General features: G+C 37.7%; 3 protein-coding genes across 3 annotated transcripts in view; 1 reads left to right on the forward strand and 2 right to left on the reverse strand.

Annotated features, from left to right (window-relative positions):
* The window catches only part of LOC131777983 (uncharacterized), a 5,591-nt gene extending 887 nt beyond the window's left edge, over positions 1-4,704 (forward strand). The window contains exons 2-7 of the mRNA XM_059094355.2: positions 691-808; positions 1,195-1,280; positions 1,789-1,890; positions 2,489-2,533; positions 3,256-3,360; positions 3,503-4,704. Of these exons, the coding sequence (XP_058950338.2) occupies positions 691-808; positions 1,195-1,280; positions 1,789-1,890; positions 2,489-2,533; positions 3,256-3,360; positions 3,503-3,913 (867 nt within the window). The 3' untranslated portion in view covers positions 3,914-4,704. The remainder of the gene's footprint in view (positions 1-690; positions 809-1,194; positions 1,281-1,788; positions 1,891-2,488; positions 2,534-3,255; positions 3,361-3,502) is intronic.
* A 23,157-nt stretch (positions 4,705-27,861) lies between these two features.
* On the reverse strand, positions 27,862-50,782 carry LOC131774215 (tetratricopeptide repeat protein 28-like). The gene is made up of 6 exons (XM_066158956.1): positions 50,593-50,782; positions 49,118-49,271; positions 47,939-48,100; positions 47,601-47,678; positions 33,303-33,370; positions 27,862-32,185 (listed from the first exon to the last, which is right to left on the reverse strand). Exons 2-6 carry the CDS (start codon positions 49,212-49,214, stop codon positions 28,034-28,036), a joined length of 4,557 nt encoding a protein of 1,518 aa, XP_066015053.1. The 5' UTR covers positions 49,215-49,271; positions 50,593-50,782; the 3' UTR covers positions 27,862-28,033.
* Positions 39,226-46,966, reverse strand: LOC131774356 (uncharacterized). Its single transcript, XM_066158955.1, has one exon. The coding sequence runs from the start codon at positions 46,627-46,629 to the stop codon at positions 39,556-39,558; it is 7,074 nt and encodes a 2,357-aa protein (XP_066015052.1). The 5' UTR covers positions 46,630-46,966; the 3' UTR covers positions 39,226-39,555.
* Positions 50,783-64,290: the final 13,508 nt, after the last annotated feature.

The raw sequence follows: 64,290 nt of genomic DNA on the forward strand, positions 1-64,290 counted from the left end.
TATTCGTTTCGCACCATTAAAATATCTAGATAGAAAGCAGACACGCATCAATAAATAATTCCCTCTCCAGCACGAGTGCCCTACAAGCCGAACTTATCCATTGAAGCACGTGCGCTAAATTAATTCACCCACGTCGCTTGTGATAACCCAAGTGACCCCAAGTTGCTAGCAATATGGACTTTAAAAAAATAATTTTGACAGTTTCGTTCGCTACATCACGTTGCATTGCTAGTGTACGCCACAATGTTATTCGAGATGTTCCCTCTAAGTAGTGTTAGTGTGCCAAGCGTATAGGTTTTATTTAGTCTAGTATATAAGGTCGAAACATACCTGTTTACAAGAGTATGTACATGCCACATGGCGTAAATTGGATTTTTTAGAAAGTTGCAATAGACAATGTAGCAGAATATTTAGTCTGTATTGACTAAGACCGAGCTGTGCTACTTTTCATGTCCAGCGGAAATTCAAAATAAACGCGATGAATTTCGTCTTTTTTTAACCAAACAATATTTGCGCTAGAAATTAAGAGTCAAATTCAAAATTTTCTGAATAGCCAAAATTAACAGTTGCCACACTGCAAGCCAAGCATGATATAGTTCTTATTGAGTGGCAAGATCCGAACAAACGAGTCAAACGAGAGAACACCTTTAAAACATTTTAAATTTATGTCTGTGTTTATATCCATTTCAGATCTTCCAAGCAATCATGCTTTATAACCAAAGTAAAGCTCTCATAAAGTACAACCAGGCTATCATAGACTGGGACAGCTACGAAGGATATCTCCCTGTAGACAAGAAGCACATTGGAGGTATTTCTACTTCTCCTTCCTTATCTTAAAAATATCATTAAATTATGGAATAAAATCATGATACACTTTAACGTTCCAAGACAATATTTTCATTCCATAATGAAAATAAGCTGGTCGCCAAACACGTTTTTGAGCCATCAGTAAGCAATTAAATTCATATTTTAAGGATGGTTTTGACTGGATTCAACGTTTCCACGTCAAGTCTCAAATGAAGAAGTCGTTTAAACCATGGCGTGTTTTCCAGCAGTGTATTTTGAAGGGATAATAAGGATTTGTTATTCAAATCAACCTGCTTTGAATTGTTGTGAGTGAGCTTTATGAATTCTTTTCTGAACTTTGTTTTGATTAAAGTTGCCTTTTTTTTTTCTCTCTGTTTTATCTCAAAGCCATCATCACATTGGCTTATGTAACCTTCGCCCTCAAAGTGATTTCAGTCCTATGCAATGTGTCATTGCTAATATCTGTTGGCACGGTAAGTAAAGAAAAATCGAGATGGCATTAGGTTTTGTACTATAAAGTGCATTTTAGTTACGCGTTCTGGCATAATCTTCGCCTATGGTCTGCAAACTTTATTAGACACGGCTGACTTCATCCGCGAATGTGTTATGGGCGCACAGTTTTAAACACATTTGCAAGGTTTTTTGCGGATTGAACCCAGAGGCTCGATAAATGTGAAGCATAATCTGAAATATCCACCACTATCAGTTGTAATTATGTACTCAATCTAAGGCTATCCTTGAGATTTTCACTGTCATTTGGTGCACCCCCCCCCCCCCCAAGGAAATTTTCACCCGGCACTCTGTCAAATGTCTCTGATGAATTTTGATTTTAAGCCTAAATTTTTGCACACACAACTTGCATATTTACCAGGTCCATATGGATGTTATTTGTGCGGCAAAGATCCCGATATCTCTTTATTGTTGTTGTTGTTTGTTTCGGTTGTTTCGGTTGTTTAGCAAAATTTATCTCCCTTGTTGCAGAAAAACATTGATTTGGCTGTGATCTGGCTGGATTGGAACGTTTTTGATTTTGCATACTCTGTTTCAGTGACAAGTTTCCTGCTGTTGTCCGTCTCCGATGTGGTGAGTGCAAATGGCAAAAAGAAAAAATTCATTATCTCCGCATCAAATGCTTGAAGTGTCTAGCGCGGGGTTCAATGACATTATCACACGACTCAGAGTACAATTTTTGACAATAATAACACAGTAACTGTACCAGTAAAAATTCAGAATTATACAAAAAAGACAAACAACTTTGAAAGCTAAGATTGGCAAAAAACTGTACATAAAAAGCCCGGCATCTTGTATGTTTAGCATTAACGCATTAGATTCCTCTTCCTAATTTTCAAAATCACTCTCACTTTTCCAAGTAAAGTAGATTTCATGGAACTCAAGAACAGATAGCACCTTTTTTTAGATTATTTAAAAAATTTTCAGGCATCGAACTTTTATCTCTCTCTTAAGTTCAGCTGTTGGTAGTCTGTCGGTAGCAAATTCAGTTATAATGTCTTGAACCAAGAGATTATATCTCGTACTGCTCAAATTTCCCTCATAAATTTGAAATGTACTTTTTTGCGGCCTGTTTCAATCACACATGTGAAACTATTCTACACTAAACTGTCCGTCAATTCATATTATAACAAAGTAAACTTACAATGTTTCTTTGTTTATCGCATCACAGTTTATATATGCAGATATTGTGATAATCCTGTGGTGTTTGCTTACGGTAAGTTAATTTTTTATATTTTGCGTTTTTTTCTTTTTTTTTTTTTTGTATTTATGATGGGCGTATGCAGATATTGCAATAACTGTTACTTTTTTTAATTCCTATTTTGCTTGGGAAATTATTTGAATAAATCCCTCTTCCTATGCTAAGGACATGTCTTTTTTTCTGTTTAATTTTAAACCTTGTATTCAAGACCTGTCAAAACTCTTCCACTGCTAGTTTCAATTATGATACTGAACAGCAGAAACTTTCCTACAATAAACGTCATGATCGACATATAAAACGAACAAAATCACATTAATCCTCCAAATAAAAAAAATATTTTATCAAATAACTATAATACATTAGCTGTAACGGGTAAACATAGACTATTGTTATATACCTAGACATTCACTCAACAAAACGAGCACTGTGATTTGTTGATTCTTGGTCACGTGCCCCTAATCAGATTGAAATATATCCCAACCGGGATACAATTGCGCAGTCGTTACCCGCGCGCTGATTACAACAGCATGTTTGTTTGTTTTTGCCATATGATTGTTTAGGGGAAAGTCCAAATATATCACAAAGCACTTAATGAATGGTCCATTGGAAAACTAGTTAGTTTTGTTTTTTGTTTCCGTTGGGACCATATCTTGAGTGTAGAATGATCATAAACGGTTCAACTTTCGTCATTTATTTTCATTTTCTATTTCATTCATTTATTTCATCTCGTATTTCAGATCTATTTCGTGATTGTGGTTCATTCGTACATACAGGCCCTCCGTGAAGATCCATCAGGGGCAAGCGCCGGTTTTCCTAGAGCACACGTTTACCAGACTCAAACGGTAACCAGATTTACGTCAAGATCTTACTGAATGCAGTTTTCCGGTTATGACCATATGGAGTTCAAAGCTTGTCAATCAAATTTATTTATTCGTATCTGTATTAATAATTAATCTTTGTTTAACATTTTGCCTCTATCCACAGGCTGGTTTACGATATGCTAGCCTATGCACACCACCACCCACGACTGCTGTGCCTTCACACATTGGTGTAGGATATCCTCCCGCATGCGCAGTATCGGACGAGAATACCATGACGCCACAGGCTGGTTATCTTTATCCTCCTCCATATCCAGCTGTGACGTCATATACTGATGTAAGATACCCTCCTCATCATCCAATGGCTGGTAAGATTACTCTGTCGTCATACTATGACGCTGGTAATCTTCCTTCACACGTAGCACATGGCAGAACTACCATGACATCACAAGATAGCCCAGGGTATCCTCCTGCTTACACAGATCCAGACACGACCGCTGTGATGTCACAGTTCGGGAATTCTTCTCAACACACAGTGCCCGCCAAGGCTATTGTGACATACCTAGGCTCTGAGTGACGTCATGATGAACTGTTAATGACACAAGAGCTCACCGGTCACTGAGATGCCTGAGAAAAGACTGGGCATTATAAACATTCTATACCAGTTAATCTAATTAAAAGTAAAAGTGGCCCCAGAATAGTTCTAAGTCATTTCTTAAGATATGGTTATAAATCATGTTTCAAGATTTTGTCATGTAGCACATTATAAGATATTAATAACCTTTGCGCCAATTGGCCAGCTCATAGGTAGTTAGTGAGTAATATTCAACAACAAGCAAAACTAAGTGGCTTGGGTATACAAGTTTGGCTAAAAAAGCGATTTTTTCCGAAATAAAGCCTTTTAGCATCCTTAAGTTAATAGAAGGTATTTTGGGACACTTTGAACGTTGATTTAACGTAAAAGGCCTACAATGCCAGTTGACCAAAAAGGCATAAATCTAAGTAAATATACTATTTATTTACCATGGTTCTCCTTCATCTTTTCATTGGAATCTTTTGTTCCTTTCTGGTCGCTTGGAACCCTAGTAAACCCATGAAGTCAAGTCTCCTTGAACATTGGCAGCTAGTGCCATGCCCCTGGCCATTAGTGTGGACAGTTGCCAATTTGTTGTGATGGGTACTTAATGGCATAAGTGGGTACGCATACCTTGGACAGCCTGCGAATAACACTCGGCTGAGCCATTTAAATTGTTCTGCATCTCTTAATTTAATTAAATGATATTTAAACCGGAAGCTCTCTCACCCGTAGGTGATCTACAGAGAGGTCCTAATCCAAAATAACATTAAATTGTTAAAAGTAAATAAAAATTGCAGATATTAAAAAAAGGACAAAAGTAAGCTATAGATTAAAAGATTTAAAAAAATTATTCCTTAACTGACATATAGTGCCAGAGTTCTTCAAGTCACTGTCCAAGGCATTCCAGTCTTAAAAGACATGATAACAGGTTCTTTGTTTACCCCAGTTCCGTTTCACTGATGGAAGTCTAAGATGATCTTTGCAACGAGTGTTGTATCTATGTACATCGCTGTTTCTAGATAATTCCAATTTGTGAGATGTAATTCCATTCACACATTTATAAACATACAAGCAGCGATGGAAGTGCCAGCGTTGTTTTAAATTTAACTAGCCGAGCTGATTGAGAGCATCGGTTGCAGAAGAGTACAATGGTTTATCTAGAACAAGTTTTGCCGCCTTATTTTGCAACACCTGCAGATTGTTCATTAAGACAGCGTTATCCTTATCACCCCATATCATATCAGCATAATCAAGGATGGGGAGGACAAGGCTTTTGTAATAAAGAAGGCGTGCGTTATCCGGCAACAAATGCTTGATTCTACGCAAAAGATCTAATCTCTGGTTGACTTTAGATATCAGATGTTCCACATGCTCGGTTCACGTAAAGTTGGAGGATAATACAACCCCTAAATACTTAAAGCTTCTAACACTATCGAGTTGATTAGCAAGAACAAAAACCGAGAGATTGTTTAACTTGCGAAGCTTGGAATCACTATCAATAAGCATAGCTCTGGTCTTATCAACATTAAGAGTAAGTCTGTTATCATTTCCCCAGCACCTCCTAAACGCTGAGAAATTGGATGATTCAAAATGACGATAGGTGGAAATTTCAATTTAACTTAGCCAAAAATGTGAAGTTAGCAAGAAGCTTTGCTCTGATGAAAGGGTAACGTTTTCTTTGACAGTATAACTGTCAATGTATTCGAAATAGTTTTGGATTATTATTAAAAGAGAAGTATCTGAGAGTCTTGTCCTCAACCTCCAAACAGTCCACCAAAATCACATTATGGTCGTCATTCAGAAGAGCATCTTTCATTGTTATTGCCCAGGTATCTTTACTCTCTAGATTTCGAAAAAAACGTTATAAAAGTTGAGCAAAATTAGCCTGAGACTGCCAGTGAGGGGCAATTATTAGAATTCTATGGAGCCTTAGACGGGTTGGGGGGGGGGGGGGGGGGCAGGTATATTTGATTGTGACTAAAGCAAAATCCTTCATTCTTCCAACCCTTCCCCACTAGACGATTAACCTCGACCGGCCCCTTAAATTTAAAAATTTTGGTCAAAATTAGGAAAATTAGATTCTCAAGAAATATGTGAGGAGAGTGACATTTCTGAGGACGTGAAATAGGGGAATCTATTTGGGTCGAGTTCCGACTTAGCTTCGTTATCCATGATCTTCTGCTCAAACAAAGCAGATGTTCAAATATAATCAGCGCATTTCTCATGCTGCGGTGTTTTTTCGAGTCTACGATTGAATTCATTGATCATTCATTTTTTTTTTAATATTCATGAAGAAATTCAGCAAAGAGGCTGAACAATGAAACAAAAGATAGTGTGGTCCTGTTTATGTCTCCATGCTTTGTCGGTACGCAAAGTTATGATTGCCGTGAGATTTGCGGAATATACTTTAAGAGGAAACTAGAAATCATATCCTCGATGTTCAAAGTGAATTAACTTTGAAATTGGCTAAGAAGTGATACTTTTACAGCGTAAGTGAATACTTCGAATTTTATAATCTCCAATCAGTGGCTCGTTAGTAATAAGGAAAGAAAATTTTGATTTGAAACTGCGCGTAACATTTTATCCACCCTAAGGCTTTAGAAAAAAATTCTCAGAAAAATGTTAGGAGCATACAGCGCGCGTAAATTAGGAGAACTCCTGAGTAGGTAATGTGAAAGATTTACCTAACTTGATTGGGAAGCGTTCGGAAACGCCAAAATGAACTCAGATTCAAAATCAATCTTGTATATTTGCGATAACTGAAATTAAATGTTTATACTTTTACGATAATGTTACTAATAGTCGAACCTGATCCCAAAGCGTGCCTTTTTAGGCAGATAAAAGATTCACACCTTGATTCAACCGTGTAACTTGACTTTTGGGAAATGAGCCTCCTCTCAGAACACAAATGACGATCGCACATGCAAGGGAGGGAGAACTATTTTAAGTAAAGTGATTATCTAATAAACAGTTAGTGCTTACGCTTACAAATAATTGCCCATACTTTGCCGACAATTTGAGAACGAGGGTAATTTAGTATTATCAACTGAGTTAATATCGTACATTGGCCACCGTAAAGAGTTTAAAATCTGACGTTTCGAGCGTTAGCCCTTCGTCAGAGCCCTTCATATCGCTCTTTTTACTACAAAAAGCAGTAAAGCTTCTAATTTCAATCATTTTTATTTACTTAATAGTTTCAAGACTCACACAAGATTTAAGGACTTTTTCCCGTCAATTATCATAACCTTAAAAGTAATTTTGAAACTGGATCAATACAGCTGCTCTTTTTATTTTTTTGTCTTCGTTTCACCCCAGTAACCGTTGTCACAGGTGCACACGGACCGATGGTGCTAACGATATTTGCATCGCGTCCATTTAGATATGAAAAACGAAAAACATTACTTTAAAAATATAGAGATGTAGTCTCTGTTATCTGTCTGGCTTAACTGTAAAAGCCATGGGTAACACAATTTTATAATAAACCCACCTTCGGCCCTGCTTTGCTAGTCTCGCTCCGCTGGTCATTATCATGCGCCAAATATTTTCCCGTGTCAGGCCTTCAGCTTAGCCAATGAGTAAATATTGTTTTATTAGCTTTTCACTATTTCCCCAGCTTTATTGTTCTCGTAAGTCATACCACGTTTCTTGAAGCCCGTATGTTTGGTCCGTTCAAGTTCTGTTCGTCTCGTCTTTAATTGCAACATGTACTTACACTAAATTTAGCCCTCTTACTAGTTTCCTATTAAAAAAAAAAAAATATATATATATATATCATTTTAATTTCTCAGTGGCACCTAAATAGAGAGTTTCTGAAATATATGATATTCTGAATATATCTTGAGTTGAGAAGTATTACCGACACTCCGAAGCACTTTTAAAAAGTTACTCTAAAATCTTGTGTAAGATTTATATGTATACTTCTAATCTTTGTAAAGGGCTCCGAGGATCCATGAGAGACCAATTTTGAACTTTTTGTCGCTCAAAATAGTGAACTCGTTTGAATTAAGGGAAATGATTTCAACCGTTTTATGTACATACTCAGGGTAAATTCAGTCAATGTCACAAAAACGAAGATATTTTTACTTGCAAGAATCTCCTACTTTATGAGACAATGCTTTGTTGTTCGTGATACCTAAAAGATGAGTTTTATCAAAAATATCCTACTTTTTTATCAGGTGGGATCATTGGCTATCATTGTGGCTGTGTATCTGAGTTTGACAGTTAACACTGCGAATGATTCGCGAAGTGGGGCAGAAATAGATTAAGAATTTAATTTATTACCCAATATTATTCCTCATCTCCCCTTCCCTAACAAAATCAATGCCTATATTCTGACAAGTGTCTGGAGAAGAGAACGAGATGCTTGATCTATGTTTCAAATCTATGTTTGCTTGATCTGCGTTTCGAAACGCAGTCAGTAAAGCCGAACATTTTTGCCGAGATGGTGAAATCTAAAGCTATGATAAAATCATTCAATGGAAAATGGTATTTGGTGCACGTAATGAATTCTTAGTTCATTGTAAACAAGTTCGAGTGTTTTTTTTCTTACTTTGCCAGTCACTTGAAGAACAATTTATAAAGATTTTAAACAGAAGGTGTAGTTATCGCTTTTTTTTTCGGTTAGGATCCACCTCAGCGGCGTTCAATTTCCCGTATGACGCACGGCTCATATGAAGAGGCGCACTGTAAATAAGACATGCTAAAAGACACATATGCTTGGGAACCAGTCTCCTGAGACATTCAATTCACAGGACGCAATCTTAGAGGAGTTTTCCATGCAGAGTTTCAGCCTCAATCATCAAATGTGATCCCTCGGTGCTATTATATACTTACTTTCCTTAACGTGATTTTACCACTAAAAGTAAAAATAGGGTCAATATTAGGTGGTATTGTCAAACAGAGGAGCAGAAACAATCGTATCATGCTCAAGTTTTATCGGTCACAAACACCACTCCGAATTTTATATAGCTACTGTAACCACCGGCATATAACTCAATTTGCGAAAAACAAAATTGAAAAGAAATCGCATGTGGAGTCTTGAGAACAGTTTGAGAACAGTTTTTGGTTGCTTCATCCAACGCACACCCACGTAAATTCACTTACACTGAAAACGGAGAATACTCTGAATCCATAAAAATAATTTAGCTGTAATAGTATGGATGTCATACCTACTGACTCAGACTTCTGTTTGATCGGCTTACTTTGGCATTGCTCAACTACTAGGCTGGGAGAAGAAAAATTCCAGTCTGATTGGAAAACAGTAAAAGAACAAATAATCCCTGATTAAGATAACTACTAATGAACAACCGAACCACTAACATAAAAAACGAACTTTCAAATTCAGACTAAAATTTATATCGGTTGAAAATTACAAGCGATCGGTTGTATTCATCAAAAATCCATACAGTAAATTGCGCGACGATGGGAAAATCCGGTTTTTAACAGACAACGCAACGTCGTGTAAGTGAGCATGAGATAACGCACGTTGACATTGTCAGTAATGGCCGCGTCACGTATCACGCGCACGTATTATTTCTTCATACGTGCCTGACTGAAAACCGAAACGTATTGACCTGTTGACACCCATAAAGATTCAGAATGCAAATTCCTCCTATAAACTCTATACAAGGTCAATAAAAAGGAGTTGGGAATATAGAGATAGATCAACAAGGTCGATCCGTTTAAAAATCAAGGTCAATATGGAGGATCTTGAGAGCGAGCGGGTTAAAAACCTCCCGGCATTTTCGATGTGTTTCACTTGAGTTTGAAGAATCGAAGAAGAGACATTTCCACTTATCCACAATGGCAGTTTTAGTGAAAATATGTTGCTGCGGATGCAGTCTACGAATCGGTGCTTTGCTTATTGGAATCTTCGGCCTGGTGAGTTAAGATAATTAGCCATAAATTACCAAACACTATTTTGCCATAATATTACAGACAGCCCAGTCATAATACTCTTCAAAAGTTATCGAGCGGTCATTGATATTTCCTAATATCGCTACACCGCTGGTGAAGATTGAATTATTTCTGTTTTTGGGTCATAACACAACTCAGAGTTAATAAGGAGTTGTAGAGCAGTGTTTATCGATTTAAGTAACAAATTTCAAGACGAACAAAAATCGTGAAACTTCATAGGTAAAAAAATAAGGGAAAATAGGAATAAAAAATTCTGCTCTGGGCCACCAGCAGATTCTGACTTTAAAAAATAGAATTAAAAATGAAAACTAAAACTGACAAAAATCGAAAAACCGAAAGCCACAATGCTGACGCCGCTCAAATAAAAGTAAATGAATAAAAAAGATGCTACAGAAATCTTTGAATAACTTTAACACGTACTTTCCACTTCCACCTATCCTTTGATAAAATTATACACTTTCGTCTGCAAGTTATAGAAAAGGAGTAATGAAGATAACCTTAGACAGGGAAATAGCGTCAAAATTCGCATGGTCTTTTAGCATAAAGATTATTCTATAAAGACTATGGAATACGCTATCAACATTATGGAATAAGCTTTCTGCGGAGATTTTGAGTCAAACTCCTTGGCTGCTTTTTATTCTAAGTTACTCCACTGTTTAGTTAATAATCACAAGGCACTTTTATTTATACTCCTATATTTTATATTATACAGTGATAAAAGTACTATCCGAATTTCTTAATTAATTCTATCCGAGTATTGTATAAATTTTATATCTTTGTATCGTAATAGTTGGTGTGATGTCTGTACAGATCTTACCAACTTAGTGAATGCAAAGGTAGACGTAGAACATAACAATCATTCGTTTCGCACCATTAAAATATCAAGAAACAAAGCAGACTGCCAACTTCACGCGTCAATAAACAATTCCCCTCTCCAGCACGAGTGCCCTAAAAGCCGAACTTATCCATTGAAGCACGTGCGCTAAATTAATTCACCCACGTCGCTCTTGTGATAACCCAAGTGACCCCAAGTTGCTAGCAATATGGACTTTAAAAAAATAATTTTAACAGTTTCGTTCGCTACATCACGTTGCGTTGCTAGCGTACGCCACAATGTTATTCGAGATGTTCCCTCTAAGTAGTGTTAGTGTGCCAAGCGTATAGGTTTTATTTAGTCTAGTATATAAGGTTGAAACATACTTATTGTTTACAAGAGTATGTATATGCCACATGGCGTAAATGATATGATATAGTTCTTATTGAGTGGCAAGATCCGAACAAACGAGTCAAACGAGAGAACACCTTAGTTTGAAACATTTTAAATTTATGTCTGTGCTTATATCCATTTTAGATCTTCCAAGCAATCATACTTTACAACCAAAGTAAAGCTCTCATAAAGTACAACCAGGCTAACATAGACTGGGACAGCTACGAAGGATATCTCCCTGTAGACAAGAAGCACATCCGCGGTATTTCCGTTTCTCCTTCCTTGTCTTAAAAATATCAATAAATTATCTGATAAAATCATAATATAATACACTTTAACGTTTCAAGACAATATTTTCATTCCATAATGAAAATATGCTGGTCGCCGAGCACGTTTTTGAACAATCAGCAAGCAACTAAATTCATATTTTAAGGATGGTTTTCACTGGATTCAACGTTTCCCCGTCAATTCTTGAATGAGGAGAGTGTTTAAATTATGGTGTGTTTTCCAGCGGTGTATTTTGAAGGGACAATAAGGATTTGCTATTCAAATTAACTTGCTTTAAGTTTTGGGAGTCAGCTCTAAGATTCTTTTCTTTACTTTATTTTGATTTAAGTTGTCTGGTTTTTTCTCTCTCTCTCTCTGTTTTCTCTTAAAGTGATCATCGCATTGGCTTATGTAACCCTCGCCTTCAAAGTGATTTCAGTCCTATGCAATGTGTCATTGCTAATATCCATTGGCACGGTAAGTAAAGAAAAATCGAGATGGCATTAGGTTTTGTACTATAAAGTGCATTTTAGTTACGCGTTCTGGCATAATCTTCGCCTATGGTCTGCAAACTTTATTAGACACGGCTGACTTCATCGAATGTGTTATGGGCGCACAGTTTTAAACAAATTTGCAAGGTTTTTTGCGGATTGATCCCAGAGGCTCGATAAATGTGAAGCATAGGCTGAAATATCCACCAATATCAGTTGTAATTATGTACTCAATCTAAGGCTATCCTTGAGATTTTCACTGTCATTTGGTGCACCCCCCCCCAAGGAAATTTTCACCCGGCACTCTGTCAAATGTCTCTGATGAATTTTGATTTTAAGCCTAAATTTTTGCACACACAACTTGCATATTTACCAGGTCCATATGGATGTTATTTGTGCGGCAAAGATCCCGATATCTCTTTATTGTTGTTGTTGTTTGTTTCGGTTTTTTATGTTTTAGTATGACAGCAAAATTTATCTCCCTTGTTGCAGAAAAACATTAATTTGGCTGTGGTCTGGCTGGTGTGGAACGTTTTTGATTTTGCATACTCTGTTTTAGTGACAAGTTTCCTGTTGTCCGTCTCCGATGTGGTGAGTGCAAATGGCAAACAGAAAAAAATTCATTATCAAATGCTTGAAGTGTCTAGCGCGGGGTTCAATGACATTATCACACGACTCAGAGTACAATTTTTGACAATAATGACACAGTAACTGTACCAGTAAAAATTCAGAATTATACAAAAAAGACAAACAACTTTGAAAGCTAAGATTGGCAAAAAACTGTACATAAAAAGCCCGGTATCTTGTACGTTTAGCATTAACGCATTAGATTCCTCTTACTAATTTTCAAAATCACTCTCACTTTTCCGAGTTTTTTGACTGCAAATATCATCTGCATTTGCTATTATTTTCGCTGATTGTCATGGCCTTTCCTGCGTGCACGTGCGAGCTAGTTCATATACAGGACTCTTTCGAGTTTCTCTGGCTGGTGTCGGGCTTATGTGTGTAGGTCTGGTTCAAAAGATATCTGCACGCTGCAACACGGGTTCCTACGTTTTCTCCTTTTTCTTTATTTGTATTTTCATTCTCTTGCTTGCATTATCACACATTTATGTTTTTTTATTCCCTCAGTACGTTCCCTCAGATTTGGAAGTAGGCTATGAAAAGTCAATATTGACCAGAACTAAAATCTTTTTCTATCACTATTTGTTTCAGAGAATCTCCGTCATTTGTGACTTTATTTCTCAAGAAAATGTGTTTTTATTTGCTATTTATTTTCATTAGAACAAGAAACTAGGTCCTGATAAGTTTTTTTGTCTCGTGACTCCCAAAAACTGTGTTTGCGACAACATCAATTGAGAAATCAAAGGCAATTACGCCTGAGAAATTCGCTTGTAGCCTTCTACCCGCAGAAGGCAACTCCATGTAATGAAACTTTCTAAGACCTCTGTAAACTAGAGACATTGGGTGGTGTTGAGGAGTGAGATATTTACACTAAATCTGTGACCCTCAAACGGATCACGTACTCGTACGTGTAACGTCCGGAAAATGTCACGCATGTATAACACCGTAGGCGCACCTAGCGAAATCTATTCACTAACTTCAATAGTAAAGAGACAACTTATTTACTATTTGTATATGAGCAAGCTTATTTACCCTACTTGAAAAAATCCTTGATGAAGTCTGCTATTGTCAGACGAAACGCGTGGGAGATAAATACAAGTTTTTACTTTCTCAGTTCGTGCAGTGATGCTCGCTAGTTTGTTCCGTCAAAAATGCTTTTAATGTGAAGTCACGTCGACCTCGACAGAAATACTGAGCTCACCATGTCATAATCAATGGTTTGATACCGTAAGTACCAATTTAGGTACATCATTGGGCTTTGATCACAATGATGAAAAAAATGTGCGTTTCCTCACGCTCGCCACGTTTATTCTTTGGAAAATTTTTTTGCTGCAGGGCGATGTCGCTTAGCTTGGCGCGTCTTGACTCTGGCCGACGAAAATTATCGAGGTGAACTCCATGAAATTATAGTTAAATGTTTTAAAAACTTTGTCTACCCTTGATTTGCACGCAGAAAAAAAAACTTGATTGTTTCTTGCTTAATGGAGTCACAGACTGTCACGCACTAACGTAGACACCACTATTATAAAATATTCACTAACATACAACTAGCGGCGTGTTGATTTGGTGTTGCACTCAGGCGGAAATTATTTAGCTGCGTTTAAAGACTAACCTTTCGCTGTTTAGAACTGACTGATAGAAATGTAGACTCCCCATTAGCAAAGAAATTTTAGATTAGATTAAAACCATTCCAATTTTCGTGCGTGGGAATCGATGACTCACACCCGAGATTCTCCTGATTGACACGAACACTCATGGTGCCACTTGGAGTTAGGCGCTTTTCAAGTTGAAACCCGTTCACTGCAACGATTTTGCACTATAAATATGTGCATTGAGGATGCGCAAAACCTTTGAATCAAACTCACCTTTTATTCGTTTAAACACTAAATTATTTGCGTTTGAACGTGTACGTAACAAAAAGAGCAAGCAAATAAAAATATAATGAGTCTCAGTAATAAAAATGAAATGAAATTGGTATATTAGGATTTAAACCCGTTTACATGTTAAGGGAGACATCTAAGAAGTAACTAACAATTTCGCTTGAGACACGAAAACACGAATATTATGTCATGTGCTTTTTTAACCAGAGAGATGGGGAACGGGCTATCTACAATTCGTTTAAAGTTTCTGCCAAAAGAAACTCGTCATTTTGAATCTAAAAGTGGTTGTACCAAAGTCACGCAGGAGATCATTTATCATTTCAAAATATTCTGAGTGTTGTGCTCCCATGGACCGATGCACCTTATGAACTTGAACAGTAAGTTCTAAAATGGTGGCAAGCAAGTTCATTAGAGAGATGGCAAATAACACCAGCACGGAAAGCTTTGACAACACAAAGATAAAATCACCAGTTCTTCGGAATATGGAAACACTGCGCCTTTCTCACAAAAATAGACGGTGGAATTGTCTTTGAAACAATTTACACTACGAATCATGTACACACATGGGCCACCAACATTCCATAATAACAGCAAGGCAAAGCCTACAGCCCACAGTTTGATGGATCTTTTGTTTTGCCTGACTTCGTTTGGAAGAGGCAGCTAATAGCTTGAGCGGTGCAGGAGTGATGCATGCTCGTCTATGTCCACACGGGTTGTCATTGTAAAATCTTCCATAAATATTGGTTCAATCACTTCGTTGTTGAAACACAAAACACTGATCTCTCCTTAAAAACTGTTGATCCTTTGATCAATACTAAGGGATAAAAAAGAATCAAAGCAGAACTTTTTAAATGTACGTCGTTAGTTTCGCTTCATAGTAAATGGAAATGTTGTTTTGATAGGCGCGTATTATATTCAGCACACAATTATTAAGAAGCACTTAACAACAACGATTCAATGCTGTGTAGTTTAGGAATTTTTCATAACAGTAAGCCGTGAAGACTACAACACCATCGTACTGAATGAAAAAGTTATGAAGTAAGAGGGCTCTGAACTTTGAGAGAGCAAAGGTGCTGAAAGTTTATTGTGTAAGAGTTCTCTGTGTTAAACTGAGAAAAAAATAAAAAAGATCAGCTAATGCGAATTCCTACCTGGTCCGGTAAATAGGCCAGTCATAGCTGGGCCAGTTATTTTGCTAAAAGAAACTAATCCTAATGTCCCAAACAAACTTATCATTTTAAAGGACGAAGACAGACGAGCAGCGAAACAACACAAGAAGCACAACATGAGTTCTGTGCGGAAGCTAGAAATGGTTTTCAATTTTTTAAATGCCGTTTCAGGGTAAACATAACGGAACTGATCACTCAAATCATATGATTGCTTTCTAAATATTAAGTCATTATTTTAGAGAGCAAAGCCAAGGTTATTTCATCTTTATTAGGAACATTCAGCTGTCATTGCACTTGCAAGTGTGTTTCAGAAAATTCAAAAGGCTTCATTAACATCAAAAATAATTTTTTTTTCTTACCTTGATATTACTCCAATGTTGTGTGTTTGAGCGAAAATCTCCAGGTCTCTACAGTTTTGGTGAAACTTTTGCAAGGGTCTGCTTAGGATCATGCTTATGACCACAAGTACTACGTTACCAATGACCGAAAAATCAGAATGACTAATAATCGTCCGTTGTACCTTTGCGGCTTACACCAGTCATTGCCAAGATTTGTGTCCCAAAATGGGTCCCTGTTTCATGAATATAATTTCAATTGCTGACGCATTGAGAAATGAGAAATTTAAGGGACTAAAATAGCGTCCACGTTAATCATCTGACAGCAGACTTGTAGTTCAGTGAGCTGAGCTTAAAGAAAATCGATTTTGATTTCAATGCGTTCATTCGCCGTTAAGCAAATTCATAAATCTATTCAGCTGATGTCTACAAATCTTCATTTAAGGTTTAACAGTCAAACTGTCGAACTGAACTGTCAAATCGAAATAGAAGTCAAGCTATCACACGAACGAAAACGGATTTGAAGAGAATTTTGGCAGCTCGTTGAGCCCGTTAAGAACGTCATGTGGAAGAAAATGTTTAAACGGTTAGTGTTTTAAGTACGTGGTATCTCTGGTTTGTTGTGTTTCATTTCATCAAAAAAATTAATGCAGAGTCTCGAGTTGACATTAGCTTTTTTATGCAAATATGATACCACTATTAGGATTGGAATCGTTTAAAATGAAGAAAAAAAGAAACAGTTTGCTGATCTTAGCTGAACTTCACGTTAAATGTGACTGAGTAGGTTACTGGCACATGTCGAATCCAGTGGCACGAATTCCTTGGTATATAGGAAGGTCTTAAGCGCGGTTATTCTTCCGCGATTATTCCACCTTTGTGATAGCATAGTTCTACTGAGGATGAGGATGGAGATTTACAACTGTGTAACTGTGTCTTGTTGAAGGAATTGCTTAGTGTATTGATTTCTTTGTATGATTGGCAAAATGGGAGTAAAATTTATTATCTAAAGTAAACGTGAATCGAATTTACATTATTCAGAATTAATAATGATGTTCGTGAATGATTTTGTTTCAGAAATACTTCCCGCCTTTAAGAGTTTGAAATTTAAAGCCTCAATCAACTCGCCATCTCTGTGTCTTCACGTCAAACGAGTCACGACTGCGCTGGAAAATGCTACGTTTTCTTTGAACGACGCAAAGGTTTTCATCGAGTATTTAATGAACCTTGGAGAAAGACACAAAGCATGGAAAATTTCGATGTATGTATTCTGTTATGCCGATCAAGGTTACTTAGGGGTAAATATTGTTGTATAGAGCTGTATAGTAATGTAAACTGCAGTAGCAAGAAGTATAATGCTATCTAGGGATAGATATTGTTGTATAGCGCTGTATCGTGATGTAGAGTGCAGAAGAGTGAAGTATAGTGGTATCTAGGGGTACATATTGTTGTATAGCGTTGTATAGTGATGTAAACTGCAGAAGAGAGAAGTATAGTACTACTTAAGGGTACATGTTGTTTTATAGCGCTGTATTGTGATGTAAATTGTGGAAGAGGGAAGTATAGTGCTATCTAGGGGTACTTGTTGCTTTTGTCGCGCGCAATTGGTGTAAACGCAGCAAGTGACTAAATATCCCCCAGCTGATACTGGGTGATATCCGAGAATATCATGCAAGCGATATTCCCCAATTTGCAAACCTTACGTCTACCTCGATAAGACTTCGTTTCAAATTTAAGAGAGAATTTTTCTGAAGACCGCGTGAAATAAAAAAAATGTGGCACATGCCTACAAAAAGCCCTACCTTCATACTTCGCTCAAAGATACCTTAGGGTAATTCTATAAACGTGGTATAATTTTTTTGTTCAGAACTGTTTTTATTTTCTAGAAAATCACCAAACACTGTCTCGAGCCCCAACCGCCATAACAGTGGCCGAAATGAAGCCGACGAGTAGGGCAACAAAAACGTTATTCTTCAAAAGCGCAAAAGAAAGCAAGTCTTTCCGAATACTATCTATTTGTATACGAGGTATTAAAAAATTATTTTAATCTAATAACGGGATTATTGACATAACTATGAATTATTGGCGAATATTTGAAAATCGCCAAAATTTGATTGATTAAAAATTTCATTTTGGAGCTGTTTTTCAATAAAAATTTTTCCTACTCGGTATAACTCGGAATCACTTGAGATGAGCATTTCTGAAAATTGGAAACGATGTTCTTTTCAAGGATATAAAAATTAATTTGGGGCTCTTAACTACTGCGAAGAAATAGCCCGATCTATTTCGTGCAAATCGCAACGCCGCCGTGTAAATAACCGCAGATAATCCAATTATTCTTTTATTATCGAAGCCACAATTTCTGCAAAATCTTACCGCTTTGAGCTGTGCTTTATCAGAAACTCAATATGTTACCCTTACCTTCTGAAACCAGTGATTAAGGAGTGATGTTTACATTGTTTTTGTTTCAAATCGCCATGTTCACTTGAAAAGTGTTTACAACGTCCGGCTTGACCATTTACAATACTCGAAGCTGTTCATAAATCATCGCAGACCATCGCAACTCTTGACTTATTTCTGCTTCCAATTGTTATGCTAACCAGTTTTTGATCTCTATCGTGTCAAGGTCAACACAAACCTCGCTTTCATACAGAGGCCTGGTTGAATATCACAGAACTGTAAAATGGTCTATTGACAGAGACAAAAACAGTTTTTTAATCCTACCCTCCCTTTCGCTTTTCAAATCACTTGCCCGTCCCCTCGCACCAACAACGCAACAACGCAACAACGTCCCCTAAATCTATCACTCTTCCCTAAGAGCGGTTTTGCGGTGTAGTGAGTGGCCCTGAGCCCCTGACCAAAATAAATATCTCGGTCCCAGGCCACATGGTGAGATAACGAAAGAGGTGTATTAGTTTTTGGCGACAAGAAGTTAAAAAAAAAAACACACTGATAAAAAATAATTTGATTAAATTAGCTCACGCTACAAAATTAAATGGCTGGTTAAATGTGTGCTTCAGTGGTAGTAATAATTTAAATGTGCCAATTTTGTTTTTACTAGTAACTTCTTGTCCTGTTTGTCATAGCGTCCTATTGTAAATTAACAACATTACAAAGACTTACCAGACCCAACAGGGAGGAATATTCCCGTGCGTCGAAGGATTGCCTTCGAAAGCGCTTTGTTTATACCACGGTCACCCTTTCGTGATTTCCCTTCCTTGGCATGCCTCGATAATTCGGATGGAACACGGCACCGTTGCGAGCCTCTTCGCCATCCAATGCCCAAAGAGGAGCGATGGGCTGGGCAGATAGTCATGTCCGAAATATTGGAAGGCATCGATGCCCGTGCTAAAATGAGATCGACTTCCGATTCAACATCATTCACGCCCACAGCCTGTTTGTGTGCTGAGATGTCTTTCTCACATAAGCGCAGAGGGACTATAAGAGAAGCTTTTCCTGCAACTCGACTTCGCTTATCTTGGGAGCAGCATCCCCCAACTAATCTTTGAAAGGAGCAATTGATTTCCATTTGGTACGCTCACCTCTTAAAAAAATCGGCGGCCAATAGAAAACACCATTTTAGTTTGTTTTGGAAAATTTATGGCGCGACGCTCATTATATGGTTAGAAACTGTGCCTAATCTAATTTATATTTTTAGCGCTGAGTATTTTAGAAAGCCACTCCCAATTTAATTTTTCCACTCCCGCACCTGTCTACCCTGCAAGCCGTCACAATTTACAAAATAGGATAACACATTTTTTTACGTCGTTAAAAATTAATGCAGTGAAATTTCCTCTATGCTGTAGTAACATATACCTAATTCATTTAGCAGTCTATGGTGACGCATGAGTGGTATCGCGCTTAAAAAATGCAAACAACGGTAATTTTAAATTCTGGGTTTAAAACTTTTTCCTGGAAATAAAAAATAGGGGATAAGAAGGAAAGAAAATAAGAGCGTATTGGTAACCGAGCCTCCTTTCGAGTGACATGTTATTGCGTGACACCATCGCAAAAAACGAACATCAATGATTCATTTGATCTGTCAGGATGCTCTGACTCGTTCTATAAAGAACAAACTTCCATTCTTATTGTGAAAGGAAGACTTGTAAAATGTGAGTGTTCCAAGCTGAAATATGGTTATAACTGTCCAGCAATGCGACGTTTCCGGCAGGAACCTTCGTGAGATGTTTTCACTACCGCCTGTAGTGCTGTACTATCGAAGCTGTTGTCAAGTCTCTTTATAACAAGATTGAGGCAAGGAACCAATCTTAGAAAGGTGTTTTTCGTCAGGTGAGCTTAAGAAATCCAGTTTACAATCAAAGCGATAAGATTTTGTTGGAATTATGGCTTCGATAATAAAAAGCCTAATTGGATTATCTGCGGTTGTTTACATGGCGGCATTGCGATTTGCACGAAATAGACCGGGCTACTTCTTCGCAGTAATTAAGAGCCCCAAATTAATTTTTATATCCATGGAAAGAACATTCTTTCCACTTTTTAAAATTACTCATCTCAAGTGATTCCGAGTTATACCAGGTAGGAAAAATTTTTATTGAAAAACTGCTCCAAAATGTAATTTTTAATCAATCAAATTTTGGCTATTTTCAAATATTCGCCAATAATTCATAGTTATGTCAACAAGCCCGTTATTAGATTCAAATCATTTTTTAATACCTCGTATACAAATAGGTAAAATTCAGAAAGACTTGCTCTCTTTTGCGCTTTTGAGGAATAAAGGTTTTGTTCATGACGAGCTTTGCTCAAGAAAAGAATTCACACCAGGGATGCGTAAAATGATCCATAGGCTCGTCAAAGTAAAGCGAGAGGGCTCAATTAGCAAGTGAAAGCGAGGTGTTTGGCTTCGAGCGTGAAATTAATCGAAGTTAACAATTAAAATGTAAACAGGCGCGAGGATCCGCGCGGCTTGCGCGTTAGGAGTGCTACGTAAATTTAGGACTCTTTTGCACAATTTTCTCTTTAGAAATAACTACGCATTCATGGCGTGAATGGCAATTTTCATAATTGTAGAATGATTCAGCGATAAGAACAGCTTAGCTAAGCCGTAGTGTGTCATGGCATTTGAGGATAGCCTGGTTGTAGTGTGTGACATGACTATCAAGTAACAGTTGTTGTACCCAGCATGTTTTGTCCGTGATCTACAGATCTATTGGTTTGTGACGCAAAGAGCGATTATCTGTTCTGTCACGACAATACCAAAATTAAATTGTGTTAGCCAACTTATATTTCACTCTGATCAGACCTTTGACTCGAAGTCAGCATGGAGGCCGGTGAGCCGCTCGGTAAGGACCTTGTTTTCAAGAGAGATTTCGACTGCAGTATGTTCTGGAGATACAAGAGTATCATTTAACACTTGAAACGATTGGGTAGATATTTTGATAATACTTTTCTGGCGTCCATACTAAGGAGCTCTTTCAGTATAAAATATTATTTTAGTAAGTCTCAATCATCAGGTAAGCGCGGGAACTTATCCCGCGAAAATTCTGTGCGAAGGTACGAGTGTATTCGGCGGTATCTGCGAAAAGGGGCCATCGTTCTTTCCTTAAGGTAAGGTCTTAACTGTGTATTACTTCGCGAGGAAGAAATTCTACTCGCTGGCCTGTCCAATTTGGCTTTTAGGTAAGGTTGTATGCCTGATAATTTCTTTCTAGAGCTATATGATGAAGCGCGATAAATCTCGCTGCTTAATAACCTTTGAGCGGAAAATGATGATGCCCAAACCATTTAATCAGAAAAGCAAGGTTTACCTTTACTTCTGTGCTTTCGAAGCAAGAGAAGGAATTATTTCTGTGATAGTCAGGTGACAGATGCTTAAAATCACATGGTGTATTATCCAACTGTTGAAACCTAACATGAGCCAGATGAACTAATTATGGAATGAACCCTGACATCAGAGCTCAAATATTCCTTCCCTATAAGATGACGCACTCTTAACAGGTTAGTGTGTTTTCTTACTAATCGTACTGTACTATTTCGCAGTTTCGAAAGCAGAATCCTAAAGATGCTCTCGTTCTTTTGTTATTTCTTACCCACTCTCTCGGGTAATCAGTCTTTAGTTCCCTGACTTATCTCCGTGAGGGAAGAACCTTCATTTTTTCATTTTTTTCCCGGTTTTGTCATTCGTATGTGAGTTGTTGTTTTCTGAAGGCAGAACCTTTCCTTTTTTTTTCACCTGGTTCTGTCTCTCTTGGGTAGTCAGTCCTGTTTGGGCTGTAGTTATCTGAAGGCAGAACTTTCCTTTTTTTTTCACCTGGTTCTGTCTCTCTTGGGTAGTCAGTCCTATTTGGGCTGTTGTTATCTGAACGCAGAACCTTTCCCTTTTTTTCACCTGGTTCTGTCTCTCTTGGGTAGTCAGTCCTATTTGGGCTGTTGTTATCTGAAGGCAGAACCTTTCCCTTTTTTCACCTGGTTCTGTCTCTCTTGGGTAGTCAGTCCTATTTGGGCTGTTGTTATCTGAAGGCAGAACCTTTCCTTTTTTTCCACCTGGTTCTGTCTCTCTTGGGTAGTCAGTCCATATGGGCTGTTGTTATCTGAAGGCAGAACCTTTCCCTTTTTTTCACCTGGTTCTGTCTCTCTTGGGTAGTCAGTCCTATTTGGGCTGTTGTTATCTGAAGGCAGAACCTTTCCCTTTTTTTCACCTGGTTCTGTCTCTCTTGGGTAGTCAGTCCTATTTGGGCTGTTGTTATCTGAAGGCAGAACCTTTCCCTTTTTTCACCTGGTTCTGTCTCTCTTGGGTAGTCAGTCCTATTTGGGCTGTTGTTATCTGAAGGCAGAACCTTTCCTTTTTTTCCACCTGGTTCTGTCTCTCTTGGGTAGTCAGTCCGTATGGGCTGTTGTTATCTGAAGGCAGAACCTTTCCCTTTTTTTCACCTGGTTCTGTCTCTCTTGGGTAGTCAGTCCATATGGGCTGTTGTTATCTGAAGGCAGAACCTTTCCCTTTTTTTCACCTGGTTCTGTCTCTCTTGGGTAGTCAGTCCTATTTGGGCTGTTGTTATCTGAAGGCAGAACCTTTCCCTTTTTTTCACCTGGTTCTGTCTCTCTTGGGTAGTCAGTCCTATTTGGGCTGTTGTTATCTGAAGGCAGAACCTTTCCCTTTTTTTCACCTGGTTCTGTCTCTCTTGGGTAGTCAGTCCTATTTGGGCTGTTGTTATCTGAAGGCAGAACCTTTCCTTTTTTTTTTCACCTGGTTCTGTCTCTCTTGGGTAGTCAGTTCTATTTGGACTGTTGTTATCTGAAGGCAAAATCGTTCCTTTTTTTATTTGGTTGTGTCTCTCTTTGGGAGTTGTTTCAATTTAGACTGTGTGTTTTCATCTTATGACAAACTAATTTTGAGTATGAATTGCGACATAATTAAATTTACTTGTCTTAATTTTTTTTCCTTTGCAGATTTCATTGAACGTTAACCGCGAAAAGTCGTGATGAAAAAGCAATGTTTGTTTTCATAAAAAAAGATAGTTTTCCTGTTGAGATGACTAACCAAATAAGTGCACGTTCCGTTGACTGGTAATTTTTACGTCGATGTTGTGTTTGCCTTGGTGGTGTCTGTCCTCAAATCCCGTGATGTTTCAATTAAAAATAAATAACGAGTTTAGGAATAAAATTACCAACGAGTAAAATACCTCTTCTCGTAACATATTAAATTGTATTTACATTTCCAACTCTTGCTTCAGACACGAGATGTAAAATCGGTCATAGATTGTAAAAGAGATTTGTGAGTAAAGAACTTTTTCTACTTGTCCTTTTTTATTTTCTCGCAGCCTTATACAAGAGGTTCGCTGTGTTCGCAGTGGCGCGCCAGGAAACCCCAGCAGGAAAATTTTTTTAAAGATTTTACTCCTTTAATGATCTCTTTAAAGTATATTACTCTCTTAGCATTTAGCCAATTATATGGTTGCGGCGGAGGGTGCAAAAAAACTCCGTTATATATTTCTTTACAGGCCAATATTATCGGAAAAAACCCAAACAAACAAACAAAATGAGGTCTGTTGCGCTGTGTGATTCATGAGTGTTCTCATCGCGGTTAGGGCTTGCTGTTGCTTGCGGTATTATTTTCCGGAGTGGACATACCATTACTATATTTTTGTTAGCGTTTAAAAATCGGAAATACATGGTTTTGGTAAAAAACTTCATCTTTTTCAACTCTTAACGACTGTCGAGTTGTGTGTATCAATAGAGTGGGTCAGCAAATTTGCATTCTATGTTGCGCAAGGGGCAAGAGAAAATGGTTGACTCCCCGCGAGTGAAGCTGACGCTCCAGGTCGATGTCGATCCATTATTATCCTTCATAAACGAAATTTCGATCATGTCGTTAAATTATAAAATTTCTTTGGCTTACATTGAGCGCTTTAAAGTAAACTTGAGTTGTTAGTTCCACGCGAGGGTTTAACCTTGAAAAATGCAATCACGCGAGTGAAGCTGACATAAACGCGTGTCCCTATCTGGAAAACATTCGTATTGTGACAAGAAGGGTCTACTTTAAGGTTTTGGGTTACTCTCGCCATGCAATTTGGACGCCGAAAAGTGCCAAAAAAGTAATTACTGAAAATTCATCCGCAACACCTCGGTCGTTCTGTGGGCGCGAAGTCAGTTCTTCTCTTACAGTTAATAATTGCCAGGCGGATCTCAGATCCGCCTCAGCCTCATTTGCATAAATTCTTTTGGTGAGCAAAGCTCGTCATGCCCTACTCGTCGACTTCATTTCGGCCATTTTATGGCAGTTGGGGCTCGATACAGTGTTTGGTGATTTTCTAGAAAATTAAAACAGCTCTGAACAAAAAAATTATACCACGTTTATAGACTTACCCTAAGGTATCTTTGAGCGAAATATGAGGATAGTGATTTTTCCGATCATGTGCCACCTCCCACGCGGTGATAAAAAAAATTCGCTCTTAATTCAATTCAGTGAGCTGTTCATAAAGATTCTTTCACGAGCGTTGCAAAATAACAGAAGGATAAAAATCACAATAGCCTCTATTTTGCACGAAAATATGTTCGGATATTTGTCCTTGGACATTGTCCCTCGAAGCTCACAGTTTTGGCATCTTGGAATAGATAATGTCCGCGGACAAACACCCACAATTATTTTCGTGCCAAATTGGAGCAATAGTTTATAGAGCGCTGTATGGTGAAAAAAATTCAGTAGAGGGAAGCATAGTACTATTTAGGGGTTCATATTGTTGTGATGCGCTGCACAGTTACTTCATTTTACGGATTTACAGTGCTACTCAGGGGTATAATGTTGTATTGTGCTGTATAATTTTAAAAGTTGCAATAAAGGGATGTATAGTGCTATTTAGGGGAGGAGGAGAGGGGCATATAGGCGTACGTATTCGGGCAGTTTGTTCTACAACGTAAGGAGACATGGAGTCCAATAATCGACGGAACGTGTTTGCTCCTAATGAATCTCTCGGGCTGTTATCGACTACCTCTTAGGAAGCATTACAATAACTTAACCTTTCTTGATTATTGTCTTGTAAAAACACTTTTTCAAGGTCCTCTCTGCGTCTACATCCAAGATGACGGCTACCGACTCGGAGAAGTCTGTGGATTGGCCTGCTGCCATCTTGGACTCGCGATGTAAGTGGACCCTGGGCGAGAGTTTGGTCCATTCCCAATCAGATGATAGAAGAAGCCTTAATTTGGACATTGAAGGACTCGTTTCCAACAAAATGCATCGATTATGTCGCAGAGACTTGGAGGGAGCTCTTCCGTTTTATAGCTGCTACTGTGATGAGAGGACCGAGGAGAGCAAACACTGGCAAGTGAGACTTAAAATTGAGACCCCTGTGGACTGGGAATGAGTCGAAAGGAAAACTAAGATTTTATTAGACATGATGCTAAGAGGACACCATCCTAAAGTGAACAAAATAAGCATAATAACAACTACTCTGGGGAAGTAAGGAAGTGTATGTGTTGTAAGAGACCTGACATTGCGCGAGGATTGAGACGAATGAAAACTGAAACAGACAAGGAGATAGTCGCGTCTAATGAAGCGCGTAGAAGAATAAAGTTGAGGGCGATGAAAGAAGTGCGCGTAAAAATGGGAATAAAGGAAAAGTACGATGAAAAAAAGGGAAGGAACAAAAGGAAGGAGAAAAAAGAGATGCACAAATGTGAAAAGGTGTAAAAAGGTAAAAAGGGCGCACACAGGTAACAGTAGGAATACGTCCGTCGGCATTCAAAATCGTGTGACAATATGGAGAACGGTAGACAGTGAAAGAGACACAATCGAAGAGTCGACGAGCGTTTGTTAGGTGGGTGGGGGCTTGAAACATGGAATGTCAGTACACTGTCAGCGGCAATGATTATCAACTTGGCGCGCGCGGGTCAAAACAAGCATTGAAGTCCCTGTAGGATCTGTTCTCCATGCATTTTACGCGAATCCTTAGAATATGGAGACAGACAATGAAAACAAACGCAGTTTTTGTATTTTATACACTCTCTATTTCTCTTACACAAAAAAAGTAAAAAAAAGTACAATACAAACTGCATTAAATTGTTCAAGGCATTAAGTAAAGTACGCGCTAAACGGAGACACTTAAATGAACCCATTTATTCCCAAGATTGATCATAACTTAAATTCTCCTCACAAAATTAATGCGCCGACATACATGGTGTCAATAAGAATTAGAGAAAATCTAAACTAGCGGATTATTTTCCACTACAAACGTTATGTTTCATCGAATTCTCAGAATGAAGCAACAAAGAAACACATTCTTATCAGTTGGGAGAATTTTTCTTCACAACTTGGGAGTTAATGAGTTAATGAATAAAAACTAAGGTAAATGAACAAATAGCTTCAACTTTAGATACAAATGGCATCAAAACAATTCACACGAAATACACTGAAATTATAAAAAGAATGTTTAATCGAAATTGTCCCAGCATGTTTTTAAAATCCTACGTTACATCATATTCAACCATTTGCAAGGTTAACTATTACATTTTATACCAGCATATACCAATGGTAGTTATGAAAATCTGTCAAAAATTAACATTGATTTGACAAAAATTTCTTTTAAAACAGCTGTGATACAGTATACCTTAAACTTTTGAGCACATAACGGGTTCTAATTACAAAGCGTGCTCTGAATACCTAAGTATAAATTCTTAAATCTAAGAAAGATATCATCAGACATCTCCAAATTATACTAAGGTAAATTTAAAGCCATGAAAAAAATTTGAATAGGAAATTTTCAAAAAAATGCAAGTTTTATCCTGAAGCCCTGAACCTTTTTAACTACGGCCTAGATTTACATTGATTCATGAACACTTTCACCAAAATAATTCCCATTGAGGACTACATGGCTTACTTCAAGTGTTTCCCTAATTTATTGGCGTAAATATTTTCCTAATGAAAACAATAAATTCCATGTCACCTACATTAAAAGTCACAGCAATGGAAACTTCGGTTAAAGTAAACTCTGCTTCGTTATTTCCTTGTTTAGATTACATGGACAATTCACACCCCTAAGATTAGGTCTAATGTCTCTAACATATGGTCAATAAATTCAACAACGTCATCTCTGATGATTACTTCTTCAAATTAAGCTTAGAATGGCAATCTTGGCACTGATGGAATTAGATTGCATTAAAATGGATTGAAAAAAAGTTGAAAATGATAATCAATTTTTTTGTAAAGATAATTGCAAATTGCAACAAAGTAATTTATGACGTAGAAAAACCATTAGGATCAATTCACATATGGCTGCGAATTTTGCAAATCACATTTTTGAAATTAAAATTTCGCTACCTTTTGCAAATGACAAACTGTTTCCTTGCTTATCAAAAGCTTAGAGTATCAACGTAATTAAAACTCGGTGGACAAGCTCCTGGTTGTGTACAAGAAAAAAACCTTTAAATTATTTTACACATAACTGATTGCAATAAAGGAATAGATCTGAGTGTCATTTTGGCGAAACGAAAACCTCGTAGTCGCCTTCAACAACTTCAGGCATTAACAACAGAAGCCTTGTTGCATCTTGTTCTCTTCGCAAGCATCTAAATTTGTAAAGGTAAAAAAATAGCAATTCCATTGAACAAAATGTACTGAAATAGTCTGTTTTATTTCTTCACCAAAGTAAAGTCACACATCTCAAGTTCCATTTAACAAAAAAGTGAAAAGTAATGAAAAATAGCCAAAAAGCGCCAAAATGGAGAAGTATTTAAACCTTCCAAGTTCCTGCGTCATTCATGTTGAGATGAAATAAAAAGTTTTCATTTATGTGATTTCATATTCAAATTTTCTCTTTCCTTTGCCATGAAGTCAAGAGTGACGTCATCTCCAATCAGCAAAAAAGGCGCCCAGTGTTTGATGTCGCAGAACTTGTCTGATTCTCTGAGGCTTTTCATGGCCAGGTTCAGTGACTCGCTTGCTGGTTTACCTCCTGCAAGTTGTTGATAAAAGTATTTCATGAACTCAAGAGTAGCCTCGTCATCAATCGCCCACAGGGACACCACAATAGACCGAGCACCAGCCCCCATAAAAGCGCGCGCAATGCCAACCACACCTTCAGCCTTGATCTCGCCCCGGCCGCTGTGGCAGCAACTAAGCACAACAAGTTTGGCCCGAAGTTGAGCATTCAACACATCTCCAATTGTTAAAATGTAATCCTCCTCCGTTGGCACAGTAGATATTCGGTCTGGGTCAGGTGTAAGAGCAATTTCGCCAGTTTCCATACATCCGTGTGCCGCAAAGTGAACTAGGGAAACGGAACTGAGTCTTTTCAACACCTCGCGTTTCGTGGCCTGACTGCCAGTGATTGGCGTGATATTCAGAATTTTTCCGATCATTTCTACTTCTTTTTTAGCATACTGAAGCTGCTCGAAGACTTTCTTTCCCTCGCCGTTAGTAACCTCGGATACCCACGGATCTCCTACAAGTAACGCACCACTGCTTTTGTGATAATCATCTGGGCAATCGGCAATGAGTCTAAGACTTGCTAACGATGGAGCGACTCGGATTGTGAACGATTCACACAGGTATTTAGAATTACCATCCTTCAATGCAGCGTAAGGAGCGATCCACAGGGGTCCATCAGGAATAATGAGTAGCTCATCCCCTTCAATCAAGTCAGCCACCGGCTTCATAACGATATCATACAAAGTGCTCAAGCATCCGTCTTGTTGGATGTGAGGTTGAGGCTTGGCTTCTTTGGTTTTCTTATCCACTTTTGAACGGCCCTCCCTCAAAGCATCTAAAGATCGATTCTCGCATCTCACATTAGAACGAACACCAAGTTGTGTATAGACACCGAGCATGAACGACTCAAAGTACAGGCTAGATCCACTATTCTCTGAAACAAAACCTTTGAGTTTACTTTGTCTTAACTGAACTTGTTTTCCTTCGGACACAACCCAAAGATTGACGTTAGCTTTGTCCACTGCCTGAAAGACAGTGTTTGATGGAACGTTTTTTAAAACTGCGCAATCTTCATCTTCTCCCTTGTGGTGACTTGTTCCACCACAAAAACTGGATTCCATGAGGTCGGTCAGAGCTTGAGCTCGTCCTTTCTCAGCAACAAACAAGGCTTCATCTACATTACCTTGTTCTACGAGAACTCTCCACAAACCCGTATACGCCACTTGATGCTGATTTCGAAAATTAACTTTCCACTCATCTTTAGATATTAGAAGAACTCTCAAGGAATTGAACAAGTTTATGCTAGCTTGGTAATGTTCAACGGCTTTTGGCAGTCCACCTTGCAGCTCAAAAACCCATCCTAATGAACAGTAGGCCATTGCCTCCATGAATTTGTCTCCGACTTCTTTAGCTATTTTAAGATGTAGGTTGTGGTACTCTAAGGCTTTTTTGAAATCACCCAGACTTAAATAAGCATTGCCAAGACTGCTATAAACGTTACCTTCCCCATGCTTGTCTCCTACTTCTTTAACTATTTTAAGAAAGAGGTTGTGGTACTCCATGGCTTTTTTGAAATCACCCAGACGGTCATAAGCATTGGCAAGATTGCCATGAGCATTACCCTCCCCATGCTTGTCTCCTACTTCTTTAGCTATTTTAAGATGTAGGTTGTGGTACTCTATGGCTTTTTTTAAATCACCCAGACTAAAATAAGCATTGCCAAGTCTGCCATAAGCAATTCCCTCCCCATGCTTGTCTCCTACTTCTTTAGCTATTTTAAGATGTAGGTTGTGGTACTCTATGGCTTTTTTGAAATCACCCAGACGGTGAAAAGAATTGCCAAGATTGCCATAAGCAACACCCTCCCCATGCTTGTCTCCTACTTCTTTAGCTATTTTAAGACGTAGGTTGTGGTACTCTATGGCTTTTTTGAAATCACCCATACGTTGAGAAGCATTGCCAAGATTGCCATAAGCATTACCCTCCCCATACTTGTCTCCTACTTCTTTAGCTATTTTAAGATGTAGGTTCTGGTACTCTATGGCTTTTTTGAAATCACCCAGACTAAAATAAGCATTGCCAAGACTGCCATAAGCAATTCCCTCCCCATGCTTGTCTCCTACTTCTTTAGCTATTTTAAGGTTTAGGTTGTGGTACTCTATGGCTTTTTTGAAATCACCTAGACTGTGATAAGCATTGCCAAGATTGCCATAAGCAACACCCTCCCCATGCTTGTCTCCTACTTCTTTAGCTATTTTAAGATGTAGGTTTTGGTACTCTAAGGCTTTTTTGAAATCACCCAGACTTAAATAAGCATTGCCAAGACTGCTATAAACGTTACCTTCCCCATGCTTGTCTCCTACTTCTTTAGCTATTTTAAGATGTAGGTTGTGGTACTCTATGGCTTTTTTGAAATCACCCAGACGGTCATAAGCATTGCCAAGATTGCCACGAGCACAACCCTCCCCATGCTTGTCTCCTACTTCTTTAGCTATTTTAAGATGTAGGTTGTGGTACTCTATGGCTTTTTTGAAATCACCCAGACTAAAATAAGCATTGCCAAGACTGCCATAAGCAATTCCCTCCCCATGCTTGTCTCCTACTTCTTTAGCTATTTTAAGATGTAGGTTGTGGTACTCTATGGCTTTTTTTAAATCACCCAGACGGTGAAAAGAATTGCCAAGATTGCCATAAGCAACACCCTCCCCATGCTTGTCTCCTACTTCTTTAGCTATTTTAAGACGTAGGTTGTGGTACTCTATGGCTTTTTTGAAATCACCCAGACGGTGATAAGCATTGCCAAGACTGCCATAAGCAATTCCCTCCCCATGCTTGTCTCCTACTTCTTTAGCTATTTTAAGATGTAGGTTGTGGTACTCTATGGCTTTTTTGAAATCACCCAGACGGTGAAAAGAATTGCCAAGATTGCCATAAGCATTACCCTCCCCATACTTGTCTCCTACTTCTTTAGCTATTTTAAGATGTAGGTTGTGGTACTCTATGGCTTTTTTGAAATCACCCAGACTAAAATAAGCATTGCCAAGACTGCCATAAGCAATTCCCTCCCCATGCTTGTCTCCTACTTCTTTAGCTATTTTAAGGTGTAGGTTGTGGTACTCTATGGCTTTTTTGAAATCACCTAGACTGTGATAAGCATTGCCAAGATTGCCATAAGCAACACCCTCCCCATGCTTGTCTCCTACTTCTTCAGCTATTTTAAGATGTAGGTTTTGGTACTCTAAGGCTTTTTTGAAATCACCCAGACTTAAATAAGCATTGCCAAGACTGCTATAAACGTTACCTTCCCCATGCTTGTCTCCTACTTCTTTAGCTATTTTAAGATGTAGGTTGTGGTACTCTATGGCTTTTTTGAAATCACCCAGACGGTCATAAGCATTGCCAAGATTGCCACGAGCACAACCCTCCCCATGCTTGTCTCCTACTTCTTTAGCTATTTTAAGATGTAGGTTGTGGTACTCTATGGCTTTTTTGAAATCACCCAGACTAAAATAAGCATTGCCAAGACTGCCATAAGCAATTCCCTCCCCATGCTTGTCTCCTACTTCTTTAGCTATTTTAAGATGTAGGTTGTGGTACTCTATGGCTTTTTTGAAATCACCCAGACGGTGAAAAGAATTGCCAAGATTGCCATAAGCAACACCCTCCCCATGCTTGTCTCCTACTTCTTTAGCTATTTTAAGACGTAGGTTGTGGTACTCTATGGCTTTTTTGAAATCACCCAGACGGTGATAAGCATTGCCAAGACTGCCATAAGCAACACCCTCCCCATGCTTGTCTCCTACTTCTTTAGCTTTTTTAAGATATAGGTTGAGGTACTCTATGGATTCTTCTCCCTGATTATAGAGATCTATGACATTCTTGACATCACCTGAACTTGCACTACCGTGGTCATGACTAATAGGATCTTTTTCCTCCATGGACTTATCTCCCACTTCACTGACAGACTGAAGTCTTAATGACAACAAGATCCTATTGTGTTTGTCAATCTTTCTTTATGTTAAGGGTTAAAAATGTGGAAAAAACAAAAAAGATTATGTTTCTAATCATATTGATATGTAATAGTCCATTTTAACATTTTCGTGCTTGGTTCCCAAACCTCTGAACAAGAGCGATGATTAAGGGTGACCTTGTTATAATTAAAACATTGCTGCTTTTTAAATGCAAACTACTTTGTTATTATCGTTTCTAGATACTGGTCTCTATCACAACAAGGTCACCTTCAGCCTCACTCCAAATCAAAGGCTTGGCAACTAAGTACACAACTATAAAATGGCCCATTAGGAGGGCTTTGCATGAAAGGTAGATGATTTATCAACATTCAGTCTTAAAGTCAGTTATGAAGTAAATCTACACTTCAAAAGATGTTTTTTCTGTGTGCAGCCTCAAAATTAAAGGCGAAATATCTAGATTTAATCCCTAGTTTCCAAAAACTGAGCAGCACTTGCTCAATTTTTAAAAAAAATATAGCTTTAACATCAGACAAATGTTTTACAGCAGTGGAAGAAATGAGTCTACAACACAAATACATGTCTTTAAAATTTTTATTTGGAAAGGAAAGCACAACGAAAGTTTCTGAGTCTCTAAGTAGTGGCAAAAGGTCGAAGGCAAGAAAATCTGCATAAGATATGTAAACATTACCGAGCTTTTTGTTCTGGCTTGTTTTAGAGAGATCATCTACCCAAGTACTATGTATAAACTGGATGAATATTAGTCTTGTAACCCTTTAACTCCCGTGAGTGACCAAAAGAGAATTTCTCCTTACAGTAGCAATACAATATCAATCAGATAAGTGTTGAGAGTAAAAAAAAATATATCAATTTAAAAATAGTTAGTTGATGCAATACTGAATTCTCTGTACTAACATTACAAGAATTGTATGGTTGACAGTAAGGATAATTACAAATTTGGTCTGGGAAATTAAAGGGTTATTTAAACTAATGTACCAATTATTGGCATGGATAGTAGAACTAAGTCAAATTGGCTAAAAGGATTCCCATCATAATAAATACCCTTCTTTGTATTTTCTCCCTTGAAACATCAAATTTTGGAAACTTTTTTCCATTATACCCACGGTTAAAAATGAAAGATTCCTTCAAAGGATACAGCTAGTCCCTTATCACGCCAAGTGATTGCTTCTTCAAATCTCTTCAATTCAACACAAGCATTGGCTCCTGTAGGCAACAACACAAAGAAGCATATTATTACTGTAGTTCAATTCTGAGAAAAGAACCTGAAACCATTGAAATCATTACAGACCAGACGAAAAAAAAAAGACAAAACAAAACAAAACAAAAAAACTAAACGTAAAAGAATAAACAGGCCCTATTAGGTTTCAGTTAGATTTATTTAGCCTTACAGACAACCAAAACTTCTAAGAACACTTAAATTGGGATCAACAACTCCCACAAAAACACTAAGAGCTAGGTAAGTCCTGATCCTTCTTTTTAAAACAGCTAGATACTGAATTAAGAGCGTGTCCACAAGAGCACCGGGCAGTCGTGCTACATGCCATCTCACCGATTTCAATAAAACTTTGTCAGTTTAAAGGGTCTACCCCAAAACTAAAAAAAGCAGACTGGTTTCTGTTTTGGTTTTTTCCGGGGGGAGATAGACCACCCCCGGTTTTTCTTGGTTTTCACCAAGGAAATCGCTTCAAATAGGTAAAATGTATGAAGCTCTCACTGCGATGGTATTTAACCGATTACTTAAAGGATTTGCACACATATTTTTACATCCTTAGTTAATGGCCGCCGCGAGTATCAGTCAGTTTGATCAACGGCTTGTCAATCAACAGAGGCAAATATACGACTGTGTTTTTAGACTTTTCGACTCATCTAAATATTTTACAACTTTGAGGTCAAATATCTCCCGTTGCCAGAAAGCTACAACACTAATCTTAATTACCCTTTGTAACCCACCATTTCATCTTTGAAAATCATCAAAAAAATCTTTGGGCACTACCGTATTTTTGTCTTGGATGCCTTTTAAAATCTGCGACTGTGACAAGTTTCTCTCAACTACACCTGTCACGCAATTCTTGCTCTAGGCGGTCACTTGACAAAATAAACCTACATTTTTTTAGCTCTTTATACAAGATGACTGATCAAGAAAATGAAAAATGTGAAAAACTTTCGAGATTTTTTGTAGGAATGGAAAATTTCACGTTTAGAGAGATGCATGTTGACGGAAAATCAATGGGAAAATCGTAGCGTTTCTTTCTTCAGTCGTTTATTACTTTGAAGATTTGCTAAAATCAGGACATAGGGCTCTTGTACAGAACAAAACATTCATTGGCCTATACTTTGATCGTCTATTATCATTATTGCACAGTTTACAATAAGGAAACTGTAACAGGAGAGGAGATTTTAAAGTCACATGTCGCCTGCTTGTTGACGTACAAGTTCCCGAGTGTAACAACTTCGGCTTTTCCATACCGCGAATGACGGGAAACTCTGCCCCCTTTATTTGTTAGGAAATATCAATAGCCCCATAAATTCATTAACTACGCCATGTTTCCAGAAAATAAGGCTGGAAAATGTTTTTCCCACTTTCCACCATCAAGAAATTCCACGTGTAGGAATAGTATTTGTAGGGTCACTGCGTGACCTTTTATGAGAAGTAAAAATTGTGCATCTTTTTTTTTCAAGGAGACACTTTTAGAAAGTTCCTAATCCTTCTGTTATCTTATTTTCCTGTTTTTTGACTGCAAATATCATCTGCATTTGCTATTATTTCCGCTGATTGTCATGGCCTTTCCTGCGTACACGTGCGAGCTAGTTCATATACAGGACTCTTTCGAGTTTCTCTGGCTGGTGTCGGGCTTATGTGTGTAGGTCTGGTTCAAAAGATATCTGCACGCTGCAACACGGGTTCCTATGTTTTCTCCTTTTTCTTTATTTATATTTTCATTCTCTTGCTTGCATTATCACACATTTATGTTTTTTTTATTCCCTCAGCACGTTCCCTCAGATTTGGAAGTAGGCCATGAAAAGTCATTATTGACCAGAAGTGAAACCTTTTTCTATGACTATTTGTTTCAGAGAACCCCCGTCATTTGTGACTTTATTTCTCAAGAAAATGTGTTTTTATTTGCTATTTATTTCCATTAGAACATGAAACTAGGCCCTAATAAGTTTTTTTGTCGCGTGACTCCCAAAAACTGTGTTTGCGACAACATCAATTGAGAAATCAAAGGCAATTACGCCTGAGAAATTCGCTTGTAGTCTTCTACCCGCAGAAGGCAACTCCATATAATGAAACGTTCTAAGACCTCTGTAAACTAGAGACATTGGGTGATGTTGAGGAGTGAAATATTTACACTAAATCTGTGACCCTCAAACGGATACGTACTCGCACATGTAACGTCCGGAAAATGTCACGCATGCATAACACCGTAGGCGCACCTGGCGAATTCTATCCACTGGCTTCAATAGCAAAGAGACAACTTATTTACTATTTGTATATGAACAAGCTTATTTACCCTACTTGAAAAAATCCTTGATGAAGTCTACTAATGTCAGACGAAACGCGTGGGAGATAAATACAAGTTTTTACTTTCTTAGTTCGTGCAGTGATGCTCACTAGTTTGTTTCGTCAAAAATGCTTTTAATGTGAAGTCACGTCGATCTCGACAGAAAAACTAAGCTCACCCTGTCATAATCAATGGTTTGATACCGTAAGTACCAATTTAGGTACATCATTGGGCTTTGATCACAATGATGAGAAAAATGTGCGTTTCCTCACGCTCGCCACGTTTATTCTTTGGAAAATTATTTTACTAGAGGGCGATGTCGCTTAGCTTGGTGCGTCTTGACTCTGGCCGACGAAAATTATCGAGGTGAACTCCATGAAATTCTAGTCAAACGTTTTAAAAACTTTGTCTCCCCTGAATTTGCACGCAGAAAAAAAAGGCAAATTCCGAACGGTATTTCAAAACACTTTATTCATTAGTCAATTTATGAACTATTTTACAGCAGCCCGAGGGAAAAGCAAAATTGAAACAACCGGCGTATCGGTCAAATGAATTCCAATTTTTTCAACAAGGAGTTGGTAAGTTCATTTTTCCTAGTAAATTTAAGTGGGGGTCATTTTTTGTGACAGCCGATCAAAGATAGACATCTCTGAAACGTCTCTGAAACCCTTTTTAAAAAGAGTTTTCACTTCCGGTAATATTTTTCTCCTTCTCGTAACAGCGCAACAGACATTGTTAATCCTATGTAGTGTAGGTGTATCAGTTGTATTACGTCTTCATAGTGATGCCATATAAGAAATCGAGTGTCTAAAAAGCCCTTAATTCAATCCAACACTCGAATTGATACAGTCAAGAGTCAAGTCAGTCAAGTCTTGTTCATTTGCAACTACCTGTAGAACCAAATGTTATTTTTCTTGCGCTGGCCAGGGACGGCAACAGCTCACACCTCTAAATTCGTGGGTATACAGCTTAAAAAAAACATTTGAGAGACGTCGATGTATCCCAAACATGCGTTTCGTCCGAGATGGAGCTTATTCTAGCGCGTATTGGCTTATTTGGAGATTACGAAGGCCGCGATTTCACGATGTACCTCAAATATCGTGCACAACTTAGTGTGAGATTCAGACCTACGGGTTCGTAAATGCCAGTATCCTCCTCATAAAAATCGGAGACATAAAGTGAGAGGGAGATGAATCTGCAGATGGCAGAAGAAATCAAAGCTGGTGGCGAGTCTTCCTAGTGGCGGCAAGGTGATTGTAAACCTAACTAGAACGCGTACTGTAGCTGCTATCTTAGAGTCGGCAATGAATAAGGGAGAAGGGCAAGAAGAGCGCTTATCTGAACATCAGTTTTCCTAACTGGTGATTTCTGACTGAGATGAACTTTATATCATATGATTGCTAGGGATACGCAGGTACTGTAGAGGCGCTCACATAGATAGAGATGGGCGATCCTCCCTCTGGCTTAAGAACTGCGACAAGTTTATAGCGCAGACCAACTGGCACAGTTTGAAGCACCTCAGGGTCTCACTAGGCTCATCACATTACAAACCTTCAGCAAACTAGTCGTAGAAGCGGGTGGTTATCAGCAACGTGCACAGATTACTGAACGTGGGTCATCGCGAGAGCTATACCCAATCCGTCATAGACGGAACAAGAAAGCGAGATATTCTTGCTAAAAGAAAGATGTATCAGGACGTTTCAGTCATTGGCTGCCATCCAAATGTACCCTGACAACGACAAACACGGTGAAGCCGACAAAAAAATTCCGCCTAGGATAAGATCAAGAGGAAATGGACTAAGACCGGCTTGCCATTCTATAGGGGATGGCTACGTTCAAGGTCGGACCTCAGGTAAAAATTCTGACGAACAATCCCTAACTAGCCAAGAGAACTTTGGATGGGCTCTTTGCAAAACACAAAAAATAGGTACCCAATGGGTACTTGTGTCTGCTGCAGTGGAATGGAATCTGCTGTAGGCGCCTATTTTTTTTAATACTGTTAAACTGGCTAGAAACATCTCCCAAAAGGCAGTGCTATGGAATGCTCAAGGCATCACAAAGATGGGGAACTGAAGTGGTGAATGTCCAATGCTCCAGTTGGAGGTAAGGGATCATCAATATCAATCATCAATATCATGATCGTGATTACATCTTCATCACTGTTTAAATCACTTTTATTGTGTTATGGTACTGCAAAGAATCTAACATTAAAGTGAACGTTTCTTTTATTTTGTAGCAGAATATTTAAATCAAAGAATTGAAATACAACAGCCAATAGTTTTTAACAAAATTGAATAGTATCTGAAGTCTTTGTAACTCAAGACAACTGTAATGCAAACTCAGTAGCAGTTTTGCAAAGCAAGAAAAAGTATCTGGTTGTAATAATTCCTAGGAAATCATTGTTTTTCATTTAATGGTAATATGCAAGCAATTTGGAACAAAACAGGTAAAACAAAGTTAGTATATTTACATTGTTGTGTTCAAGTAACTAATAGGTGAATATACTTTTAAAAGTATTTTGAAGTGTTTGTCTTTTAATTGAAATGAAATGTATCAGAAATGTAACGCAACAGAAATATTATCCCAAAAAAAGCAGCACGTGTACTTGTAAATAATGTTTATCAGTCAGAGAAACAATCATTTCACTTAAAACCAGTGTCTACAAAATGTTTGTTGCAAACTGTAACAAAACAGGTATTATTAATGTTTGGTATTCAGTAGTAATTTCCACTGATGTGTGACAGGAAATTGTTCATTTTATTCAGATTTGCACTGACTCCACTATTTTTGTTTTGTTGTTGAATGTTATGCTGGTTATAGTTGGTAACTCTAGAAGAAAGGCAGTTATGGTTTCTTCAGTGATCGGAAGAGTGCTCTTTCCTTGTGACGCTAGCATATCATGCAGGATGTCGTTGTACAGGGTCACTGTGATCTTCGATTCTTTAATTTGTACCAGTAGTTGTACATAACATTGTTGAATCATCCATCCTCTGTCTTCACTTTTTTTGTTGATGACATCTGAATAAGTTTGGCTTTGATGGTGATACTTTGATTTGTGTTTGCAGCTGAAATTGATTGGATATTGTTGGCACTTGGCAACTCAATTCTTGAAAAAGGTATTTCTTTTGTAGGCTCTAACAGTACATTGTTATTCATCAGTACTGTGGTTGCATCTCCTGCTCTTTCAATTCTAAAATTTTGAAGTTTTATTGGAGATTTCTTTTTGCTCATTTGATCAAAGTGTTCCTGTTTACTTCCGGAGAAGCAGACTCCTCTTACTAAGCCATCGGTGGTTTGTATGGACATGTCAAAGTAAGATGTCTTGCTACTTTTTTTAGTTGGAGACACATTGTGTAAGAAACCAACAATCTCTTCTTTTTGTTCTTCCATTGCCTGCAAGTGAAAAAGAACCTTTTGAGTTTGTTTCATAGCAATATAATGTATTTCAAAATTTCTAATAACATAGGGAGCACTGCATCAAAAGAGACGACGACGACTACGACTACTACTACAAATTTTAACTATAACAACAAAATGCCAAAAAAAAACCTTACCTAGGTGAATTATAATTTTTTATTTGTTTACTTATTCATTATAAAGGAAAGAAAAGGAGCCTGAATCTAGAGACAGTATAATGTCTTTCTTTTGACACAAAATTACTGGCTATAGTTGACGATAATGTTGAAATCAGTATCTAAAAAACAGCGTTTCCTAGAACAGTATGAGTTATTGGACAAATTGCTTTTGCATTGAAGAAATATTTTCATAAAATTCTGTTTCAGGTTATATTCTGCCATTTCCAGTTTGGAGATATGGTAAAATAACTGTTAAGATTTTGTTGAAATTTAATAAAATGATATGAAGAAAAAAGGCATAAAAGGTACTTCATGTTCTAATCAGTGCACAGATTGCTTTATGATCTGAAAAATATGTTTCTAAAATGTGTAAATTTACGTGTGACTCTGGTAAGTTAGTATAAATATGGTCTATTGTAGTTCTGTTGTCAGTGGTATAACATAATACTAATTGCCTATAACTGTTATCTCTAACAAACATATTATAAAGGGGAGTTCTTTCTTTCTCATTCAACCAGTTTACATTAAAATCTCCAATAAAAATATTGAATTCTGAACTATGAAGGACAAGAAGTTGCATCATTGCTGTACACATTTGCCGAATTGCCACTCTTGGTGAACGATATACACCTATTATGGTAATATGTGGAATTGCTGCAAGTTTAACAATAGTTATTTCAACACCATTAGCATTCTTAGAAACTGGGTATCCAGGAATGGATGAAATTCTACTATACACTGCTGTTCCACCATAAGGTCTCGCATTTAGTCCTGTAGACTGATTGTCATTTCTAAATAATGTACAACCACTAATGATGTAGTTACTATTGCTGTCTAAGTGACACAGTCTTGTTTCTGAGAAAATGTTTAGATCAATGCTTGAATAGTTCAAGTCTTTGCGTATGTCTTCAATGTGCCTATGCAGTGACCGTACATTTAGAAAGCATAATTTAAAAGCAGTTTGAACTGTTTGATATATAGGGATAATAGATGGGTTGAGGTAACCTTCTGTTCGTAAATGTTGCATTTCTGTTTTTACATCTGGATTTACAGCTATTTTGCTTTCGCAAAGGTCAGTTATATACAATCCCTCAATGTGGGTTACCCTACTCAGTCCTACATAATGTATGTGAGGTATAGCTCTCTTGGTGTTAAAGTTAACCACTATCCTTGTTTCAGTGTCACCTTGTGATCTGTGAATGGTTTTAGCAGCTGCAGGTCTCAGTGGAAACTGCTTCCTCACAACCTGAGCTGCTCTGTTTCTTCCAACTGCAAACTGTGCAGTAAAAGGTTTAATAGGAGTCCATGTGCGCTTAATACCTTGCACAAACAAGTGCTTATAATCATGTCTAGTTTTTTCTCCTACATGCCCATGGTCAAATTCTACCCATATTATTCCAGAAGGCCTGTTTCTATCATGTAATTGTATCCTCCTTATAACATTAGCAGCACCATTTGTCATACCATCATCAGTCCTTAAATTCACTGCAATTTCTGTTCTTTCACCTTCCGCAAGTTGAAGGTTAAAAGCTAATTGTTTAGTTTTCCTGGGATCAAGTGGTACTTGCTTCAAGATCTTATCTCGAAATTCTGCAGAGTTAGCTCCTACAACACTATCTAAGGCTTTAATTGTATACTTATCACCAGTTGCAGCCATGTGAACTCTATTATTAAACTCGTCCACTTTTGAATTCTGTATGAATAAATGGGGAACATCAATTGGATAATTTCTACACGTTTCTGAAATGCATCTCTCTTTTAGTTTTGCAATGTCATCTGGAGTATGATTACCTTCTCTTAACCTGTTAAGAAGTTGAGCAAATTCTTTACTCTCTCTCTGTCTCATAATTTCTTCTAATTCAAACATTGTAAAAAGTTCATGCCACAGGTTAGGGGCAAGAGCTCCATATTCGGAATTTTTCAGATCTTTAAACACATAGGCATCCATAACAGGCTCTAGCTGAAATAAATCACCAAGAGCTATGATGCTTACACCTCCAAATGGGTCTTTACTGCCCATAATGTCTTTTAATCTGTTATTTATTTGTACATTAAACATAGTATTGCCAACCATTGAAATTTCATCCAAAAATATTAGTTTGACAGCCCGAAGTTTACATCTAAGAGTGTTAAGTCTACTTGAGTCGAGAGGTTTGTAAATCTTTAGAGATTGGCTTGCTGGTATTGCCAAGGTACTGTGTATTGTATTACCTTTTATACCAAAAGCAGCTTTTCCAGTAGGTGCTAGTAACAGTATTTTAACCTCATTAAAGTCCTCACCAGCTCTGGAGTTGTAATATTTCAGTGCTGCTTGATACAAAGATTTTATAAGATGGGATTTACCCACTCCAGCACCACCAGAGAGGAAATAGTAGAATGGTTTGTCTGTTGTTTTAACAAGATGTAAGATATGATAAAAAAATTCTTTTTGCTTTTGGTTAAGTGTTTGAACCAATTGTCTGTACTCTTGGTCTTGTAATTCATTTAGTATCAGTGGTTCAGTACTTTCAACTGCTGAAGGAATTCCAACATCTTCTGATAAATCATAGCTTTCATTGAGATCAGGATGCAAATCCTGAATACCCTCAGCCTCATCCTGGTATTCTATATTTTGTGTATATGGTGCTATTGAGTCAAAGTTATCATTATCAGCATCAATCCCATTCAAGTTTTCCTGGATTTTATCCAAGTTTTCACTGCAAACAGCATATAATTTCATTTGCTCATCTATAGAATCTTTAACATTTAAGAAACGTTCTTGGTAGAAAGAAAAATCAGCCAACAGATCAGTGTCTTCATTTCTCCACGATGTAAAGAGCATTATTAGTTCGCGATAGTGTTTTTCTGGATTTTTTTCACGGTTATACCAAACACTTCTAATAATTCTTGCTTTTGATCTTTTTTTGCTATTGATAGCATTGCTATCAAAAAGGTCATCATCATTTTCATCACTATCAGCTGTTTCTAATGGAAGGTTATCAGCATCCTTTATAACTGATTTTTTTATATATGGTTTTCCTCCAGAGTCATACCATGCAGCCCAATCTGCCAAAGTTAAGTGCTCAAGACTCAAAGGGCGCTTTGCATATCGTTGCAGAAGACCATTGGTGTATACATCTTCACAATCATCCTCCATTTCTTGAATATCGTTTATTGGCTTTAAAAGCTGCACTCTTTCATTAGGAGGAGTGGTATTTATGAATATTACTTGACGAGAAGACTTCTTCATAGGAAGCTGTAAAACAATGTAAACAGCTTCTTGTGCACTTATCTCGACGCTGTTTAAAAATTTGTTTCCAATGTCTCTGACTTGTTGCTTTATGCTAGAATTTCCTTTTCTGGCTTCATCACAAGCTTGTCGTAACAGTTCACTCATTCCTTTTTGTGCTTTAGAAATATATGAAACTATATACATGGCACATGCATACACATCAAGGACAAACTGGATATCCATATTTGCTCTCCAAGCCTCGAGGCAGGCAGGATTATAGTTGTTTATTCTTAACTCATTGGGTTTTCTTTTTAAAAAGACAGTTGGTGCATTTAAAGATGACCTAACAGCTAATCGATATTCATTTTCAGTAACCTTTAACTTGACAAGCAGTTGCTCAAAGGATATAGGTTCACCTTCTTTCATATCATTTAATTGCTTGTTGATTGTTTTCCAAGTGTCTTTGTACTGTTTTACTTTACTTTGTGGTATGTCTCCTTCTAGAGGATAAAGAATTTCAGTTGCTCTCATAGGAGGTTGTGGGTATTTAAATCGACATTCATTCTTTGATTTCTTCCTACAAGTGTTACAATGTCTGTGAATTTGTCTCTTCACAAGTTGATATAATTCTGTATTAGCAATTGGCCACTGACAACTAATTATCTTATCAATGAAATCTGTAACAACAGCATCATCATCAACTCCAAACACTGGTGCACTTTCAAGCCATATAAGCATGTGTATGTGGGGTGAACCCCGCTGCTGGTATTCTACTCTGTAGAACCAGTCAGAAATTTTCCCTAATGGTTTAGCTTTATCGAAAAGAAAGTTTGTGAGAAATTGACTTATTTGATAATCAAAATGTCTGGCACATGTTACTGGGTCACTTTGAATTAACCTGCATTTCTCATCCCAGGTCATATTTTCAAGCTCAGTGGTAGTGTAGTCTTTGTGATCTACTACCTGACCAAGTATTCGTAGGAAATGTATCCACTGTGTTTCTGCTGAAGAAAAGCTACAAAATATAGAAGCTGGTCCTAATTGTCTTATCATTGCAAACAAGTCTTTCTTAGCTTTTTCAAAATATGGTGGGCTACCTCTCAATGCTTTCAAAAATTGGAATCCTTCGTCAAGATGAATCAAGCGCTCAATTGCTCCTTCACATTTCAACTGTCCAGCATTTAAAGATTTGCTATTTCCTTTGCACTTCCTAAGTGCAACTTGTGATTTTCCTAAGAGAATTTTCATTTGAAGCTTTTTTGTTTTGAAGAATATATTTTCAACACACATAGCAGCTCTCCTATCTGATCGTCTTAGTTCAGATTTACAAATGTCGCTATAATGAACATTAGCTAGTCTATCTTTATTTTCTGGTCGACTTTGACCAAGGAATATACCAGGATATGCTAACTCTTCAGAATATTGATCTCTGAATATACTGAAGGGTTTGTTTCCCTCTCCTGGTGCAACATTTAAAATACGTTGAGGCTGACTGTCTTTAAAATAATAGGTGTTGGTCAACATGGTGTCAGTAACACCAGCAGGTGTTTCTGCTTCATCTTCAGTCCACTGATCATCACTATCATTACTGTCATTTCTATCTTGCTTATTGGAACCACTGCTCTTTTCTATTTCTTGTAATTGTTCATTTTGATTTTCAGTATTAGTATCATCTAATAAACAGTTTGCAGTATACTGCACTCCCCAACCTTCATTTAGTGTTATTCCTTCCTGTCTGTAGAGGCTGCTGTTGTTGATTAGCCAATTGGCTGCTTGAACAACTTTATGTGGTCTAATATTGAGAGACAATGCTGAACTTTTGTATTGCAATTTTCTCTTTAAATTAACTTTAACTGTGCCAGTATCATTAGGTAACCTTGGTAACATATTGACAGTATCAGACACTTCTGCTGGCACATTTACAACATTTCCATGTATTTTAAGCTGCCTTCCTCTTGGAGCTTGCATTAATTTTTGAAAAGCAAGTCTTGGAGCTATAAGCCTACATTCCAATTCATTGAGGTCAAAAAACTCTGGTTTTTTGGGGAATTTCATTCCATTGAAGACAGCCACAGGTGGAATTTTATCCTTTGCCAAGTAATTATGACATGTTCTACACAGCCACTCTTTATTGTTAACACTTTTCGAGTTTAAAAGATATTTTTCAGCAGCATGGTTAGAATTTCTTATTTTAGCAGCTGGAAAAACACTGTGTTTATACCACAGCTGATCACAACAACTACAGATATATAATGGGCCCTGGGAAACAATGTTATGAAACCTTGAAATTAAGGCAGCAATGCTTCGTACTTTTTGCCTTTTTGCTTTTTGACATTGAGTTTTTTCATTCTGTTTAGTGGTTGAACTTTGCCTTACATTGTCACATTCATACCTTTGATTCTGTTTACTAGCCCTTCTGGTACGCTTGTAATTGTTCATGTAAGCATTCCATTTATTTTTCTGCTCATCAGTTGTATTCTGTTTAGTCACTGAACTGTGTATTTGATTGTTTCTTTGATTCCCTTGATATTTTTTACTAGCCCTTCTGGTATGCCTGTAATTGTTCATGTAAGAATTCCATTTCTTTTTCTGCTCATCAGTTTTATTCTGTTTAGTCACTGAATTGTGCGTTTCATTGTTTCTTTGATTACCTTGATTTTTTTTATTAGCCCTTCTGGTATGCCTGTAATTGCTCATGTAAGAATTCCATTTCTTTTTCTGCTCATCAGTTTTATTCTGTTTAGTCACTGAATTGTGCGTTTCATTGTTTCTTTGATTACCTTGATTTTTTTTATTAGCCCTTCTGGTATGCCTGTAATTGCTCATGTAAGAATTCCATTTCTTTTTCTGCTCATTCGTTTTATTTTGTTTAGTCGCTGAACTTTGCTTTTCATTGTTTTCACTGCTCTCAGTGCTTATCCTAATATTCTTCAGATCAGAATTGTATTTTCTTTTTCGACTACTATTTTGTACTTGTTCAGAAAGAACATTTTGTTTGGTGAAATTATTGATATTATAATACTTATTGTTACAGTGCTCATTTCCTGAGCAAGAGCTATTTGGTACTGTTGATACATAATGTATTTCATCAACATGACCTATATATATTGTTCTTGGTTGCTGCTGTGATGGATGATGTGGCTGTATCAAAGTTACCTGTCCAAAATTTACATTTGATTCTATAATATAAATTTGTATATTTAGTGATTCTGCAACTGCTTGTACAGTTAGTGCATCACACCACGTACCTTGCATTGACATAATTGTTAAGTAACCATTCCATGAATTCTGAGTATTACTTTCAATGAAACGTTCAGGGTTATGCCTAAGATAGTGAACAGCAGCTTGTCTGATGCGAAAGTGACTATTGGGATTACCATACAATTGATGTGATACTGCCCTGAAAAAGCAGTCACCTGCACCACCCACATCAAGAGCTCTCAATCCTAACTGTCCTAATCGAAAGTTAAGCAATGTTGTGGAGTCTACTGACTGGTTGTCCACATTTTGATCTGGGCCTGGATTTAATTCAACATCACCCGACCTCAAAAGGTTTATTCTTGATACGGAATATCTTTTGGTGACGCAAGTTAAGTTTTGAATTTTATGTGAACAACAGCAACTAGTTTGCTTTCTTTTTTGTGACAGCTTCTTTGTTGTCAGTCTATTAAAAGCGGCAAAATGAGTAAAAAAACAGTTGAATCTGTGTAAATACCTTACATACCATAATTTAAAGTCAGTCGCAAAGCTGTATAATCGTGAAGATTTAGGGGTGTACTTCTTAAGAATGAACTTAAGCTTGCATCTGACTTTTCTCTTTTTCATAGTATTTATTATCTTTTTTACCGGAATCCTAGACGGTTCTCGGTCTCTACGCCGTTTCACTTCTTTGACTGACTTGGAATGTTTCAGCGGGGAGTGTTCATGGAATTCTCTGAATGATGGCGCTATGCCAACGATGGAAACTCCCACATCAAACCTTACAACTGTATGCAAAGATCTGTTCATAACGATGCTTAGATAGTAATTATCATGAAGAATACTAGTTCTAGGTTTCTCTCCTCTGTATAAAATCGCCACAGCTTTCGCACATGTTTGTCTAGTGATAGATGTTTTCACGTGTGTAGTGAAATACATGTATCTTCTGCCAAATCCATTTCGTAAACAGGGCATATCATATCCCACATTGGGCTTTGTAATCCCCAAGTGAGGCTTAATAATTCCCTTAACGGGCTTTTCATTCCCCAAATGGGGCTCAATTGTTCCCCGAAGGGACTTTGCATTCCCCAAATGGGGCTCAATTGTTCCCCGAAGGGACTTTGCATTCCCCAAATGGGGCTCATAAAGCTTATTTTGCGTCCTGAGCACTTGCAAAATGGCCGGGCGGTGATCGTGTTGGCGCTGAGAAAGCTTCAGTCGATTTACAAATTCAAAGCATCTTTCAAAACCTTTCACTCGGCCGGAATGACACCCAGTGCGAATGCTGTGGCAAAATGAGAAAACACCTTTTAAGAAATCCATTACAAATATGAAAAGCGAAAAGATCACTCACCTTGCAAGCAATAATACAACCTGGCTTGACGAACGAAATCAGGAAGATACGATGCAACCCAAACGTTTTTGGAAAGCACATGGTTTGACGGATTTGACGTTGTCCTTTTCTCAGATTTGATTGGTTCCGAGTCTTCCCGGAAATCGGTAGTTTGCCACGACCTCTTTCCTTTGTCCTTTCCTCGTATCCGATTGGATAGATTATTCCCTTGAGGAACGAAGTTTGCACCCGAAAGTATTACAGGCCGAAAGTATTACAGGCCGAAAGTATTACAGGCCGAAAGTATTACCCCTCTGTGCATACTTCGTGTATCATGTCACCAAATGGAATCCGCACTGAAACGTCAAGAGTAAATCCGAGATCTTGTCGTATATGAAGTAGCTGGTCGCGCGTTTTACAGCTTATCTATGTGTCTGCATGCATTATAAATGCAGCAGACACAAAAACAGCCGGATTCAAATGTACATCAGGGTGGTCTCGACCTCTTAATTAAAGTCAATTGAGACAAGATTGAACTCCATTTAACCTCATTTAACCTTAGAGTGTTGAGTTCTTTTGTTATTATTATTATAGCACAGCTAACACATCTAACCTCTCACAATTGCCTCAAGGAAAGTTGGATTTAACTCAACAGCTGCTTCTGCATCCCTTAGTGAATCCTGGTGATTTCCTGTTATTGAAATAAATATCTCTGATTAGCCATACATGTTGCAAACCAACTACCATTACTATAATTTTGAGAAAAACTTGTGATGCTCGTTGATATCTGGGGTAAGAGATTACTTCTTTGTATATTTGAGAGGCCAAGATAAGATGTAAATTTTTCCGGGCATGCATTCAAAATTATCACCTTTTTCAGAAAACTACTACTGACAACTCAATAGCTTCAAAATAGAAAAAAAATGCATATTAAAGCTCTCATCATCTTACCAAGTTTAGAATGTGCAATAGCCCTGTTGTTGTGCAGTTTGGCCTTCAGTTCTTTCTCGTTGCAGTTCATTTTAATTCCTTTGGTGTAAAGATGAATAGCATTGATGAAATCTCCTTTCTTGAAGGCCTCATTACCCTCATTTCTATAAACATCAGCTATGGCTGCAAAGAAAAAATAAAATAATTCGAAAAAAAATTTAAAAATAGGTGTCAAAGTCTGTGGTCGTAGTTAATAATTATTAGTGTATAATCAGAGCTGCCAAGATCTGGAGATTTAAATCTGCAGATTTTCAATAGTTATGATGATGCCAATGATGTAGGTGACATCATGGGTAAGAATAACAATGAGAATTAAGCATCACTCAACTTGAGGCAAACCCCTGGGCATTTAAATTTTTGGAGATAGGTTTCCTAAAATTCCCATTCCCTGGGCAAAATTAATAAAATGTTCAAATGCCCCACACAATTTTATGTAAAAGGCGAAATAATTAGCAATTTGACTTTCAACTAGTTGATCAAGCTTTAAAAACTAATTGAACAAGCTTTAAAACCTAGATCTTGAAGCCTTATTTCTTCTGAACCATCTGTTAGTGAAAGTACACTATCTACCTTAAACACCTCCATATTCAATGATAATTAACACTTGTACTCTACTGGAAATTAGATGTGACAGTTTTTATTCAAATTCCCTAATGCCAGTCAGGCAGGGTTAAACCCCTTCCCCCCTCCCCCCCCACCCTCTTTGGCTTGGATGAAGATGATCAAATACCTGTGGGTTGCTTGAGGAGAAGGGAGGGATTGTTGAAGGTTTCAAAGTGATTGTGTTTCATTAAAATAGAAAGATGATGGTGATGATGATGGTGATGATGATGATGGTACCTATGATGCAAACTTACACAACGGATGTTATATGATGATCAAATAAAGTCTTAACTTATAACTTTGTGTTATTGCTTTGAACTGTTAGAAAAGAAAATAGCAAAAGTTTCTGTGTCATAGATCTTCTCAATGAACAGCATATTGTAATCATAGAAGAGAGTCATGATTGGCCAAATATCCTTGAAAGTGGTCATACACTGTATATATCCTTTTCCACATCTGCTTGCATTCTTGAAACTGATCCTGATCGAATAGAAATTGTTCTAACAATTACTGAAGCCGAAGTTGAACCTAGCTCACCTCGTAAAGTGTCCTCGTCAAAATCTGGTGCATTTTCTTTGTCAGGTAAGTCTTCATTTTCACATGGAACTTTAATTGAACTTCTTCCTGTAGCCATAGCAACTGTCAGAAGACTGATGCTTCTTACAAAGTTGTTCTTTTAAGTCATCCTAGCCTGAAAAAAGGTGATTAAAAACGGTTATAAACATCAGCTCAACATATTACCCAGTTGCAAAATAAATATTTTTCCTTTCTGAGAATGGGAGGGATACATAGACACAAAATCAGAAGCCAATTAAGAGCTAATGTCAACATGCATCAGACAAACGGCGGCAAGTCGCCCAAATTCGTTTTCTCTCGTACTTTCATATTTTGTAGCCCAATATGTCCTAATAATTGTGGTGAAGTTTTTTTGTGAAAATACATTTTAGTTTTTGAGAAATGATTTTTTTCGTTGGACCGCTCAAATATGCAAATTTTCACTCTGAATATTACCCGAGTTTTGTGACCTCATGTAACGAATTTACTTGACCTCTGGTATTTCTGTCGGCACAATCCTTTGTTTTATCAACTAAATTTAATCCCCTGAAATTATTGAGGATGGCAAAGAAATATTTATTTTTTGGTAAATATTTTTGTCTGACATACTTTTTCCATGTCGAAAAGTAGCATCAAAACAAAGACAGTTTTAACAATGACCGATATGACAAAATCTACTGAGCTTCTAGCTTTCAAAAGAAAAAAGGATGGTTATAAAGTTATTGTAAAAATTTTCTTTTAGTATTCATATATTCAGGCTATTGTTCTTTCCGACATGCCGGCATGCTTCCGAAGATCGTGAAGAGCGCAACTTCTTTGATGTAGGTGAGATATTTTTCTTTTGTTAACAGATGAAATAAACTCTCCCGGGAATCTGCTTGATTGATTTCTAATAATTGCTACGCATTCCGGTGTGTTGGGCAACATGTCAAAGACATCAACCTCGGATCAAACCCAAGCACTAATCGACAGCTTCGACAGAATCGCCAACACTAAACTCCATCGCGACAATAAACAACACGGTCAGATCACAACAAGTTCATTCGAACAAGACGAAAGTTGTGAAAGAATGAACCGCCAGCGCGCGAACACGAGCACTATTTAAAACACGCAATATTTACATAATAAAGAAGTAGTTTAATTCAAGTGCACTCATTCGGATCAAAACAAAACGATCGGCGCTCGAAATGATAAACTATTTTCGCTTTTGCTCTTCGCAGTGATTACAACAACTCGTCCAAGATCCATTTTTAAATCTTTTGCGACGCTCTTTAATCCTAAAAACATATTAAGGCTAAAAATACACCGTGAATAGAAACTAAATCCATTCAAATGATTGCAGTTTATCGATCTCGAGTTCATTCATCTCAACACAATGTAAACAAAAGGATACAAGATCACAAGTCTGTTCGCGCAAGGTAGCTTAATTACACTATTGTCCAAGTCTTTTGAAGTACCTTCCGCAGTTCCTTTGGTCTTCTTCCAAAATATCTCACCTTTTTCGAAACGAATAAAACCGAAATCATTCGACACGTTTTCGGCAGCCACCGAAAGCAATGCCCTAAGGAATAAACCGAGCCTTCGAGGTAAAAAATCCAGCGGTGTCACCCATTTCAGTAAGTCACAAATAATCCGGGCTGGAGTCGTAATGAGTCCGGCAAAATTTACGTGCTAGCCACTATGAAATATACATAGTGTGCCTACTTGTCGCAACCTTTTATTGGCATATCGAGGCATAAATCACTACAATTTTTAAAAAAATCTAACACAACACTCTTACCTAGTTTATTTATGTTTTATAAGACCAATAACTGTTTCGGTCATTATATTACGCTTGGGTATTACTTTTTGCCGGGAGTTCAGGTTTTACGTTGTGTTTTCCCCTATCCCAGTTATATTAGAAGCTAGTCACGTAATAATTGATACCAACACAAATGAATATTTACCCTGTATGAAGATCATTTGTTTATGTTGAATTTACAATATTACAGTATGTTACTTTTGTGGTCACTAATCGTTGTTTCAGTGGCAGCGTAGCAGTTCAAAGCGGGTTGTTGCTTCAACGCTATTGAAATTTATAGTGTTCTGGCAGGAAAACAAAGCATGATGCTCTGGGAATAAAAACTCTTTGGGGCCTTTTACATGATATCGGAATGAGTTTTGTTCAAGAACGAGTTCATCCCGGTTGTCGCATGATACCAGGGTAAAATTATTCGAAACGAGTCATTTGTGAATAAGTTTCTTGAGGTTTTCATTCCAGAACGAAACACTTATTCTGGACGACCTTTTGTACCTGTGTAAAGTAAACGCGGTACGACACTCATATCTGTATAAATCCTCTTTAGGAGCGAGGGAAGCATAGAAAAAGGACGTAAATACTTGTTTTTACTACTTGTTTTTATAATCTAAATTATCTTGCATGTAAACGCGGCATGAAATTCATTTCATTCCGGAATGAAACCCATTTTGGAATAATGTAACTGTCATGTTATTGACGGACCATTAGATTTTTGATGCGGGGGGGAAGGGGGAGGTGGGGTCTTTTGCCAATTGCACGATTTGTCTTCTTCCACTGAGCCCGTGCTCGATTTTTTCGGGGGTTATTGCCCAAAATCCCAACACCCCCCCCTCCCCCCCCGCATCAAAAATCTAATGGTCCGTCCCTAAGATGCTATCAGGTCCTACAACTTTTCCTGTGATAAAAGAATTTGGATATATAAGTGTTACTCGCGTTGTTGTTGTTTTTTTTTCCATTACCGAGCGAATTTCAAGTGATAATTTCAGGAAGTAAGAAGCAACAACAAAAGGATTCCTATCAAAGCGAGGTGCCATTTTCAGTCATACCTGGTCGGGCACCTTGAAAACAAAGTATGACACGCAAGCAGTTTACTGCAAATTTGACATGAAAATAATTCTGATGCCTCTTTGAAAAGAGAAAAGGCTTGAACAGTAGACATCACGAGATCTTTGGCTATGTTACAAAAGAATACTTTATGCACAAGAAGTGCACAGATCGAGTTCCGGAAGCACTTGAAAAGTCTGTTTAACAAATGCAGACGTACAGTTATTTTAATCCCTACCAAATTATGTCAAGACGAACAAAACAAAAAAAAGTACAGCCGTCCTGCCTCGAAGCAGGACAGATTTTGTCCGCATAAAGATCTGACAGATCAGTGCCTAAATTTTTTATAAGTAAATAACCACTTTACGTGAATTTTACGAGATGAGACTGGCAGCTCGTAGTTGGCAAATCACATCTTTTGTTTTTAGGTGCTGACAGGGTTAGTGGGGGAGGTGGGGGAGGAGGCGATCAGAAATGGGTGAGGATGCTTGTCGTACCTTTCAGGGGTCAAAATCAGTGATCTGGTACCTTTTATGGTGTCTCCAACTTTAGTGGACTGCCAGTGACCTAGCTGGTACCTTTTAAGATGTTTTTCGCTCAATAAAATACCTGACATAAGCATTTAATAAGCACTAGGACGATTTTAATGATCTGACTTGAGCCTGTAGAGCACATCGATAAAGAAGTTCTTATTTTTATGGATTTTCAATTTTTTGGAGTTTAAATTGGTACTATATAGGGGTAGATATCTGTTGTTGCCACTCCCACACGGATAAGACTCAGGTACCTTTTATAATTTTATAGGGGTCGTTTTCGAAATTCCGGCGGGCATCCTCGCCCTCTTATATATAGGGGTTCCCCGGGGGGTGCTGATACGTGCAGCACACTTGAAATTTAGCAAAGACAAATTTTGATGTGATTTTCGGTGAAGAGGAAAAAGTTTTGTCAGCGTCTTGTAGCTACTGCGGAAGGGCCCTTTACCACTGTGTGCTTAATTACGCGTCCCGCCAGATTGCGGGAAGCCTACAAAGTGCTCAGACGTTAGTATAGAAAACTCCGCCTCTGTCTGGATTTTTGAAAATTTCAAGATTTACAAAAGACAGTTCTAATTGATCGAGATAAATTGGGCAAAAAAATCATCATCTGTATGTTGCAAGTTCGTATAATTTGTAACAGAAGCAATTGAAATTATTTATGTATTTAAGCAGTGGCCCATTCAGGCCCTGAGCTTATAATCCTGGATTCCTCACATGAAGCGACTAGGTATTACTACTCCTCCCCGGACATGATGACAGTCCACCCCATGGTTACCCCCCCCCCCCTCCCTCTTCCCTCCTGTCATTTCATCAGGTTCCCCTGACTTATGTCTGGTACCCATTTATACTCCTGGGTGGAGAGGGGTACTATGAGAGTAAATTATTTTGCACAAAAACAAGACACATGACCTGGCCAGGTTACAAATGCAGATCTCTTGACCCTGACTCCATCTCACTAATCCTAAGGCCACCATGTCTCCACAAGAGAGGAGAGTTTATGGTGAATCCTTTCTCATAAGAAACAACTTTTGCAAAACCAAAGTAAAATTCTCTTAGCTGATTTTTAAATAGGGATTACTGGTCAAAACTTACAAGATGTGTAAGTTTTTTATTCAATTTCCTCCAGTTGAACCGATATCCATCCCAGCTGGCTGTTAGTTCAACTGGACACTTATGACAGGAAAAACAATGAAATATATACACTAATACATGCTGATGTATGTTGATATGGATTTCAATTTGGTACAGGTGCTGATGTTTGTGGTTTACCAGTATATGTATATTAACCTAATTGTTTTTGCAATCATTTCATGTTTACTCTGTTTTGTGCACAGAATTGATTTGTCTTTGATGCTAACTTTAACTATCCTGATAATCCAGACTAGTTGTTTTTCAAATATCATTAAATCCTTGCTGGCTGTCTTCACGTACAAAAAATTTCAAGAAATGTCGAGGAACAAGGAAATCAATTGTTCTGGAATTCAAAATAGCCTTAGATACCTGTACAGTGTGGATCACATTTTCGAAAGCCAGTACTAACTTCTTACTAACCATTCGAGCACGAGTCTTTACTAGGGAATATTGGCCCAAGGTTACGGCAGTATAGAAATGTCATAATGCCAATATTTCTCAGTACAGCTCACGAAAGCAAGGTGATACTCATGCATTAATGTCACTTGCACTAAACTAGTTTATTGGGAATTTTCTGGCTTCCAAGTAAAAACATAGGCATGCGTAGCATGCAAGATTTTTTTTTTTGACCGGGTGGGATGAGATTGGACACTTTGTGTACCTAATGTTTTTATTTTTGTAACAGAAAAAGAGCATAACTTTATAAAAGATCGAAAATATTGCATTACTTCACCTTAAGAGAAAGAGAGAAAAAAGGTAATTTAGCTTAACTCACACAGGTATCTTGTGGTCTATTTTCTCTATTGTCTAAATACTTCTAAGCAAAAATAAAATGGATCGGTGCCACGCTTACTGTTTTCTCCTTCGCAGCAGTTGTTTGGTCTCGTCACACAACGCCATCTATTCCCCGACGGAGAGAGAGCGCGTAGCGTGATGAGACCAAATAATAGTTGCGAAAGAGACCACGCTTACTGCCGTTCCTCTGCCAGAGAGAAAATCAAAATTATTCGTCTACAGTTAGATGCCTGAAAAATATAATTCCATGTAATTCTACTACGAAAGTCAAACGGAAACTCTTTTGTATCTCCAATAGACTCTAACCAAAGATATATTGCGATCTCGACCAATGAAGATACATTTCACAAGAGAAAAGGATAATATTTGAGAGAGGGCTCCTTGATTGGTTGTTGCCTATCTGGCCTTTTCCCACTGTGTGTGAAATACTTTATAAAATGCAAGTTGTTTACAAGGAATAAACACGCGATTGGATTAAGTTAAAGGTAGTTAGAAGCCGAGTTTATTCGTGGAAAAAGTCAAAAAGCGGGATAATTGCGTTAAAAGTTCACTATCGGTAGCAGTTAGTGTGAATTTTTTCCAGTGGAGTTGGATATTGCGATTAGAATACGTGATTAAATGCAGATTGTTTACAAGGAAATGACACGTGATGGCGCGAAGTTTAATTTGGCGAAATGGAATTTAATTGGCGAAATAAAATTTGTAATCAGTAGAATAGGTCAGGGAAGCAAAATAAAAAGAAATATACATATCCCAAAAATCTGCGCACCCCCTCCCCTACTGCCTCTTACTTGCTTTTCTGATGGTAATTTCGTTTCTAAGTATTAATTCACTCTATTTGAGACAACAAGGTAGTTTTCCATTACCAGAAATCCGAGATATCGATCATACTTGACCTCTCCAGGCCTTGGCCAAGAAACAATTATAAAGAAATGTGTGGGATAAAAGATAAATGTTCAAAATCTTCAAGGATCTTTCATTTTCTTGTCAAGATCTTTACGGATTTCCAAAATTTTCCTGCCAAGATCGTTCAGGATCTTGGCAGGAAAGTAAAAGATCCTTGAAGATCTTGGCAAGAAAATGAGAGATCTTCAAAGATCTTAACAAGAATTTGGAAGATCCTCAAAGAATTTTCAAAGATCTTTAAAGGATCTTTAAAGTTTCTTGTCAAGATTTTTGGAGATCCGGACAAGATCTTAGAGGATCTTGACAGGAAAATGGAAGATCCTTGAAGATCTTGACAAGAACTTTGAAGATCCTTGAAGATCCTGGCAAGAGAATGAAATATCCCTGAAGATCTTAACAAGAATTTTGAAGATCTTTAAAGGTTCTCATAAAGATCTTGTTGGATCGTTAAGGATCCTTCAAAGATTTTCACCAGGGATGTATCACAACAAGTCAAAAAATATAGAAAGCGCCCGCCGCATCAGCACTTTTTTTTCGTTGTTTTGGTAGCCACTTTGGAAATTTAGCCAGGCATTTTAAGGTAGGTAATTCAAATGTGATATATTATAGTGTACATGTAAATACGCTAGTCATAAAATCAGCAGTCCACTGTTTGCAACTCTGCAAAATTATCATGATAATATGCGAAACTTTGTTCGACCATTTCCGCTTGTCGACAAGTCTTTCCACTTGATACAATTTTACCCCGGGTTTATATTTCCTTTTGCCTTTAGAAGCAATAATAATCTACACGATCTTTACTTCTTACCGATCGCGCCATGTTGTTTTTGCAACCACACCTTCGGGCATGTTCCCTAGAACTTTGAGTACACCACAGTCAGGGGGTATGGCACTAACGAAATGACTCGGATTAATTATAATGTTTTCTTTCTTTCATATTGAACTATTTCTTTCTGTCATTTCAAACTAAACTAAAAGATAAATATTCGCCACCATTTCCCGAGGAAATGAGTCATAAATAGTGAATAATACACGGGCGCGCGTAGATGCGAATTTGGTTGATGGAATACAATTCAAGCACGTGAAAAATTGCCTAATGTTCACGTAGTGCAATGATTGGGTATGTTCTAATGGACTTTGGACGTTGTTTTTATGGTACGTGATGGAACGTGAGTTGTTAGGCGTGTTCGTTGCGCGTTAAGGAGCCGTAAAAACACGTTTGATTTAAAAATAATACAAAAAATGAAATGCGAAACTTTCATGTCCCAATAAATCTCGACGTTAATCAACGAGGCTCTCGCGAAGACCACAAACCACCACACTTATTAAATTAGCCCAAGATTTCTGGTTAATGTTATTCTTTGTGCACAGCCCCCTGATCCATGACATCATCTATAAGAACATAGGTATGCGTAGCGTGGGCGGGTTGAGATGGGACACTTTGTGTACCTAATGTTTTCATTTTTGTAACAGAAAAAGAGCACGACCTTCAAACGGAGGAAAATATCGCGTTACTTCACCTTGTCTAAACTCACACCACAGGCAGCCCAAACTCCAGCTGCGAGATGATCATCTTGCGAAATAAGATTCGTGGTGATTTTTTCGGATTTTTTCGGATTTTCTTTATCTGGCGGTAGCAAATCTGAGTATTTTTATGAGTTGTGCCGTATTTTGACTTTCCCCACAGGCTCGTCAAATTCAAACAAGGAGTGAAAGTACTAGGCAATACTACAAACCAATGAATAGTCTACTATATTATTTATGATCCAACTGCTTTTTATTCGCCATGCCTTTCTGCTCATTTCTTATAAGGCGGGAAAAGCAAAGTGGATAGAGAAGCGCAGCGTGCGTAGCCGACCGGTTAAACAGGTTTTTTTACAGTACAAAATAACCAACTGTATACATGTGGTATATACATATATACGCATTATTTTAACTCTACCTTGTGCAATTGGATTATAAAACCAAATTATCTCGTTGTACCCCTCACCGACGCGGCACCACAATTTCCTTAGAAACTAAACCCAGTTATTCATACGTTGTTGATTACAATGCCTGCAGCTGGTGCGAGGCCAAAAGTAACCAAAATATACTTAATAGACTGCGCTTGGAGTAGAAATCTCCCAAAAACTCAGCATACTTCGTATACACATACCTTAACATTACTAAAATACTTCTCGAGCGCTTCACATGACTCTCGCTTTCATACGATCTGATTAGTTATACTTTATTTTTATTATTTTTACATTTTTTTATTATTTTACGTTTTTTCAGTCTATCGAGTTCATGTTCCATTCAAAGCCGTTTTCTTCTTGATTAGTGTTTTTGTTTGAAAGAAATTTGATCATATGAATTAACGTTTAAGCGTTTGACAAAAATGAAATACCGTATGCATAAATCAATTGATTGAACAGCTCGTCAAGAGGAAATGTGTAGCAGCGAGAGAGGAGAATTAACAATCAGATCTTGGGAGTTAAGGGGTTTAAGTCTTTTGGAGTGATAGAATTATCACTAGTTCTTCGGATTAGACAGAGATACTCTACTAGATTAAATCGTTTTGTAAAGAATCCTTTTATGGTGGCATATATGCGTTGGTAACGAAAAACTTAAAAGGAGAGGCGAACATTAATTAATATGACATGAGCCCCAAAAAATGTTTAGCGAAGACGTATATCAATCAACAAAAAAGTCTTCCTCGGCGTTACTTCCTAGTTCCTAGTTTTATAGCTGCTACTGTGATGAGAGGACCGAGGAGAGCAAACACTGGCAAGTGAGACTTAAAATTGAGACCCCCTGTGGACTGGGAATGAGTCGAAAGGAAAACTAAGATTTTATTAGACATGATGCTAAGAGGAAACCATCCTAAAGTGAACAAAATAAGCATAATAACTACTCTGGGGAAGTAAGGAAGTATATGTGTTGTATGAGACCTGACGTTGCGCGAGGATTGAGACGAATGAAAACTGAAACAGACAAGGAGATAGTCGCGTCTAATGAAGCGCGTAGAAGAATAAAGTTGAGGACGATGAAAGAAGTGCGCGTAAAAATGAGAATAAAGGAAAAGTACGATAAAAAAAAAGGGAAGGAACAAAAGGAAGGAGAAAAAAGAGATGCACAAATGTGAAAAGGTGTAAAAAGGTAAAAAGGGCGCACGCAGGTAACAGTATGAACACGTCCGTCGGCATTCAAAATCGTGTGACAATATGAAGAAGGGTAGACAGTAAAAGAGACACAATCGAAGAGTCGACGAGCGTTTGTTAGGTGGGTGGGGGCTTGAAACATGGAATGTCAGTACACTGTCAGCTACAAAGATTATCAGCTTGGTGCGCGCGGGTCAAAACAAGCATTGAAGTCCCCGTAGGATCTGTTCTCCCTGCATCTCACGCGAATCCTTAGAATATGGAGACAGACAATGAAAACAAAGGCAGTTTTTGTATTTTATACACTCTCTATTTCTCTTGCACAAAAAAGTAAAAAAAAGTACAATACAAACTGCATTAAATTTTTCAAGGCATTAAGTAAAGTACGCGCTAAACGGAGACACTTAAATGAACCCATTTATTCCAAAGATTGATCATAACTTAAATTCTCCTCACAAAATTAATGCGCCGACAAACATGGTGTCAATAAGAATTAGAGAAAATCTAAACTAGCGGATTATTTTTCACTAGAAACGTTATGTTTCACCGAATTCTCAGAATGAAGCAACAAAGAAACACATTCTTATCAGTTGGGAGAATTTTTCTTCACAACTTGGGAGTTAATGAGTTAATGAATAAAAAATAAGGTAAATGAACAAATAGCTTCAACTTTAAATACAAAATAGCATCAAAACAATTCACACCAAATACACTGACATTATAAAAAGAATGTTTAGTCGAACACCCTCCCCATGCTTGTCTCCTACTTCTTTAGCTATTTTAAGATGTAGGTTGTGGTACTCTATGGCTTTTTTGAAATCACCCAGACGGTGATAAGCATTGCCAAGATTGCCATAAGCGTTACCCTCCCCATGCTTGTCTCCTACTTCTTTAGCTATTTTAAGATGTAGGTTGGGGTACTCTATGGCTTTTTTGGAATCACCCAGACCAAAATAAGCATTGCCAAGATGGCCATAAGCAACACCCTCCCCATGCTTGTCTCCTACTTCTTTGGCTATTTTAAGATATAGGTTTTGGTACTTTATGGCTTTTTTGAAATCACCCAGACAGCCATAAGCATTGCAAAGATTGCCATAAGCAACACCCTCCCCATGCTTGTCTCCTACATCTTTAGCTATTTTAAGATGTAGGTTGTGGTACTCTTTGGCTTTATTCAAATCACCCAGAGGGTAATAAGCATTGCCAAGATTGCCATGAGCACAACCCTCCCCATGCTTGTCTCCTACTTCTTTAGCTATTTTAAGATGTAGGTTGTGGTACTCTATGGCTTCTTTGAAATCACCCAGACGGTGATAAGCATTGCCAAGACTGCCATAAGCAACACCCTCCCCATGCTTGTCTCCTACTTCTTTAGCTTTTTTAAGATATAGGTTGAGGTACTCTATGGCTTCTTTCCCCTGATTATAGAGATCTATGACATTCTTGACATCACCTGAACTTGCACTACCGTGGTCATGACTAATAGGATCTTTTTCCTCCATGGACTTATCTCCCATTTCACTGACAGACTGAAGTCTTAATGAAAACAAGATCCTATTGTTTTTGTCAATCTTTTTATGTTAAGGGTTAAAAATGTGGAAAAAACAAAAAAGATTATGTTTCTGATCATATTGATATGTAATAGTCCATTTTAACATTTGCGTGCTTGGTTCCCAAACCTCTGAACAAGAGCGATGATTAAGGGTGACCTTGTTATGATAAAAACATTGCTGCTTTTTAAATGCAAACTACTTTGTTATTATCGTTTCTAGATACTGATCTCTATCACAACAAGGTCACCTTCAGCCTCACTCCAAATCAAAGGCTTGGCAACTAAGTACACAACTATAAAATGGCCCATTAGGAGGGCTTTGCATGAAAGGTAGATGATTTATCAACATTCAGTCTTAAAGTCAGTTATGAAGTAAATCTACACTTCAAAAAATGTTTTTTTCTGTGTGCAGCCTCAAAATTTAAGGCGAAATATCTAGATTTAATTCCTAGTTTCCAAAAACTGAGCAGCACTTGCTCAATTTTTAAATTAATATAGCTTTAACATCAGACAAATGTTTTACAGCAGTGGAAGAAATGAGTCTATAACACAAATACATGTCTTTAAAATTTTTATTTGGAAAGGAAAGCACAACGAAAGTTTCTGAGTCTCTAAGTAGTGGCAAAAGGTCGAAGGCAAGAAAATCTGCATAAGATATGTAAACATTACCGAGCTTTTTGTTCTGGCTTGTTTTAGAGAGATCATCTACCCAAGTACTATGTATAAACTGGATGAATATTAGTCTTGTAACCCTTTAACTCCCGTGAGTGACCAAAAGAGAATTTCTCCTTACAGTAGCAATACAATATCAATCAGATAAGTGTTGAGAGTAAAAAAAATATATCAATTTAAAAATAGTTAGTTGATGCAATACTGAATTCTCTGTACTAACATTGCAAGAATTGTATGGTTGACAGTAAGGATAATTACAAATTTGGTCTGGGAAATTAAAGGGTTATTTAAACTAATGAACCAATTATTGGCATGGATAGTAGAACTAAGTCAAATTGGCTAAAAGGAGTAATTTCATTAATAAGTCATGAGGTAGTAGCTTCTCCTATATTTTTAATCACACACACTTAAAGTATATGAGCTGACAAGTTCCCATCATAAAACATCAAATTTTGGAAACTTTTTTCCATTATATCCACGGTTAAAAATGAAAGATTCCTTCAAAGGATACAGCTAGTCCCTTATCACACCAAAGATTCCTTCAAAGGATACAGCTAGTCCCTTATCACACCAAGTGATTGCTTCTTCAAATCTCTTCAATTCAACACAAGCATTGGCTCCTGTAGGCAACAACACAAAGAAGCATACTATTACTGTAGCTCAATTCTGAGAAAAGAACCTGAAACCATTGAGATCATTACAGACCAGAAGAAACAATACAAAAAAACTAAACGGAAAAGAATAAACAGGCCCTATTAGGTTTCAGTTAGATTTATTTAGCTTTACAGACAACCGAAACTTCTAAGAACACTTAAATTAGGATCAACAACTCCCACAAAAACACTAAAAGTTAGGTAAGTCCTGATCCTTCTTTTTAAAACAGCTAGATAGTGACTTAAGAGCGCGTCCACGAGAGCACAGGGTAGTCGCGCTACATGCCATCTCACCGATTTCAATAAAACTTTGTCAGTTTAAAGGGTCTAAACCCCAAAACTAAAGAAAACAGACTGGTTTCTGTTTTGTTTTTTTCCGGCTGGAGATAGACCACCCCCCGGTTTTTCGTGGTTTTCACCAAGGAAATCGCTTCAAATAGGTAAAATGTATGAAGCTCTCACTGCGATGGTATTTAACCGATTACTTTGAGAATTTGCACACATATTTTTACATCCTTAGTTAAGGGCTGCCGCGAGTATCAGTCAGTTTGATTGACGGCTTGTCAATCAACAGAGGCAAATATATGACTGTGTTTTTAGACTTTTCGATTCATCTAAATATTTTACAACTTTGAGGTCAAATATCTCCCGTTGTCAGAAAGCTACAACACTAATCTTAATTACCCTTTATAACCCATCATTTCATCTCTGAAAATCATCAAAAAAAATCTTTTGGCACTACCGTATTTTTGTCTTGGATGCCTTTTGAAATCTGCGACTGTTTCTCTCAACTACACCTGTCACGCAATTCTTGCTCTAGGCGGTCACTTGACAAAATAAACCTACATTTTTTAGCTCTTTATACAATTGGCTGATTGGTCAAGAAAGGTGAAAACTGTGAAAAACTTTCGAGGTTTTCTGTAGGAATGGAAAATTTCACGTTTAGAGAGATGCATGTTGACGGAAGATCAATGGGAAAATCTTAGCGTTTCTTTCTTCAGTCGTTTATTACTTTGAAGATTTGCTAAAATCAGGACATAGGGCTCTTGTACAGAACAAAACATTCATTAGCCTATACTTTGATCGTCTATTATCATTATTGCACAGTTTACAATAAGGAAACTGTAACAGGAGAGGAGATTTTAAAGTCACATGTCGCCTGCTTGTTGACGTACAAGTTCCCGAGTGTAACAACTCGGGAACTTGAACAGATTTCTTAGTCATTGCTCACGAAAACAACTGGCTATGTCTTGGGATTTCATCAAGGGAAATTTGCAGGAAGGCTACTCGTCAAATTACTGCTGGCTCATTCTTATTTAAAAATTTTACAAGTCACGCAATTAAACGCCGGCAACACTCGATCTAGAGAGGTGTAGATTTATAAGTAGTAATAGAATGCTTGAAAAAAATATGCAGATATTTTACGATCGAAGCAGGTAAATAATCATAGAGATCTGCAGATTATTCTGAAATTGTTATCTAGCAGATAACATGAACAACGCGCTTGAATAATTCCTACGGAGAGTCTTTGGGTCACACAACAGATGTTAGCATAGCGGAGTTCTGCATGTAAATGTTCGATGGCGGTAAGTGACAACGTCAACACTATTTTAATTTTATTTTCGGGATAGAGGCACAGTTTTTAGTCCGATAGAAAAATTTATGTTTCCTCTCGAGCGAGAGCGCAGAATTTCTCGTCTGTGAAAGCCGAAGTTGTAGCACACTGGAACATGTAGTAATATTAGCCAACACGCAGCATGTGACTTTAAAATCTCCTAAAATGAGCGGTGATGATGATAAACAATCAAATTATAGACTAATGAATGTTTTGTGCCGTACAAAAGGCATATCTGCTGATTTTAGCAAATCTTCAAAGTAATAAACGACCGAAGAAAGAAACGCTACGATTTTCCCATTGATTTTTCGTCTACATGTATCTGGAAAGTTTTTCTCGAAAGTTTTTCACAATTTTCACCTTTCTTGATCAATCATCTTGTATAAAGAGCTAAAAAATGTAGGTTTATTTTGTCAAGTGACCGCCTAGAGCAAGAATTGCGTGACAGGTGTAGTTGAGAGAAACTTGTCACAGTCGCAGATTTTAAAAGGCATCCAAGACAAAAATACGGTAGTGCCAAAAGATTTTTTTGATGATTTTCAAAGATGAAATGATGGGTTATAAAGGGTAATTAAAGTTAATGTTGTAACTTTCTGGCAACGAGGGATATTTGACCTCAAAGTTGTAAAATATTTAGATGAATCGAAAAGTCTAAAAACACAGTCGTATATTTGCCTCTTTTGATTGACAAGCCGTCAATCAAACTGACTGATACTCGCAGCAGACATTAACTAAGGATGTAAAAATACGTGTGCAAATTCTCAAAGTAATCAGTTAAATACCATCGCCGTGAGAGCTTCATACATTTTACCTATTTGAAGCGATTTCCTTGGTGAAAACCAAGAAAAACCGGGGGGGGGGGGGTGGTCTATCTCCCCCCGGAAAAAAAAACCAAAACAGAAACCAGTTTGTCGTTTTGAGTTTTGGGGTAGGCCCTTTGAACTGGCAAAGTTTCATTGAAATCGGTGAGATGGCATGTAGCACGACTGCCCGGTGCTCTCGTGGACACGCTCTTAATAATTAATCTTTGTTTAACATTTTGCCTCGATCCACAGGCTGGTTTACGATATGCTAGCCTATGCGCACCACCACCCACGACTGCTGTGCCTTCACACATTGGCCACAGGCTGGTTATGTTCATCCTCCTCCATATCCAGCTGTGACGTCATATACTGATGTAAGATACCCTCCTCATCATCCAATGGCTGGTAAGATTACTCTGTCGTCATACTATGACGCTGGCAATCTTCCTTCACACGTAGCACATGGCAGAACTACCATGACATCACAAGATAGCCCAGGGTATCCTCCTG

The sequence above is a fragment of the Pocillopora verrucosa genome, chromosome 12 (assembly GCF_036669915.1).
Source record: "Pocillopora verrucosa isolate sample1 chromosome 12, ASM3666991v2, whole genome shotgun sequence".
NCBI classification, from domain to species: domain Eukaryota; kingdom Metazoa; phylum Cnidaria; class Anthozoa; order Scleractinia; family Pocilloporidae; genus Pocillopora; species Pocillopora verrucosa.

Coding starts and splice junctions, on each gene's coding strand:
- LOC131774215 (XM_066158956.1), bottom strand. CDS start 49,214: ATGGCTACAGGAAGAAGTTCAATTAAAGTTCCATGTGAAAATGAAGAC. Junction 47,679..47,938: donor TATTGCACATTCTAAACTTG/GTAAGATGATGA, acceptor TTTCAATAACAG/GAAATCACCAGGATTCACTA. Junction 33,371..47,600: donor CCTTGAGGCAATTGTGAGAG/GTTAGATGTGTT, acceptor TGTTGCCTACAG/GAGCCAATGCTTGTGTTGAA.
- LOC131774356 (XM_066158955.1), bottom strand. CDS start 46,629: ATGCCCTGTTTACGAAATGGATTTGGCAGAAGATACATGTATTTCACT.